Source organism: Gymnogyps californianus, chromosome Z (assembly GCF_018139145.2).
Source record: "Gymnogyps californianus isolate 813 chromosome Z, ASM1813914v2, whole genome shotgun sequence".
In the NCBI taxonomy this organism is placed as follows: domain Eukaryota; kingdom Metazoa; phylum Chordata; class Aves; order Accipitriformes; family Cathartidae; genus Gymnogyps; species Gymnogyps californianus.
This window is the reverse complement of record NC_059500.1, coordinates 26915202-26987290: the sequence shown is the minus strand read 5'-3', so window position 1 is coordinate 26987290 and position 72089 is coordinate 26915202.

The window sequence follows — 72089 nt, the reverse complement described above, 5'->3', positions numbered from 1 at the left end:
ATGTATTTACCTGAAGGGAGGGTGCAAAGAGGATGGAGCCAGGGTCTTTTCAGTGGTGCCCGGCGACAGGACAAGAGGCAATGGGGACAAACTGAAACACAGGAAGTTCCAGCTGAACATCAGGGAACACCTTTTCACTGTGAGGGTGACCGAGCACTGGCACAGGTTGCCCAGGGAGGTTGTGGAGTCTCCTTCTTTACAGATATTCATGACCTTGGGCTACTCATGTCCCTATTCAAGCATGAGGGTTGGACCACATGACCTCCCTTCCAAACTCAACCAGTCTGTGATTCTGTGAGATTCTGTGTGATTCTGTGAATGTTTAACTTTAGATCATTCTTTGTGAAAAGGGTCTTTTAGGCTCTTTTATAGTCCACTCTTCTGAATGCAGGGGAAAAGCTATTAGTGATTGCAATGGTTTATTGTCTTTTATAAAATACATTTTAAATATCATGGAAAATGTAACAGTTTCCTAAAGACTAGAGTAGCTGGTGAGACCTTAGGACTAGAGAAATGTAAGACTGACTTCACTTTAGCAGAAAATAACAGAAGGACCAACCAGAAATATGACTGAAGGGCATTTAGTGAGGCACAGTTCGATTAAAGATAGTCACAGCATGGACTCAGAAAAGCAAAAGGTTTTGTCATAGATCTTACAGAACCTTTTGAAGAGTTAATACAAAGAGTTGGCAGGGTGAAAGCTGAGGACATAATTTACCAACACTTCAAGAAAGCTTTCAATGCAGCGTAACACACGAAAGACTAATCTACAAGGTTAGCAGATCTGAGGTGAAGAAGCAAGCCGTTTTAGTACAAAACTGACTGAGGATTGAAACCAAATGGTCCTGAAGAGTGAAAACATGTGAGAATACATGGGTGAGAGTTACAAGTGGGATGCCACAAAGCTGAAGGATGAATTTTATTTGTTTCTGATCCAGAAAAAAAGAACATTGAGCAAGGCAATAGAAAATGCACATGACAGAAAACCAGAAGGAAAACAGAATGAATTCTAAGGATTAGAACAGAACAGAACCTGTTGCAAAAACAACAGATTACACATAGTGCAATTTTATCTGAGTGGCAATGCAAGTGCACCATGTCAAATATATGTGCACACGTGTGTACACACTTGTGTAGACATACCTAAAATTTTGTGTTGCATGTGTTGCATTCCTTTCTTCATGCTTTTTCTACCATTAGTTTATTAGAAGTGACAGTTTTCAGAACTCACCACTTAGTCTAGCTACCTTCATTCACAGAGATAGCAAAGGATATATTATTTTCCTTCCCTCCATGGCACTGTGCATTCCACAGGTCTTTTATCATTACCTTTAAAGTTCTGTATACGGCAAAGATTCTCCCTGCTCCTGCGTCACCAGGGACCTCAGCACTTTTCTAGATTCTGGGTAATATTTGAAATTTTGCCACCAGGCAAGTGAAGTCATTCCCCTGAATTTACTCAGGCCTTCTGAATGCCTCATATTTCTTTTGGGAACATGTTGCAAATCAATTCTATGGCAGATGTCATAGGAATGCTGTATCAGTTATGGAGTATAACTACTCTGGTACCAGCAAACATTTCCTCCGGTTCAAAATCATGCTACCTGAGCTATTATTATCATAAACAACAAATAACTACCCTTATCTAAAGTATCAGGATACAAATTGGCTCTTTTTTTCTTCACAAATGTAAACCCAGAGTAGGATCATCCTTTATTGGCCGAGGAACAAGCATCACACATCCTCACTAACAAGGAAGCAAGAAATATGCATGAAGTATATAAGTATTCTTGATTAGTTATTATCTTGCCATTACACCTTAAATGGTTAACCTTTACATACTTGAATTTAAGCAATGAATATATCATGGCAAAGTTCCTGTCCTGCCTCTAGTAATTCATCCCCACATATCCTCGCAGAGATGTCAGTATGGACTATTGTGTCGCTTTATGTTCTCCCAAGAAAATCACCAGTCAGGGATTCAGTTGTGTCTCGTATGCATGTGTGTGCATATATATTTTCTCTTTTTGAAACAAATATGAGATTCCCTAGATTTGCTTCCTGCATTACTACATTTTTTCCCCTCAAGCATATACTATAGTTGGTAAACATTTTGGCAAAATTCCCTCTAAACCTCAAAAAGAAAATGTGCTGCACTTTTAGAAATGTCTATGATTTTCTTCCTACACTAAGTACTCTGATTTTCTTTTATGCTTTTGCTGTATTTCAGTAACACAGCCCAGTTCTGTCATGTAGTTATCCAGTCTCTCTTATCTCTTTTAGTGCAAACTGATTGCTTTTTCTTTTCGCTCTCATCTCATAAATAACCTCATATGCTGGCCACAGGAGGTAAAGCCATTAGCCTAAATCAGTCCTTGTTGATTAATCTATTGAAACTTCCTCAGCAAGTTACATGAACAAGCGAAATTTCTAAATCAATAAAATAATGCATTAGATTATTAAACAAGATACTTAGTTACATTCAAATGCTATTTTGAGCATTGCAATTGCTGAACTGCAAGAATGTAGAGAATGTGAAGAGGACCATTCACCTCACTGGACAAAGAGGAAAAAGAATTATGTTAGGAAGCTTATGGATTATGATAACGTTGCAGCATGGTTTCAAAATTCAGATCTGGTTCTTCGGTTTGTTATTAACATGAGTTTGCATTTTAGCATTCAAGAAAACCTTTCCTGTATGCCTGCCTGCCTAACTGATAGATAACCATTGAACTAGTAAGAGGTGAAACTCCTTTTTGCTTTCCTGGATCACTCAGTATGTATCTTTCAGTATAAGGTGTCTCCAGCTACTGAACCATTCACTTTATGCCAACACACGTACATTAACTAAGATACTTTATACAAATATCTGTTCAGAAGAAATGCTTTTAGCTCATTATTAGCTTTTCACTGACAGTAGACTTGGCAATAGCCACCCTAAGAGTGATAATTTTTCTTCTAAAGATACAAGACAATTCAGCACAAAGATAGGATGCAGCTTTTCTCTCCTGGTCTACAAAATTCTGTACCTCAGTCTCTGTTTGTATTTGCATAGTGTAGGAAGGTTGGTACAGGCAGTGCTAAGGTCATTACTGATGCACCAAATCACTCACTGTCAGAAAGTGTATGGCTGCTCAGTGAAGCTAACAAGACAATTCAAAGATGTTCATGGTCCTCACCCTGACTCTCTGGCTTGTACAGGAGATGCCTTATTCACTGGGCTGGAGCTGCCTCAGCTGACCCTCTGGCTTGCCCTGCTCCATGGCTGCCCCATGGGGAGCTCCCACTGGTCCCACTGCCCTTGTCTCAAGGAAGTAGCTGGACCACTTTGCAACCCAACACAAGTGCAATCATCAACACAACAAATATGCTAACTGCTTATCTGCTGATGTTTAATCTATTTATAAACCTTTCTACATGTGCTTTTTGGCACATGACCTACTAAATTCTTCCAAGTATTAATTTATTCATCCTCTTCATAAAGATGTCATATCGTATGATATGACATACTAATATTTACAGATATGGATAGAGAAACAAAATTGGGTAGATTCACAAATATTGTTGAGGGCCTATATTTCAAATCCATGCCCTCAAAACTGAGGTGCTGCTACTCTTGTCTCTTTGAAGGGCAGAACTTTCCCACACATCTGTGTTTTCACCCACTAACATTCACCTAAATGTTTCCATCTGGCCACCATGTCAGCCTACTCTCTGACAGTGCTGGGGAGTCCTGTGCCTAAGTCCTATCAGAAATCAAAATGTGTCATTTTCCCAGACTCCTGCAAAGCCAATCTAATAATCTCAGATCCCCTAAAATATGTCTGGAATATCTGGACATCTCACATCTGCACAGCCCACAGTCAGGCAGGGTGACAGTAATGCCATATCTGTCCTTCATCCAGGACGGAAGGACAACCATGGTATAAATTCCAGCTATCCCTAGAGGAACCTGAATGAAAATGTCCCAACTCCCAAGATAATGTCCTAATTACTCATTTATCATGTATTTTTGAGTAAGTCTTTCTCAAATCTCTCCTCATTTGGCTAATCGCCATGCGTGAATAAAAACTAGTCTTTGGGCTCTGAACAATATTAAAAATTGAGGTTAACAAATTGAACAAATTCCCCTTGTGGAATTCACACAAAGTGATTTGTCTACAGCCACTCAGAAAAAGCTGTAACTTTTTAAAATAAAATAAGATCCTCTGAATAACACAGCAGAAAATTCTTTCTCTGTACCTCATTTCTAGCTGCTGGTAGAAGCAATCCTCTCATATTTATGAAACTATTCATGGGTGCTTTCGTTCACGGTAGCCTTCATCTTTCATTTGCTTAAATGCCTTTTCTCATCTGCTGTGAAGGAAATGAAACGAGTCTCCCTTCTTCCATTTTGCCTCATCTGAAGGCAAGTAATTCCTCAGTCTTCCAGATCACCCTCCGAAAGCAATTCCCATGGTAGCAGATGACACCTGTGATATCAAGGTCGTTTGCTTGTGCATGGTTGATTTGGAGATGTTTCCTGTAAGGCAATTATTTTCTTTAATGAATTTTATAAGTAAATTGGATTTCTTCCTTATTAGGCCCTTAATTCCAGACACTGTATATACTACATGGACAAGAGTTTCCATAAAGAGCTCTTACATGTATTTTACATCACTGAGCCCCTTTCTTCATACTGATGGTTTCTGGTTTTACACATAGTGACAAAAGGACTTCTGAACTGCTGGAGCACTAAGAATTCTTTTTTTTAAAAAAAAAAAAGAATATGAATAATTCCTCCTTCCCCCACCCCATGGAGGCTTTGTTCTGTCTTCAGCTTGTGATTTTATGTTGACCCTACTAAAGTGTTTTAGCTCCTTTGAAACACAAACTGAGAAAAATAAAATCTAGGTGATTGGCTTGATAGAAGTAAATTGTATGCAAATTAAAATACAGAAGCTACTTTCCTACACAGAACATTATGATGTTCTCATTTATTGCTGAAAAAGTAATAAAGACAAGGTATTTTTCGTTAAGATAGAATGCTTGTGTTATTAGCTAGTGCTGCTTTATGCCTAGTATTGAAGAAAAAAATTATATTGTTATAATAAAATTAAAGTAATATTTAGGCTGATATAAAGCTGATGAAAGTGATTTGTACAGCCACTAAAAGATTACTGTGTTAACCTACATAGTTATACCCTGCTCAAAAATGAACATCTAAATTAAGAAAAGGCATACTGACTCTATCCTCAGAGGACAGGCTTCTGTACCCTATTGCACCTCATGTTGTTCCAGTCCATGGTACAGATAAACTGTTCTCATTTTAATAAGAAAAAGTTAATTACACTTCTTGATTTCTGCATACATAAGCTGTTGCTTTACTACATTATTTATAGTACTATTGACTGGAGACTTACCTAGCAAAGTTAATAGGTATTAATTGGTCCCTAGTTAGTCTCCATCTAATCTGATTGTCAACAGACTCAAGATTCCCTGTTTGCAACAGTGACATATGATGCAGTAAAGAGGCTACCTCAGACACAGTCACACTTGCATTTATCGAGGAACTTGGTAGTTTTGGTAATTGGTAGTGAAAAATATTCTAGCTCTTTAAACAGATGTGAGGATCTATAAAGCTTTATATAAATGCTTACTTAGTTATGAAAGAATGAACCAGATTTATTTTATCCGTATTTATTTTAAAAAAAATTATTTTTATATTTATCTGTTTACCTCTAGATAAGCAGTCTGATTAATATGACATGCCAATATAAAAATATTTCAAATTTACTTAACCTGGTCCTGACAGAAAACAGAGCCTACAAAACTGGTCATTCAAGTTATCTGCAACATATTCAAACTTTTTGGTAGACAGATGAAGTGTTCCTGGAACAATGAAACTGAATGTAGGAGTGTAGCAGTAGGTTGTCAAACCAGCTAACAGCTCTATCATTTTCCTGCTCAATATTTATGTGGCCAACAGATTTTGACTCCTTCTCTAATTTAGTGTTTTACATCAGTTTTGATTATGCTTATTTCTATCCTTGGACTATTATTAAAAAAAGGGGGATTTTTGGTAGAAATCTAATCTTGCTCTTACATTAGTCAAAGCAGGTTTTATTTCTTGCACTGCTTCTGCCCTCCAATCATAGATATTTCAGGTTTACCTTGAGAATTGCCCATTAGCATTGCACAATTTACCAAAATTTTTTTACCTTTTTTTGATGTAACAAATGCATATCTACGCATTGTCACTATTATTTCATGTGCAAATATGTATGAAACCTTCATTGATCAAATTTATCTTTCCTCTTCTAATGAACACTTTATAGAGCTTAGCAATGCTTCCTGTTGCTTTTCAGTAATGCCGGGATCAAAATTGTATGATGTGAGATGCCATTTCCTCTACATGACCTCTGTTGTTAAATCAAAATACTGAAGTTGCTAAACAGTCTTCACACAGTACCAAATAACTAAAATCAAGAAATGCAGACATACAAGGTGTTCATAACTACACTTCCTTCTCTGGATGGATTAACTCTAATTATACTGAAAGGAATTTTTGGCCAGCTTATGACTGCATAATGACTTCCAAGTTTATATGGCTTCATATTATTAGAAAATTGCATTATTACAGTGAATTTTGTGCATGCAATAAAGAAATGGCATTAACAAAATAAAGCAGTTCAGTTGTACTTTACACGGAGTATTTTACACTTCTCATGCCAATGTACTGAATTCCCAATATGCTGCCAGTTTGGTCTACTGATCAACTATCTGATTATTTTTTTACATAAATATATAAAGGTTACCTTTGCAGGCTTTTCAGTCCATCTCCCATCACTTATCAACAGAGTTAGCTTGAAAGCATGGAAAAAGCTATAAGGTATGCTCCAGAACATAGCACATTACAACACTGCATCCTGTATGAAAACAATTAATTTTTACTATGGTTTCAGGTAGGGCCACAATATGCTGTCTTTGGAAAGCATACACATTCCTGCTAACTGTGAAAATTTAGCTTATTTCTGGATTTGCCTCGATTGCACAATGAAAAGCATATATCAAAGAAATGCAGAGCCATAACTTAATTCTACGTACTTGATATTTCTTCCCCTCACTTCTTGCTGGCATAGCAATGAAAGAGTCAATATTTAAAGGATTTCACCACAGTAGTCACATCCAGGGAAATGCTATGGTACCAGCCCATATATAAAAGGCAAGTAAGGCATGGTAAATGAAAACTCTCTAAAGACAACCACTTATAAAGGTAAGAGGTATGAAGAGAAATAAGCCAAATATTTATAAAAGGTATACTTTTCTAGCCTAATTAAAAAATACACTTTTCACTAGACCCCAGACTTATTTGGAGGAAAATTGTTAATATTTGATAGTTGACTTATTTATCTAATCTAGCTTCTTGTATGATGATAAATTCAGACTTCAAAGCTTGTGCATGAGACAAACCACATAATAATGTGTTAGAGAAAATAGCTGAAGGTTATAATAATGCAGAATGCCCAAATTGCTGCTTGAAACTTATCAGAAAGACTGAAAATGTTCTTATTTCTACAGTCCCCTCAGTACACCTATAAATCCAAACTTCAAGTTAAAGTTCATCATGGACATTCTTCATATGCTTGAAAAGACAAACCTATGTCCACATACAGCTGCATGCCTTCACCTTTATAATGGTTCTCAGCTCAGTAAAATATAGGGTCTTACAAGATCACAATGTAGACAATACCTGATTACTTAATTTTCCATTTATTCTTTGGAAATACCAGTTGCAAAAGTGCAATACTTCTGGCTGTTCTACAACTCTGAAACTCTCCATAAGCCACTGAAAGACTTCTGCTTTGACCTCAATTCAGCCTCCTATTTTTAGCTTCTCTGACTTCATCTGCAGATAAAAGCAAAATTCCTGTTTCTTGGAGAGCTCCATCTTTAATAATTTCTTCTCTTTTTCTTTAAATCATGAAATTAAACCTCTTCTTCCAAATTACAGCAATAGTTTATTGTCTATGAAATGGAAATCATGAACGCACAAAAGCACTGATCAAGAATGAATGTGTTGTTTTGATTTCAATTTAGATAAACTCTTAATAGCTCAACAAAGCACACATACTGAATTAATTACTTTCAAGATTGGTTGAAATTGAATGGACCCCAGAAAATATTTGGATTTAGATCAAACTATGCATTTCTCTAATAATATTATTCCATCAAAATATTTCAGTCAGCTCTGTATTCTTCCTGTGAAAATAGATGTACTCTATGAATATTATAATCCCATCATTCACATTACAGGTTCTGAAAACTTGCTTCATAATACCTTAATACTATGAGTAACTTAAATTATGGCTTAATATTTGGTACTGTTACTCACTGTTTTCTATATAATTTTACCTCCTATGTCCAGTAACCATGAAGTTTTATTTGAATTATATTCAAATAAGTGAATTGAAAAAAATCACACTTTGGAGATATCAAGTAGTATCTGGTACAATATTTAAAAGAAACTCCTTGTGTTTCAATCTGTCTCCAAGTTCTTGAAACAATCTTCTCAATCCAATTTTTTATGTGGCCCACTTTGGTCAAATTGTAACTTGACTGAAATTCTGGTGATAGAGAATGAGCTGTCCATGATATATCCATTTTGAGCTGTCCTCAAAAAAAGTGGAAGGTGAACAAATTAAAATTGTCCTTTGCTGTTCCATAAATTAGAACAATTACTATTTTCTGACTTAAAGATATAGACAGAAGACTATTCTACTTGTGGACTGAATCTAGGGTTTCAGTGAAAGGCTCTCACAGGAAATTTAGCTGTTAAAATGAAAGCTGAAATTGCATTTGAGACTATTAGTTAAAAAGAGATTAGAAAAACTAAGCTGTCAGAAAACACTCAGAACTCAGTCTTAAGAAATTACCAGTATCCACTCTTAACTTGAGGTCATGCCTGAGCAAAAAGTGAGTTTGATTGTCTGGAGTGACAGACAGACTTCTCATAGCATATGCTTTGAGCAGACTTTAACTCAGAGTCCAGTCCCACCATGTACAAGCCTAGATTTATATAAAGTTTTCTTTTACGCTTTTGCAAACATATCCTGCAGCTCTTTTCTTCATCTCTCATATAACTGAACAAGAAACAGAAACAAAAGCTTTTTTTTTTTTCCTACCCAGCTGCTTTATATTCCTCAAGAGCAACAAAAAATTTGCAGCAGAGAATTGCATCATCTGGTCTTTGCAACAGTAGGACTTACTAGCTTTAACTTTCAAAAGTGACCTCCACTTAACAACTGTTCTCCATGAACAGCGTAAAACCAATGGTCCTGCATCAATATGGAGAAACATAGCAATTCATCATTACCTGCTTTTCACTGTTCTCTGTAGTCAGAAAATGTGCTATACTTGTGTTCCATTCTCACAGTTTTCTCTTTCCAAGGTTCTTATGGGGGGTTTGTTATCATTCATTTAAAAACATAAGCAAGTGATATACAGATTTTTTATTATTATTGGTTTTATTTAACTGTCAATGACTACCTGAGAGGGAGCATTTTTAAAGCATTTTATTTTGTTGGGCACTCATCATATAAACAGCAGATAACACAGCTGTACAGAAAACAATCTTGTCTCCCCTTCAACTGTGAGGCACCATAGGAATGCCAGATGACCTATTTACAAGTTTAATTGATGTATTTTCATTAATAGATGGTAATGGTAATTGTAATATTGCTTGCATAATAAAGACATTTTTAAAAAGATATTTCATGTGAGATCAACAGGGTTTTAATCAGATAATATAAACAAACCATTCAGCATACCACATATTAGTTACAATATTCTGTGAAATGGTGTTTGGTGCTTTAGTAAACATTAAAGAAAGACATTCAGAAAAGAATAAACTTCATTAAAGTATTATTAGATGCAGCATTGAATGCCAAGGCAAGACAACTTTCAGATAAATGTCCACTACATGTAAATGAACTGGGTACTGACTGCAGGAAAAGCCCACACTAATAAAAACTCTTTCACTTCTGCCAAGGAGCTAAGAGGTATTTCTGCTGAATTCCACCTTTTCACACTTTCATAAGAAGGAGGTAGTGACAAATGGGTCTTCTGAGGAATCTCTATATTGCTATATGGTAAACAGACTTTCCTGTATACAGTGTGTACAGGGCAGATTTTCCAAGGAGTACTGTCTATATTTGTTGGTTTCTAAAAGAAAGTCCCACCTGCTCTGTTCCTTGTTACCTGTAAATGTATGCTGCATGGCTCCTAAATCCAATTAATTTCAAAAGACAAATACACAAAACCTTGAAGTGAGGGTTACACCTACAAGAAAATCTGAATGGATGCAGAGGGATGCAACCTACCTACCCATTGAACAGTAATTTTTATTTGTACTTTCTACAGCTATTTTGTTCAGAATTCCACCTGTTCTTTTTCACATCAACATACAGTAACAGTAATCCCCACATGGGTAAAATTGTAATAATGTATGACCAGTGATTTGAAAAAAAAATCTACTGATCAGCTGGTGCTGTGTCTGACAAACTGTGTGGATTAGTTTAAGAAATCTGTGCTCTGTGCATATTGTATGTATCATCTCATGTACCTATTACATTTTGCCTGTAACTGAAAGAAGCAGAAGCAGCCTTATATCACAAATTCTAGAAGAAAGAGGGGGAATTAGGACATTTGCTCACATGTATGTCTCAGCATTAGAAAATCAGATTAGAAAATAATAGTTTCTCTCATTTAACAATACTTTAGCACTGTCATATGAAAATAAATTTTAATTCTGAGATTACAGAAGTGCCAGTTGATACTTATAAGACCTAGTATTATGCCGGGGCAATGAAATGCTGGGAATTTGGATCTGTCTCAGAAACATCAATTCCTTACAGAGCCTGCAAATGCTTATTCATAGTGCATTTCAACCTCAGTTTCATACAGCCAGCTCCCACCGCTCCATAAATGCCGCAGGGAGAGGAACTGTAATTGCGACTGCCTCAAAGGAATTTGTGCAAAGAAAGAAAACTGACCACCTTCCTCTTCACAGGAGGTACAAGTCATAATGCAGTGCCATCACCTGCTAGGAAAATTTGCACTATTCCCCTTGCACAGACGCAGCGTTTTTTAATAAATTTGCACAAATGCAAATTCAAATTATGACACATCTGGTTTCCTACATAACCAAATCTGAGGGTATTTCTTTCTGAGAAGTTTAGGAAATTGTTGCTTTGTAGATAGAAGACTACCATCTTCAGGTGGTGTGATGGATGCCCTCACTCTGACTGAGTGAACAGCGTTTTGGTTCAGGCATCACCAACAAGGAGACCTGGCTGAAATCAGCCCTGCTGTGCAAACAGTGAGAATTGTACTAGGCCATATCTTCTCAGAAACTGAGAAATCTAGGCCATGTCTTATCAGGAGCTAACAGTACCAGCCTGAACTGTGACTAGACAAAACTAAAACTGCACAAAACTACAGCTGCATACTTGTACATACACCAAAGGGGGTTTTGACTACGAGTCAATTGCTTTATGCTATAAAGATTTGCAGTCCCCCCTGAGCCCATTGAGCTCTCCTGTATGGCAGCAGGCTGCATGGCAGTGATCTCCCCCCTGAACAGGGATGCCTCTCAAGGTTACTCCTCGAGGCTGAAAGATCCCTTACCTGGCGTATGATACCTATAACGAGGTAAGCAACATTTTACGTTAGACCTAAAAGTATATTGTATGCTAATGACATTTATATATCCAGCTATATCTTAATTATTAGAAATGTAGTAAGTAGTAAAGTGTTTGACCACCTCCTATTTATCATTTAGTTATTGTTAAATCATTGTTAAATCACTGTTTAATTATCTTTCAGTTATTACTTAATCACTATTCAATTATCATTTAATTAGCATTCAATCATCGAATAATTGTCATATGATCATTGTTTAATCATTAATAAAACCTTTTAGTTAACCCCATAATGATGACTTCTCTTAGTAATTCACCTGTGATAGATGGTATCAATAACTTTCCCAGGTAAGCTGTAAAATGGAAAATAAGGGGCTTAGTACTGCAACTCCTGAGCTGCTCTGGTCACCAGGACACTCTCTTCTGAGTCTGTACAAGGCAAGAGACTACGGTTCTTGCAAAGACAGCTAACTGGCCCCGATGCAACCATAAACTATGAACAAGTTTTATTGAAATGTGTAAAGATAGAATGAAATGAAAGGTCAGTGAGGCGGACAAAGCACTTGCTTCATACCATTATTTGATTAAAAAGTATTTTCAGGTGTACAGTTCACCCTACATTTCCAAAGGGTGGTTCAGAAATATTTTGAATGTTTTGAAATTAACTGTAATAGAAAGAAACAGAGGAATTGTAGGGCAGTAGTAATTATTATTATTATTATTTAAGTAAATTATCGTGCCTGCTACTTAAAGAGAATTTGGTGCAAAGAGACATGGAAGTGGCACCTGGTTTATAACACAACAATGTTCTTCAATACAGCAAAAAGTTCAATGTGTCTTTGCAGAGACATAGCACATATGTCAAAAGCTGTTCTAGCTTATTCTTCAAATGCCAGTTGTGAATTAAAAGTTCAAAATCTGTAGCTTTATTTTTACACTGTATTAATCTTCTACTCCAGTTTCTTTGGAACCAGACTTAAGGGGGCTTGTGAACATCACTGGTAATATCTAAGATTATTGCCCTCCTAAACTGAAAAGTGAGATCCAAAATTTGTGAACAGAATGTAGCAAACAACCGTAAGAAAGTGGACACAAGGGTAGATCAGGTAACAGTCACCAAATTTAAAGTGATGCAGAGCTTTCTCAAAAATACTTCCCAGTTTTTCTGTAGTAATAGAAAAAAGATCTATTCACTAGTTCCCTTGTTTTGAAAACTTTGTATAAAATCAATTCTACAAACAACTTCTGAAAATGGCCCAAGAGATGTTCAGAATATTGGGAATAAATAAATGTTAGATTGTACTAGTATATGAATTCCCTTTTTCTTTCATAGTCATAACTGTTTTCCAGATTCTTATATTATATAGTGTATTTGGCTAGTGATATTCATGAATTATTATACTTTCAAATGCCACCATTTATCTTACAAGAAAAGTTTTGCTTATCATTCTCCTCTTCAGTAAGGGATGACAGAAGCTATTTTCTAATCTTGAGTCAAATGTTAAGGTATAAAGATGTACTTTAGCTACTGTTCTGGCCAACAGACTGGAGACAGAGCTAGAGTTCTGCAGAGCTAAGGGAATAAAGTAGTACAGCTTGAGATTCTGTATGTAGATTCTGTATTCCAGATTCTACACTTGAAAAACGATCACATCCATGGTGAATTGAGCACAGACGACAGACTTGGACATTTACGAATGTGTTACAGCTGCATATGTGCTGTCTTGTGCATGATAGAGAATGAGCTTGGGGAAAAACTAGTAAAAGTTTTCAGGAGGAAATGGGTAATTTTCTGAAAAATTCTGGCATGACCAAGCAATATCGTATTTTGTTGAATTTGCTTCTGTTTGCTAAGTGTTGTGCAGACAAAGCAGTGAGTGAAACCAATTTCAAGAACAATAACATGGAAGTGGTGGTAGATTGCAAAGAAAACTCTTTATTGTGAGGGAAGATACACAGTTGTGAGGATGAAACAAATCTCAGCTCTGTAAGATCCACCATAAAGTTGCAGATGTTTCACAGGCAGCTGATTTTAGCACCAGGGGTGGGGGGAGGATCAGCCCAAAGCAGATATGAAATAGAATATAATAGGAGCTGGACCATTACTATATAAATCGGTTTTTAACCTAATATATTTTTCATTCCAATAATATGCACATGGCTAACAAAAAATTCAGTCCTAAACTATTTACATAGGTTTAATTACATTAGACTTAAAGGCAGTTAGCTGTTTGGGACTTGGCCCCCTGCCATTTGTAATTAGCACGTCGTGGTATCCTACCGAAAAACACCTCTGGTAGCCCGAAAAAGGCAGAGTTGTGTAAGCAATACCCCCACCTAGCGATAAAACCGGAACGTAAGTGGAACTGCACTTAATACCCTGTGTGAGACAAAATCAGGAGCACCTTCTACTCTGTGACAGGAGTAACAACAACTTATCCAACGTCGGCAATCTGCAAATATAAAGTGCATATGCATATGTAATATGAGCAAGACATAAAGGGCTATGTTTGTAAGAGGTCCTGCACTAGAAAGACACCTTTCATGCTGACAGTAATTAACAATACCCTGTTATTCTCTGTCAGCCTCTGCATTTCTCCTGAAGGCTGTCTGAATTCCTGCACACCTGAAAAAGAGGGTGTTGGCTTTGTTCTATGAGGCTATGAGGTATGTTCTTTCACTTGGCTAAAATGTATGGCCATCAAAATTCACATATTACTGTTCTAAGCAGAAACTTGCCAAAATATGCCAAAAAGTTCAGAAGTTATGAATGTTTTAAATACATCCTCTAAGAGACATGAGGTAATCTCAGAATAGGTAAACAATAAGGTTCCAGGATAATACCTTTGTTTTATTGCACTAGCCTACCCTTGAATATAATGCCTTCAAGCAATATTGTGTCATTTTTGTTGCAAAACAATCTTAAAATCACTTCTTCATCTTAACTTTGAACTTTTCACCTTTAGAAAACAAACTAGTCATAAACACATACAACATCAGTGATGATTAAGTAGTGACGCAGCATTTATCAAAATAAGTAAGTCCTAATTTTCATGTTTTTAGCAAGTTTATTTACTTAAGAGATAATGCAGAAATGACCAGTTTCCAAGGACAACTTAAATAATATTTAACTTAATCCATGAAAAGATGATACAATTCCATCAGATTTTTTTAAAAAGTGCTATCCTGAATTTTTATTAACATGTCAGAATTCATCCATTTCAGAATATTATGAATTTGATATTTCCAAGAATTGCAATCCACTGACCTCTTGAGGGTCTCTCCTTTCACTAAGCCTACCCAGAGACTAACCATATGCTTAGCAACAGACAGAGTATGACCTACATGAAACCCCAAATATTATTTCTGTTTAGACTGATCCAGTGCTGTACTATGAAACCACATCTATTACTTCTATGAAATCTGCTTCTAGGTCTTTCTTCCTTGTTCTTGTCCAGAAGAAACCCCATTTTACCAGCTAGGATGGATACAGGAAGTATCATATCCAGCTCATTTTCGGGGTATCTATCATCCTGAGAGAGGGAGTAAATTGCTAGGTAGTCTTTATTTCTGTTTTTCACATAATATTTGAATATATATAACTATATAGTGCCTTAGGCTTACTGAATGCCTTAGGTGTAATGAATGCTTCCATTGTCTGTTGGCATTCTGCTCTCTGGTGATCCACATTCTTTTAAAATTAATTAGACTGTGAAATAAGATGTCTTCTATTTCTGAGGAAAAATGCAATACTTGCTTTGCTCATATAATCTGTATAATATGGAAATATGTCTGACAGCTTCTGTTTCCCTAACACTGCCAGGCAACACTACTCATTTTCTCCTCAGCTTGCATTGCAAGAGTGGATTTTATTATGGATTTGTTTGGGCATGGACAGGGAAACTGTACGTTTTTCCCAACTCTTCAACTGGAATAAAATATATACACTATAAAATCAGATACCAACCACAAATGTGTCCTTAGTGGCTTCAACCAAATCTTCTAGGTAACTGTATTCTTATAGGTGAGGAAATCTAACTTCAGACAGCTGCACTTCTGAGAGCTGTGAACTGCACAGTGGAATAATCATTATTCCGTAATACTGACTAGTACTCACTTTGTAAGTTGTCCTATCTTTATAGACTGGTACATAAGCACATAAGAAAAGATCAAGAACATTGCATGAAAACACTAATACTTTTCAAAAACGTAATTTAGACAAAATTATTCTTTACAGTGAATTATAAAATCTATTTTATTAATGCTTTGTAGACTTGGTACATTGTTTGCTACCATGTTTTGCTAATCATTCTTCTAAGGCAAGGCTAGAAATATGATACTACGCTAGAAGAACAGTGAAGCGTTTGATGATTCTCCAGTTACCAACTAGCAAGGTTCTATTGTTGAGATACAATTATGTTATTTATTGTTACTTGGCAGTCTAAAATAATTAGTCAGACAATGACTACAATTAAGAGCTCAAGTGAATTTCAGCATCTTCCACAAATTTCAGGCAGAAGCCTGCTTCCTCCTGCCTCTGCCTCTACTCCTCTCCAAAAAGTCATATCACACATCTGTTGCAGACTTCCCAGAAATCTGCCAATTTCAGACTGCTTTGAACTGAGGATGAGAGCAAAAGCTTTCATGGGCAATGTCCTGCCAACCACCTTATATACTCTTATATATCAGTTGGTAGCAGCTGTGGCAGAACAGCGTGAGGAGAGATTTAATTCCTGATAGACCATTTAGGACTTTATGGGTCATAACAAACATCTTAAATTCCATCTGGAGACCATGAGGCAGTCACTGTAAATACCACAGAAGTACATCAACTCTCCCAGTAAAATACCCTCTTCTACCCTCTCAATATTAAGTGACTATTATGTACTGCATCTGTGTCAGCTCCTAAGAGATTCTAAGGTGCAACACCATGAAGAGTATACTTTTGCAGTCTAAGAAAATTACTCCCCCTCCCACCCCAAAAAACAACAGAAAATTCTAAAAAACATGACATAAAGTAGCATAAATCTGGCTCAAAAAAGTATTAACATGAGAGAGAAACCTGAGAGACAAGTGGTAAAAATGCTGACTTCCATAATGTGATCTTCAGATAATAATGGAGAATCTATGCTGCCACTGATGAATATTAAGGAGGGTTGACAAGTGCCTCCATCTTTGGTAACTGAATACACACTCACTATTGTCCAATTTTCATCTACGATGCGTTTTCTCCTACCTTATGTGCCTTGTGAATTGTGTCACTTTCAAACAGAGTCAAGGCAGATAGTTCTGCATCACTGGAGCAAGGAAAACATGTTTCTGTTGTCTGTTGTTAAACACCCTGTGGCAGCTGACATGGGTAGATGTTTGTTATCCGAATCTTAAGACTGGATGCTGCTATCTAAAAACTACTGGATGCTCCCTGTGTTGGATCATTTTTGCCTTATTTCTTTATTCAAAAAATTTTCAGTTTCAGTTATTCAGCTATTACTCATGAGAGTTTCAAGACTCTCATGAATGTTCTGAAATATAGTTGTCTGATTTCAGGTCTTTATGATCACTTTATGATCCTATTGTACCAGCATTTGCCTCAGTGATCACTGATCAGTATGTATGAACAAATACAAATGGAGGCAAAATCTTTGGATGAAGAATTTCGGAGTGTTAGTTCTGTTTTGTGACTGAACAATATCAAAATTTTTTTTAGCCAGTTTAGCAAACTTTTAGGTTTTTTTTTTTTATTTTTCAAACAAAAGTTACCCATGATCTTAACTGTTTCAGGAGGCTTTTTTAAAATGTTTAAGGGCAAGTACAAAACAGTGTCTATTTTTCCCCCCTCCCTGCAGCTGTATCCCTTCACTTTTGTCACTATACCACCGCAAGTGCTTTTTCTGCATGTATGGTTCAGAACATCTTCCAACTGCTTTGAGACTCTTGAAATACCTCAGCACCTGCCACTGAAACCTAAATCCTATTCCCTCCTGTGTACACACAAATATTAAGGCACATACGGTACTTCGTCAAAGTCCCGAACACCTAGTCTATGTTATTGTATGCACTACCTTTTGCAGAGCAATAATTTGCTTTCAGAAAGCTCTGCTATTCATCAGATCATAAATTCACATACACGTATCTCCTCTTGAGATGTCCAGAACTACTACTGTGATTCATTAACTGGATCAAAAAAAAAGTTTACATCACATAGAGAAAGAAGAAGCAGCTTTGTGCTATTACTGGAGAAAAGACTGTCAGAGCCTGCTTAGCACGTATGATGTATTCCAGTTCAGATTTTAACAACGTGGTACAGATGCTGCTCTTCTTTTTTCACTCTTCTTTGAAAGCTTGAAATACAGACAGTTCTATTTCGCAATGTCAGTGATTCAGTGGCAAAAGCCACCTTTTTTCAGTTTCAAAATCTCCATAAACTTCAGTATTTCATGGTTCCAAATTCAACATGGTAACAAGCTCAATTCTCAAATATTCTACTAAAAACCAAGTGCAAAATGTGTATCCACATCTTCAATGTTTCCAGAATTAGGGCAGCAATGTTAAAGAATATTGATAATGCAGAAAGTGAAGTATAAATAGTTTTCTACAGAATTAATAGACAATTTCAACAACTTAAAAAAAGAAAGGCAAGAAAAACAATGTGGGAAAAAAAGAATTAAACATTACATATAGCGTTTGAACATGTAAGCAAGTAGAAATGGACTCAAAGTTTTATATACATGTAGCAGGAAAATGTGTGACCTATATTGACTACGCTGGTTGGTTGTTACCTATGACACAGGCACATGCAAGTTATCCTAACTACAGTGAAAGATCTTCAGACAACAGTATCACAGAATATGACATATAGCAACTCAGTATCATTTGTGGGTTTCAAACAGACTTGTCATTTAGTGTGCATTAGTGGTGGGATTTTTTTTTTCCTTTTCTTTTCTTTTTTTATACAGAAATGAGAACAACACAGTAATTCCTAAATTGCATCATACAGGAGTTCATACTTTTTCTCAGTTTGAACTTGATTTTAATATGGAAAATACTAATTACCATTCCATAGTAACATTTGCACAATTCCCTTACCATTTATGATATCCTAACATTTTACCTAGTCAGTTATATGACATCTTTGTAAAAGGAAAATTTTTTTACATTGTATACCTAAATTTTCCTCTGAGCTATATGGGGGAAATTACACCTTGCAGAGATAAAATTTTTTTGAAATTTTCATTTTAAATATTTTCTATCATATAGCTAAAAAATTAAAACAAGAATAATGTGAGGTGAAGCTTCTTAGCACTATCAGGAGTCTTTTTCCCTCCTGAAGTTCTGACAGAACTCAGCATCTTGAAGCAACAGATTTTGATTCTTTGGATTCTAAAAAGGTTCCTCTGGTCAATTCTACTCTTTACAGACATCACATTTTACAAAAAAGAAATATTACTTATGATCTCAATTGAATATTCTGTACAAGTCAGGGACAGGACACAGTTTCAAAACTGAAAGTTTTGAATTCTGGACTTTTCTGAGTGTATGATTAACAACAAAAACTATTTTAATAGCAAATCTTGAAGGAAAATTTTTTTCCCTTCTCTATTAACTCTTTCCCAAAGCCATGACATGTCTAAATGCAAATGTCTGTGTTTCTTAAGCTTGAAATAGGTTTTTATTGAATATCAATGCTTTGGAGATGAACCAGTATTATATGTCTATTTTCTTTACTCATGAATTCTAACTACTGGGCAGAGATAGAAATATTTTTTTTAAATCAAATTTGAGAGCACAGTCTTATTCTTCTGTTATCTAGTATAATAAATAAACTAAAGTTGATTAGGGAAGCAACATGTTGATTGGAAAAGGAAATTGAGAAATTAAACATATGAGCAAGGAATACTTAGGACTATGTATGATTAGGAATAAGGTCACAATACTCTTCAGAGTCAGTTAGCTTGCCTTCTGCATACATAATTAGACCCTGGTGCTGTTTGGCACAACTCCCATGCCTAGGCACAATGTTTTTCTGCTGGTAATAACTTCTTAAAGGAAATATATATCTGTTAGCCCCACACCAGGCCATCACAAAATGGCCAGACTTTTTTAAGGTAAAATATATTGATGACTGGAGCACTGCCATGGAGGGATATAGGTTCCTTAGGAAGACCAGACCAGGAAAATGAGGAGGTTGAGTTGCCCTTTATGTGAGAGAACAGCTGGAATGCATGGAGCTCTGCCTGGAGATAGATGATAAGCCAACTGAGAGATATAGGTAAGGATTAGAGAGCAGACCAATGGGGGTGACATAGTAGTGGATGTCTGCTATAGGCCACCGGACCAGGACAAACAACGGGATCAGGCCTTGCAAAGATGGCTAGAAGCAGCCTCACATTCACAGGCTCCGGTCCTCATGGGGGACTTCAACCACCCTGATATCTGCTGGAGGGACAACAAAGCAAACAGTCCGGGAGGTTCCTGGAGAGCACCAATGACGACTTCCTGAACCATGTGATACAGGAGCCAAGGAGCAGAGGTGCTCTGCTCGACCTCATACTCACCAACAAGGAGGGGCTCACTGGGGTTGTGAATGTCCAAGGCAGCCTTGGCTACAGTGACCATGAGATGGTGGAGTTCAGGATCCTGAGAGGAGGAAGCAGGATGAAAAGCATCACAACACGGGACTTCAGGAGAGCAGACTTTGGCCCCTTCAAAGATCTGCTTGCTAGAGTCCCATGTGATATGACCCTGCAGGGAAGAGGTCCCAAGAAAGCTGGTGAGTATGGAAGGATCACCTCCAAACTCAAGAGTAGTCCATCCTGGTGAGCGGGAGGTCAGGCAAAATGCCAGGAGGCCTGCGTGGATGAACAAGGAACAGCTGGGAAAACTCAAACACAAAAAGGAAGCATACAGAACGTGGACGAGCAACCTCCAAAGAACACAGAGACTCTGTCCAAGCATGCAAAAGTGCAGTTAGGAAAGCCAAACCTCAGGTAGCCCAGAGAGGTTGCAGAGTCCCCATCCTTGGAGACATTCAAAAGACATCTGGACATGGTCCTGGGCAACTGGCTGCAGGTGACCCTGCTTGAGCACAGGGAATGGACCTAATGACCTTCAGAGGTCCCTTCCAAACTCAACCATTCTGTGATGTTGTGATTTGAAAGTACATTATTTGGCTATGCAAGGACAGAAAAAGGTAAATGCTTTTTTAGCAAAAAATAATCAATGAGCTACTGCCAGTGTTAATAGCAATTTTCTTTCCTATTCCAGCTGTAGCTTCATGCAGTACCACATGTAATTAGAACCAAGGCTTTCCCAAAGTCAGTAGCCACATGTATATCGCTAAGGGGATCAGCTCCGGTGCAGGCATTTTCCACAGTGGACCAGGGAATTGTGATGTGCAAGGCAGGTTTCCTGAGCCAGGGAAACACCAGGAGAGTGTGAAGACCTGCCAGGAGCCGGCAGCTCTCACAAGACAGAATGGCTGACAGGGTGTGGGCAGGGCCAGGAGTAATGGCAGCCACTCCTGTAACGGTGTAGGCTGCGTAACATCAGGGAGACTGAGAAGGAGTTAGTTGGTTCAAAGCACAGTCTGAAGTGGACTCACAGCCCATGGCCAAACAGCCAAAAATACCCTCACTGGCACACACGGAGGGGAGGGGGGGCCAATAATGCAGAAGAGTGGAAGCTTGCAACGGCAAGGACCTGCAGGAGGAAAAGACTTCCCCCAAAGCCTGAGGTGCCCTTGCAGAACAGCTTCACCGCTCTGCAGACTGAAGAGGAAAGACCCATCACATCAAGAGAGACGCTGGAGCTAAGTAAGGCAGCCTGATCTGCCCCCCTTATACCAACCAGCGCAACTAAAAAAAGGTGATGGATGATAGTAGTAGGCAACTCTCTTCTGAGAGGTATGGAGGCACCCATCTGCCAACCTGATGCACTCTCTAGACAGGTGTGCTGCTTACTGGGGGCTTGTATCAGGGATGCCACCAAGAGACTACCAAGCCTTGTACAGTCCACTGACTGTTATCCAATGCTGTTGTTTCACGTGGGCACCAGTGATACAGCCAGGAGCAGTCTGAGGAGTAGCAAGAAGGACTACAGAGCCCTGGGAGCGGCAGTAAGGGACTCTGGAGCACAGGTAGTTTTTTCATCGATTCTCCCCATCAAAGGGAAGGGGTTTGAAAGGGCCAGTCGAATCTGGTGAATCAACAAATGCTTAAGAGACTGGTGCCACAGCCAGGGGTTTGGCTACTTAGACCATGGGACTCGCTTTGAGAAACCTGATCTACTGGGGGCTGATGGGGTCCATCTGTCAGAGAAGGGGTAGAGCATCTTCAATCATAGGCTTGCCAAGCTGGTGAAGAGGGCTTTAAACTAAAGTTGCCGGGGGAGGGGAACCTCAATCCATCCCACTCATACCAGTTTTATGCTAGTGCCAGCAATAGATGCCCAGAGCCTGGAGAAGGATGACAGGTCAGCTGGAGAGCATCTGAAGAGCAGCACAAAGGAATTCCAGCCAGTAAGTCAGCTTCATTGTGGGCCCAACTTAAATGCCTCTTTGTAAATGCACATAGCGTGGGGAATAAACAAGAGGAGTTAGAGAGGTGCGCACACCTGAAGGGCCATGATCTTTTTGGCATCACGGAGATGTGGTGAGATGGCTCCTATGACTGGAGTGTTGGAATGGAAGGAAGGATTCAGGCTCTTTAGGAAGGACAGGCAGGGGAGATGAGGATGGGGTGTCGCCCTCTATGTCAATGACCAGCTGGAGTGCATGGAGCTCCGCCTGGGGATGGATGAGGAGCCAACCGAGAGCCTATGGGTCAGGATTAAAGGGAGGACAGGGACAAGTGACATTATAGTGGGGGTCTGCTACAGGCCACCCGACCAGGAAGACTGAGAGGATGAGGCCCTCTATAGACAGATAGGAGCAGCCTCACGTTCACAAGCCCTGGTTGAATGACTTCAACCACCCTGATATCTGTTGGAGGGACAACACGGCAGGGCATAAGCAATCCCGGAAGTTCCTGGAATGTGTTGATGATAACTTCTTTCTCCAAGTGACAGAGGAGCCAACAAGGAGAGGTGCTGTGCTGGATCTTGTTCTCACCGACAAGGAGGGGCTGGTGAGGATTGTGAAGCTCAAGGGCAGCCTTGGCTGCAGTGACCATGAAATGACGGAGTTCAAGATCCTTAGGGCAGCAAGGAGGGTGCACAGCAAGCTCACTACCCTTGACTTCAGGAAAGCAGACTTTGGCCTTTTCAGGGATCTGCTTGGTGGATTACCATGGGATAAAGCCCTGGAGGGAAGAGGGGCCCAAGTAAGCTGGTTAATATTCAAGGATCACCTCCTCCAAGCTCAGGAGCGATGCATCCCAACAAAGAGGAAGTCAGGCAAAAACACCAGGAGGCCTGCATGGGTGAACAAGGAGCCCCTGGACAAACTGAAACACAAAAAGGAAGCCTATAGAGGGTGGAAGCAAGGACAGGTAGCCTGGGAGGAATACAGAGAAATTGTCCAAGCAGCCAGGGATCAGGTTAGGAAAGCCAAAGCCCTGATAGGATTAAATCTGCCCAGGGACGTCAAGGGCAACAAGAAAAGCTTCTATAGGTACGTCAGTGATAAAAGGAAGACTAGGGAAAATGTGGGCCCTCTCCAGAAGGAAACGGGAGACCTGGTTACCTGGGATATGGAGAAGGCTGAGATACTCAACGACTTTGTTGCCTCAGTCTTCACCGGCAAGTGCTCCAGCCACACCGCCCGAGTCACAGAAGGCAAAGGCAGGAACTGGGAGAATGAAGAACTGCCCACAGTAGGAGAAGATCAGGTTCAAGGCCATCTAAGGAACCTGAAGGTGCACAAGTCCATGGGACCTGATGAGATGCATCCAGTCCTAAGGGAACTGGCGGATGAAGTGGCTAAGCCAGTACCCATCATATTCAAGAAGTCGTGGCAGTCCGGGGAAGTTCCCACTGACTGGAAAAGGGGAAACATAACCCCTATTTTTAAAAAGAGAAAAAAGGAAGACCTGGGGGACTAGAGGCCAGTCAGTCTCACCTCTGTGCCCGGCAAGATCATGGGGTGGATCCTCCTGGAATCTGCTAAGGCACATGGAAAATAAGGAGGTGATTGGTGACAGCCAACATGGCTTCACTAAAGACAAATCGTGCCTGACAAATTTGGTGGCCTTCTACGATGGTGTTACAGTGTTGGTGGATAAGGGAAGAGCAATGGACGTCATCTACCTGGACTTGTGCCAATCATTTGACACTGTCCCACACAAAATCCTTGTCTCTAAATTGGAGAGACATGGATTTGATGGATGGACCGCTTGGTGGATAAGGAATTGGCTGGATGGCTGCACTCAAAGAGTTGCAGTCAATGGCTCGATGTCCAAGTGGAGACCAGTGATGAGAGGCGTTCCTCAGGGGTCGGTATTGGAACCAGTGCTGTTTAACATCTTTGTTGGCGACACGGACAGCGGGATTGAGTGCACCCTCAGCAAGTTTGCCGATGACACCAAGCTGTGTGGTGCGGTTGACACGTTGGAGGGAAGGGATGCCATCCAGAGGAACCTAGACAGGCTTGAGAGATGGGCCCGTGCAAACCTCATGAAGTTCAACAAGGCCAAGTGCAAGGTCCTGCGGCTGGGTCGAGGCAATCCCAAGCACAAATACAGGCTGGGTGATGAGTGGATTGAGAGCAGCCCTGTGGAGAAGGACTTTAGGGTATTAGTGGATGAAAAACTGAATATCAGCCAGCAATGTGCGCTCACAGCCCAGAAAGCCAATCACATCCTGGGCTGCATCAAAAGAAGTGTGGCTAGCAGGTCGAGGGAGGTGATTCAGCCCCCTCTAGTCCGCTCTCGTGAGACCCCACCTGGAGTACTGCATTCAGCTCTGGGATCCCCCACATAAGAAAGACATGCACCTATTTATGTGGGTCCAGAAGAGGGCCACAAAGATGACCAGGGGGCTGGAGCACCTCCCCTATGAGGACAGGCTGAGAGAGTTGAAGTTATTTAGCCTAGAGAAGAAAAGACTCCGAGGAGACCTTATAGTGGCCTTCCAGTACTTGAAGGGGGCATCCAGGAAAGATGGGGTGGGACTCTTTATCAGGGCGTGTAGTGATAGGACGAGAGGTAATGGTTTTAAACTGAAAAAAGGTAGATTTAGATTGGATATTAGGAAGAAATTCTTTACTGTGAGGGTGGTGAGACACTGGAACAGGCTGCCCAGGGAAGTTGTGGATGCCCCCTCCCTAGAAGTGTTCAAGGCCAGGTTGGATGGGGCTTTGAGCAACCTGATCTAGTGGAAGGTATCCCTGCCCATGTCAGGGGGGTTAGAACTGGATGATCTTTAAGATTCCTTCCAACCCAAACCATTCTATGATTCTATTCTATGATTCTATAGCTACACTGCCTGAGGTCAAATCAACAGCCAAATTTCAACTCTGTCTATCAGTTCAATTCCCATATACATTCTGAAGTTTCCTTCCTAAAGAACAGCTTAATTTTTTGCTTTATATTTAAATTAAAACTCCACACCTCCTGAGACTTGGCTCTTCCAATTTGTAGAACTCATAACAACGAATAAATTCTCAGACACTGAGGGTATATTACACCATTGTAAGAGACAGTACCCTCTGTATGTGTTTTTTGTTTCTCCTTTGCTAGTGTATGGGAAGAGGAAAAGTTTCAAGCACAATTTCTAGAAGCGATTGTTTCACCTCTTGCTCTCCTACACAAAGGAAATATCTCTGGGGTTTTTTTCCTTTTAATATATTTTCATTGACTTCACAGTGAGTTGTATACGGCTAAATCCACCTCACCTGATTTTAGAAATATTACGAGAGATGTTTAAGACAGAGGTGTTGTACAAAGATTCTGTACAACAGAACTAGTTACATTAATCTTTAACTAAATTTGGATGACTGGAATCATGGTCTAAGTCATGAGATAAAACTTTACAGGTCTCTAAACCCCCAAGGCTCAAAAGCCTACTGTTTGGTATATTGTATATAGACTTGTTAAAAAGAACCTCAAGAAAGCATCAAAAGCAGTGTTTCTTAATAAAAAAAAATAATATTATTAAGCTGGCCTGCCACTTCCCACTACTGAGCAAACAACAAAAATAGATAAAACGTAAAAGCCAGCAGTGTTCATTAAACTTGGAGTGAAGACTGCAGGTCGCAAGAGAGAGGAGTACATAATTCATTCCAAGGCATGGCTGCTGTACGAAATGCTCCCAGTGATCAGCTTGGCTTCACATAGTGGAGTCTCCTTTTTAAATAATGTTCTTTAGCCTCACAACAGGCCTCTGGCAGAAAGTGGGGTCCAGGAGGGGTTAAGTGTTGCACAGTATTTACAAGCAATCAGAAGATTCTCTTGTGGATCATTTTTATTCTCTCAGTGATTTTTGCTTTTGTAAGAAAAATGTTTACAAAACCTTTACTGTTGGGCTCCACACAGGAGTTAGCTGTTCCATATTTAGATACCTCCCTTGTAATCAGCAATTGCAGGACATAGCTTACCTATAAAGGGCCACATTGCACAGGCAGAGCTAAAAGTCTCTAATTTGACAAACATTGCAGCCTCCAAAATGCTCTAACGTGGTTCTGCCAAGCTACTGTATGTACCAGGATTGTTTCACCACACTGTAGTAGCTACAGTACAAAACAAAACTTCTAAAGCGAGACCTGTTTTTCAAAGGAGAACAGGAAGTTAGGATGTACATGCAAAACTCTGTTTCACTGACTTAATTTCCTTCACTTCCTTCACTATGAGAGGATTTTGTTCCAAATCTGCACTTCCGAATTCCTGACACTGATGCAGGAAACCTTTGCTCCTATCTACTTACAGACTGAGCCGCTTTGTCTCAGTGCATGAGGGGGTAAAGGAGGAAGAACCCTAGGAGAGATGAGGGAAGAGCGTGGCACACCTGTGCCTACAGTGAATCTCACTGTTACTGGACAACTTAACTACTTCAGTGTCCTGTGGCTGTGACCTTGTTAGAAAATTGTCTTTAACAAGAGAACATAGTGTCAAGATCGAAACTCTACTTTCCAGTCTGCTCCTTCCTGTAATAGCACTTTAGCACAAAGGTTTACCACAAAAGTTTTCAAAGTAAAAAAAGGCAGCTAATTACTCAGCCCTATCGATGAGTGATTTTAAGTCTTCCCTCTGTAGCTTTGAGAGTGTTTTGCTAAGAATAGCCAGATTTTTCTTCTATTTTGCTGCTTAGGACAGTATCTTATGTTTTTAAAAAGGAAACATAACACGATTTTCCAATCTAGCCATCTGTGAATGGTCTTGTGGAGCAGTTCCTCTCACTTTCATAATAAATTATTTATTTTCACCTTAACTAGCTAACCATGCATGAGTTATGGTATTATATAAACACAGTCAATTAATTCGGCTCCTAGTAAATGCATTTGGTTTGGTTCTTTTCAACAAGGATTGATGAGTACATTTGTGTATGTTGTGGGATTTTGTCAATGATTTAAATGGTATTCACTGTGCTGCTAGTTGCGTAGGATCGGACGAATCAGAAATAAAAAAGTCAGATCAATGATATCGATTGCATCATAAGATCAGAATAGTCCTCTGAACAAGGAAGACGTGAGCCATCAAGCTGAAACAATAACTAAGCTTTGCCAAAAGGTCAGAATAATCATACAAAATAATTTCTGTAATGATAACAACACTTGTTTTTATTTAAACTCAAAATTGTTTTGCTCTGGCATAGAAAAGAAGTTTCTGGAACTGCACTGTTATGGAAGAGGGTTGTCTTACTGATTTTCTTTCTTACTTTTTTTATTTGGATTACAATGGATATGCTGTCTTACCAGATGGGCAGAATATTGTATAGCATGCAGAAGTGCGAGGAGGTTATAAAATTCTGTTCTAATGGGATCACCAACAGTCAGAGGTGATGGTGGAAGTAGATTTAACTCAAAGTTTGCAACAGTGGGTAGAAAGAGTTTTCACCTCTTCCACACTACCAGCTGTTAATATCCACATTTGACTGACGAATAGCTATCTGTCTTGATTCCCTCTGTGGAATTTTCACACAAATTCTGCTGAAACGATCTCCCCCATTTTTGGACAGCTGCATATTTATTGCATGTCCTCTTTCAAACCCTGCTTAGACTGCTGATGAGCTAAAATCAAAATCCATCCTGCTGACCTATGCTAAGCTATCATTGCTTTCTCAAGGTGCACACTGTTCCACATATCTTTTGGTCTCTCTTTCAGTTTAGAACAAGATCTATCTTTCTCTGTGGTTGTTCAGTAACTTACACAACATGATCCTGCCCCCTCAGTGGCAGTGTACATAGATATTCAATGATAATAAATGATTTTGACACAATATAGGAAGTACAAGAATAAATTTAAATGACACTTTATTTCTGGACTGTTTCTCAGGCCACAAAATACTGATTTGTTTTTTTTTTAAATAAAAACTGTTTCTTCGAATGAAAACATACATTTTTTCTTATTTGACTATAAAAGCTGATCTTTAGCCAAGAGGTCATAACATCTCAATTCTTTTTTTTCCTAATGTACTACTGTGGTTCCGAGTAAAAGGGGATAAAGTCCCAGAAATCACTGTAATTCAACAGGCAAATGCAAACAGTTTCAACTTTGGGGTCTAGATTCATAAGATCTGCATACGCACTTCACAGAACAAAGAACACTTGTGCTCTTGCAGCCTAGTGTATTCACCAATGAAGGATGAAAACTAAGCGCAGAAGCCCTTCCTGACTGAAAGCAGGTGTTTTACCCCACAATAGCGTGCACTAGCACAGTATTTGGGGTATTATAAAGCTGGTATGTATCAGTCTTTTCTGTAAATACCATTTGATTTTTCAAAATACTGAATGTTCATTGGTACAGCTGTAATCTGTCTTAGTGCCTTCACAGGAGACTGTCTAAAACAGACACACTTGTGACATTGGCCCCAATGTCTCTGCTTGTGATCGTTTATTTATATACATGGTGAGTTTCAGGGGTGTCTTCTGTGACCCAAACCTCTGTCTTTTGCTGAGAACTGCTAGAACCTGGAAATTTCTTTTTTCATGCACAAATTATTCACATTTGTTAGTGATGTTTTAGCCACATATTTAGCAGTACCAGATTGCCACACTGGCTCAGCAGTCCATAAGTATTCAAATAGTTCTGTTTCTAGGAATACCATCAAATCATCTGATATTCTAACTTGGTAATAGTGGCATATAGGGGCAATTACTGTGTCAACAAAGGAATTCAACTTTAAATGAGAGATCTCATTGACTTCACTGGACTATTTATATGTCTGTCCACAGACTCTGCTTTTCCAGTCAAGCATCCAAACGCACCTTGGGTTGCCAGATGTTTTGTCAATCTATGATATTGCTTTACAGAATTGGTAACCAGACACTGAACTACACATGTGGTGTTGACAACTGATTTTAAATATGAAATGTGAAAAGCATGTGGTTATAAGAATGTGGAGATCCACAGTTCCCAAAAAAATCTTACACAAAATTACTTTTTTATTATTATTATTTTTAACATAATGATTTGGTTTACCTTATCTAAATATATTCTTCCAGAGATCTCTTAATAAAGCTCAAAAGTTTTGCTTGGTTTTTACATAGGTCATCAATAAGAAGGTCATTATGTTGCCAAAAAGATGGTCATTATGTCATTCCTCAGCATTGTCCTTTATTTAACTGCATTAGCATGCAGCTAGCAGTCTATAAAAGGAATTACTGGACAACCATAGATCCTGATTGGAAACCATCACTTCTGATAACATAAAAAAATGTCTTTTTTTATAACTTCCTTGGAAAATGAAAGAACACATTTTTTCAAGGACACTCAGTGGCCTAGAAGATTCACATTATTTTTCTCTTCAGAAGAAAGAATATCCACTTGCTTAAATATATGTAAATAAAATAAAACTATAAACTTTTAAAGGCAAATTTTATTTTAAAATATTTTAAGTATTATAATAATGTATGAACAGCTGTAGTCCAAAAAAGCTCCAAGAAATGAATGGCATTTAAGGAAAAGTTCTGTGAGGCACTCTGCATTGACGTAGGTGGTAGTGATGTGGGTTGACAGCAGTGTAATAGAACTTCCCTGGGGTTATTTAATACAAGACTAGGCCTACTTTCAAACAGTATCTTACAAAAATGTCTAGTGTTTGAAATACAGTAGTACAGCATCCTTTCAAGCTTCACTTGTACATTCCAGAGTCACTTATCCACTGCTCAAAATTTAGCTTTCAGCTTTTTCAATGATATGTAAATTACCACATTAGTAAAAGCTGTGCATTTCTGGCCGTTGCAGCTTCTAATCAAAACTGGATATTAAGGGCCAGATTCTCCTTCTCAACAGGACAGGTTAACTACAGCACATTCAGATTCTTTACTATACCTGCATGGAATGGAATTTTTTTTCAAGAAGAATTAATTTTGGTTTAGTCCGATGTTATATTCAGCAAATAGACACATGGGGATTACATTTTGCTCTTTGTTAACAAAGTCAGAATTTCTAGTCATTCTTTTTTTTTTTATTTGATCTTTTTAGTAAGACAACAGACAAAGGGCACTGTTCAAATCTCTAAAAGCAGGAAAAAAATTCAGTGACTGCTTCATAAAGAGAGAAGGGAAGGGAAGGGAAGGGAAGGGAAGGGAAGGAAGGGAAGGAAGGGAAGGGAAGGGAAGGAAGGGAAGGGAAGGGAAGGGAAGGGAAGGGAAGGGAAGGGAAGGGAAGGGAAGGAAGGACTTCTTTTGTTCATGAAACCCACTGTCATTTCAATGTTTTCAAACTTGCAGTGATCTGCAAACAGTGCATCAGGACAGCTGAGGGGGTAATAAACAACAGCTGGAGGTTTTGGCAGAGACAAGACAATCCTGCAGCTCTGCTATCAAATAAAAGGTAACATAGAACTCCAATTTTAACAAGATCGTAAATATTTTCCTCTTCCCACACCTTGCACACATTGGTTAAGGCTGAATAGTCTTTTATTTTTTCATTTCTCTAAATATGTTTGTACACAAAATATTTCCTTTCTCCATACTAATGTTTCCATAGCAAACAGGTAAATGCCAGCATCTCTTCTCACTGTAAACTTAGGCAATATATTCCTTTCAGTGTAAGTTTTGCCCAAGAAAGGATTCATTTAAACAATGTACTGAGCCTCTCAACAGCTCTGACTTCTAGCTTAAGCTAGAAGTCTACCTTAATGAAAATGAACAAAAGCAGCAGCCAAAATTATTCCACTAAGTAAAATAAATCACATACTTTTGGCACAGAAATCACAACAGTGACAAATCTACTACTTGACTTGGAAATTAAAGACATATACCACATGCAAGCTGACAGACAGTGTTTCTTCACAGCATGTTATTCCTAAAGTTTTTCGTACTGTTGAACACCTGGAAATACTGATCACAGAACACAGAATCATTTAGGTAGGAAGGGACTTATTAAGATTTAGTCCATCCCCTCTGCTCAAACACGGTCAGCTAGAGCACGTTGCCCAGGACTCTGTCCAGCTGGGTTTTGAATATCTCCACAGATGGATATCTACCATGACCTACCATGTAGGTTGGTCAGCAGGTCCGTTTGACAGGTCTTCATTGTCCCACAACAGTAGCACTGACCATAATAGGCTTCCAGTGTATTTTCCATTTCACGAGATGAAACTGCCATTTCAGTAGAGAGGTTTGTCTCATGAGAAGAACATTCCAACATTTGTAGACTTTCAAACAGTTTTCAGATATTGACACCAATATACATGTGAAATACAGAATAGTACTGTACTGTATGTCAATATTCTGTGATATTCAATATTTTTGTAATAGAGTAACTGGAATGTTTACCCATATCAAATAAGAATGAAATTGTATTGCTTGGAAATACTGAGAAATATATTTATTTACTATTCTTACGGCCACTAAAACTTCAAGAGGTAATGGAAGGTTCTAAAAGGACAGTGTACTGGTTTAACTGTAGAACATTTACAGAAAGGGAAGCAAGAAAAATCCCTCATGAACCTCAGCTATGACCTAAATAAACCGTCTTAAGTGATGATGTATGATTCTGTTTATGCTCATTTTGCTCTTGGTGATGACAATTAATGAAGCTGCCAATAGTGTTTGTACTTTCGTAATGAGGATATCTGTCTGCTAAGAACCAGACTGAGGTCTCCATTTCCTTCTCTGAGAAGAGTAGTGTTTGGATATCGACTCAGTTAGAACGAATAATTTCTCAGTCATAAAATACATTTTGCCTTTACAACCTAAGAAACACAAGCACGTATTTTATACACTTTCAGCAGTAAAGAAAAGTAAATAAAACAAACAGACTACCTCTGAGCATAGCTCTGAATCATTTGAAATGGTTGGTTTGACTCAATCTTAGTGCATTCTTGTGGAGCTAAGAAAGTTGACCTAATCACACCTAATCTCCATTATGAGATCATCCTGTTTAGCCCTGCTTCTTTGGTCCTCTTCTACAAACACTTATTACCTACAATGTGACTATACGAAACCATCTGCCTGGTTTCCAGGGTTATATTTATAACAAGGGTGAGTTTGCACTGCCATGGTTTTAATGAATGCTTTTTCCATTGAAATTATTTATTCTTTCATTTTCCCAGATAAAATATTTCCACATTATTCAATGAAGTATTTAAGTAATTTAGTCATTAAATCAAAGCCACACACTGAAAATTTTCACTCACTTGAAAAATGCAAGTGAGTACAATAAAAGGAGAATATGAAACTCAAGGTAAAACCCCAACAAAGAGCCAGTGTAGCTGCAGCAGCACTTTACACTCACTAACTGCCATCCTGGAGCCTGTCTGAGAAAGCAGGACCTGACCTGCAAAATAGTAAAATACAAGTACAACAACAGTACAGAAACAACTGGTGAAAGGAGACACTAACCCTTCTTCATTTCATATATAAGTTAGTTAAAATAATATAATGATATAAATGGAGAGGATGGCAGGGAATAAAAAAGGAGGCATCTGAGTAAGACATTTAATATAGGTTTTAACAAATTTGTGCCATGCCCTCACCTACCCCTAAGCCCTATGGCTTATTTGAACAGTCAAACACCTGCCTACACATACACCAGGTAAAATGATACAATTTTAAACACTTCTCTTTTTCATACATGCTCTTCAACTTTATAGCATACAAGTATATTTTTAGAATTATCATGGCATTAGTTGTGCTCACACCACAAGGTTTTGATACAGAACATCAACTAGGAAATGCATTTCAATATCAAACTATGTGCATTTTGCATTTGACTGCTCTCTATTAAGTGTGTCTGAAAACACATTTTAATGGTCCTTCTTGGAACATAGTGTCGTGGCTCCTCTGAATTCCTTAACAAAAGTTCTGTTGATTTTCATGGAGCTAGTCTTTCACTCCCAGTATTTCATTATTCCCAGAAACAACTAGGTGGTATCATCAGACTTTATTTCACCACAGAAAGCGAAAATTTTCCAGAAGAAAGATTTATCAATGGAAGAAATAGATGGCCCTGTCCATGGAAAAGAATTATGATAGGATGCCAAGTCAGCACTCGTGAAGAGAGGTCTTTGACATTCACTGGAGCACAACAATACTTCAGCACACAAATAAAGAGAACTTTTTTTTTTCCCATGTTAGGATGCTCCAATGGTGGAACACTAAAGAAATTGCAGTCCTGGTCCCAGTAGAGAAACTGATCCTGGAAAACAAAGGCATATGTTCTTCTGCACTACTGCACAGCAGAACTGAAAAGACTCCCCAAGCTCTTTGAAAACAAGCTAGGTATTTGAGGCTTGACAATAATAAGTAAAGTGTGTCCACCTCTCTGAGAACTGCTGCCACAGAAAGCTTGATGAACAATTTGTGCAAGGTTCCAAATTTCAGAAGGAGGGGACCCGAGTAGTCACAGACTGCACTCCTCGTGCTTCCCTGTGCTAGGCCCTTCCCTCACAGGGCTCTGTCAGACTTCCGTCTGTCTAAACTGTTGTTAAGAGAGTGCTGCAGAAGGAGCAACACTTAAAACAAAAATGTACTTTGAGTAAAACAAAAGATTAACAAGAGTAACCAGCTCTTCCTTCTTTCTTTCCAGAGGAATGATGAGAATAACAGCAGATGAGTGAATAATTAAATAAATAAAAGCACTGTCAGGAAAACCTAGCCAGATCTAAGCAATCCCATGAGTTTCACAAGTAGATAATACAGTAACAGGTGAATAAAAATACATCAACACTACTGTAATTGTTACCACTTAAATCTCAGATCTGACTTCCCACAGCACCTACAAAAACTCACAGGAAATGAGCCAGATGAAACAAGATCAGTGAGACTGAACACTCAGGGCATATAGTAAGGGGTAAGGTGCAATCCAAGTACTTCCCCATCTGTAATGCCAGCTGCATATAACTAAGGTTCCCACCATCAACAATGACAGCACTTCTCGTAGGCTTGACTTTCTCAACAAGGTATATAGTATATACATTTGGTCCTGGTTCAATTATATACTTCCCATGAAACCTTGAGAAATTTCATGTCTCCCCGTTACTTCATTTCTTTTCTGAAAAAAATGGGAATAGTGATTCTCAAATCTCTGAACAGTGCTATGAGCATATATTTGTGTTTTCAGCAAGATACTGTGGGGATGAGTAAGCAAACAACAAAAAAAAAATCCTGGACAATTTTCCAGGGTTAGGTGTTTAGTATACTTTGAAATTTATATTTTTTTCAAATCGTATAAAATTTTACTTCTGCAAGACTTCTAGAAACATTAAAAATGCCAAATAAAAATGAGAAAGCATGTAAGCATTAGGAGTACTAAGCATTGTAATTCCTCTGTTTCATATCTCCTAAACACTGAGAGACGGTTTGAACTTTAATTGCTAACTTTAGGAAACAAGTAAAATGTAAATCTCTTTTCCTTCACATAGCAGAAATTAAATGTGCTTCATTGATAGTAAAGCTCCCGAAGTGCAACTGCATGTCCTAGATTATTTTAAAAGTATCTACTTATGTGCAATGGATTGTTGAACTTCCAGAAGATAAAAGAAATTCATTCAAATGTATTTTTATGTATATTCATTTTTAAATTCTAGATGGGTACTTCTAAACAGTGGCCAGACTATCATATGCTCTGCGTACATTGAACTCCACAGAACGTTAATGTTGGGTTCTGACCAATTTTAAAAAACACAAGCCTTTCATTTTTTACACAGCTGCTTCTAAGTTCATGATACACTGATACACACAGGTAATCACAGCCACAGCTACTTAACAAACTAACATTATTTTTCATATAACATATATATATATTTGTTCCAATAGATCAAAGCAATAAAAACATTGCAACTTTCCCTAAAATTTCAGTACAATTATTCGAAGTGCTGTGGTCTAGAAGGAGAAAATGTTATCTCCTAAGCACCACATGTACTTTACATAGTATTAAACTAAACAATTAGGTTTGGTCACTCAAGTTTTCTATATTTAAGCTGTTTCATTCATTCTTTAATGGGATAAAGTAACCATATTTACTTAAAACCTTTAATCTCATCCCTGAGTTAGTTAAAACTAATTAAAAATTGGACATAAATTTTATTCTACAGAATTATTAAGGATTTCTTTCTCAAAATCCATTCCTCTATTTATCCCTGACACAGAGTGGTTCTAATCACTAAGTGCAGATGTTTTTGATGACTGCAAACTGCTGTGAATTTCAATAGAATAAATAATTGTTACTGTCAACAGAAAATATTTTATTATATTCAGTAGGACAAACTATGTTTCCAGTCACAATTTGGTGAATCTGGAGTCACACACTGACTTAGAGAGTTGCACCACATTTATATTTGTAACGTAAAAATAGTTCTTAGATCATATTTTTTCTTAAACTTTTAATTGCTTTTCAGGAAGCTTATTAAAGTGATGACTCTTTGAGTCTAACTACCTATATTTTTAGCATTCAATACACAACTGTAGTGTTTCCCTTCATTTATGGTTATGGTTTACCACACCACTTTCAGTCTGTAATTGCATATAATTATTATTGCCTGTTTCATTTCACTGTACCTAGACAGTCCATTAAGCTGGGATTATTAATGGCTTTGCTGATGCTACGTAGCACAGTGATTTGCACGTTATCCTTCATAAAAGAGAAGCAATAGCCTGGCACTCAGTTCAAGTGATAGCTTTTCTTAGAGTTCATGAAAACCATATGGAATCCTACTCAGAAAAGGAGACAAACATCATTTGTAAAAATCTGCTTGGGTGGCTGAACAGTTCTTTCAACTTTGTGCCAATAAGAGGAAAAAAAGCTTAAAAATAGGTCAGACACTTATCCCTGTTACTACTTTCAGATCTCATACAATAATTATAATCCATGCTATTACAAAAAAGGCATTTGAGGTGAAATTAACACTTATTATCTAAGAACATCGTCTTAGTAGCCTAGCTCAAGTTTTTCTTAATCTCAGTAATCAGAGATCTAGTATCACACTGGAACAAATTCACTGTGTTACGTTTAATGCAACTTATTTTTTACTGATATAGCTGTAAAGCTTCTCAAAGATTTCTCAGGAAAAAAACCCAACATATTAACTTAACACTGTCATTAACATAATGCTAATGGGATACCATTTGCCTGCTATATTCAAGTGTGGTAAATTATTAATAGATACACACATCCTGTATTAATGTTGTCAGCAACCAATCACTAATGAAACTATTGCTTTTGTCAACAGAGGATTCCTGCAATAGAAGGAGCTATGCTGAGATGCTGAGGCAGTATTAGTGTAGATATCAGGTTATTTGCTCACCTTATACCGTACAGAGCTGCCATGTTCTCCATAATTTTACACCTGTCTTACTTCCTCAATCACAGGCTGAGCAGGACCAACTTTATAAAAACTTTACTTCCATAACTAGCATAAATCTGTATTTAATTTAACCAAGATGAATTGTTGTAAGTATTCCGATATATATTTTTGGCAGTAAATGCCAGGATGAAGAAAAATAGACTGTGTCTGTCCCAAGCACCAAATCCCGTACAAACACACTGAGCCACTTGTACATTCAGTACACACTCACTCATGGTCACATACCATATTAACGAAGGCAGACATCTCCCAGCACAGAAAAGAACCACAGAAATCCTTCCTGAGGAACCCCTAAGCTATAGTTCCCATCACCTTATAACCCACCCCTAGCAGTATCCATTTTCCACCTTCTCGCTACTTGTACCTACTGAGGATGAAGAGGAATTTTTAGCAGGGCCCATTGAACTAATCTAGTCTTCGCCATATCTGATCAAATTTGCCCAGTCTACCCCTTTACACAGATATCCAAGAGGAATAATCTTAGTTCCCTAAACAACCAGATACACTTGGAGTACAGACTTCTGTGCCAAGCACTACACATACACAGCCAAACTACAAACAGGTTGAAGCAGACCAAGAACTGGGTGACTTAGGAGTATCTGTTGCAGATGATCAGTTACTAAATGTAATAGGTCAAGCAGCAGCAATGAGGGAAACAGCTACTTCCTTATGGGAGCAGCAATCTTACAAGGAGCAGAGAAAAGATAGGAGAAGTAGTTAGCAAATCAGGCATGGCTACCCATTAGGCAAATGAGGAAAATTAATGTTAAATTACAACACGTTGGGCCCCAGTGTCATGGAGCAGTGAGGGCCAACTGCTCTGCAAGGGATGGAAAGCCAGGAGCCAGCCATAACAACACAGGCAGGGACAGGGCCTTAGCCCTGGCTGCAGCTTCCCTACAGTGGTGCCTGGGAGTCACTCTCCAAGGCCACCAGTGGGAAGGGGCAGCCCTCAGCTGCACTATCGCTGCCATATAGCCCTGAGCCCCAACAGTTAAACCTTCAGGAGGGGGAATGCTCTCAGGGCCCTGACAATTTCTGTGAAACTCACTGGGTGATAGCTCCAACACTAGTTTGATGTCAACTGCACTATTAGGGCACCTGGAACAAAGAAGGAATCAGAAGTGCTGCAGGCTCAGAATTTGTTCCTACATGTTATAATTATCAGCTGATGTTTTTGTTAATGATCACAGAGCTACCTTCTGCCTCTTACAAATGAGTTGGTGGATACACAGCTGTAACACGTCTTTAGAAGAGGATAAAAAAGTCTTCAAAAAGCATGAAAATCTTGTTCACAAAAGTGCAGAAGAGGGACTGTTTAGGCCTTGTCCTAGTACGGACTGAGAAGGAAAACCTTGCCTAGGTTTCTCTGAATCACTTAAATCATGATTTCCAGATATAACAGTAAATAGTCCTTGAGTTTTTGAATGCAGGTTTCCTCCTGTACATTTCCAGATGTCATCATCCTTTGTGACGTTACAGTAAGGTTGTTGAGACTAATATTTATTCAACATATATATTTTTATATGCAAAACACGCACACAGAAGCAGACCTTTCAATATTTTTATGTATATACACAGATAAAAGAGGTTCACACTTTGCCTAGTGATTCCTTTCCTTTTTCCATAGTTCCATGCTTTATAAATAGTATCTCAACTTGATTCACTTCCTGTTATTACTGAATAGGTATCCTGAGTGATTAAAATGTGCAAGCATTTGCAAAATGTATGGCATTTTTACCTTGTATATTGTCATTGCAACCCTTGAACTTTTAGAAGCAGTTGTACTTCAGTTGCCTCTGTATTGGTACATTGTCCTATAAATTTTGCTTGCAGTGTGGCCTTTGAGTAGTATCTCTCCTGAAATGGACTGAAATGTGTCTTTATTCAAGTCCAAATACCATAGTTTATGAATGAGGGTTGGAAGTCTAAATGAAGAGTAGCTGAAGCACTGAAACCTGTCTGAATTTCTATATCTAAGTTAATCTCAGATGCCCTGTGAAACAGTGGTAAATGCCACTATTTCCAATTGCTTTAGTGCTTAATACATGTAGGAAAGCACAACGTAACTAAGATTTATGACCATCTCTCAATATACTTCAGGAAGCACAGCTTCTCCTTCCCTAGTCATGCAAGACTGAAGTCTGGTGAATCAGACTGAGATTAAAAAGGCTTTGAAGGGCATGTCTGCTTTGAGTCATGAGCTGTATTGATCCTAGCTGGGAGGCTGTTGTACATTGAGAAGTTACTGACCACAGAGGAGTTAACCTAAGTAGGCACAGGCAGGTGCTGCACTGTGCTATACTGTGCTATGTTGCATGTATGGCTTCTCCTTCATGCCTGCGTTGTGCTGTGGATATCCTTTGGCCATAGGATGAAATTAGCTAGCTAATGATAGTGGAGGAATTTGTAGGCAGTCCCTGCTTGGCACCATCTGCATGTCCTTGTCTTTATCTTGGAGTGAAGCAGCATGATGTCACGTGAACATCTTTTTTCCTAAAAATAGAAAAGATGAATTGGATTGTTTTCTTCTAATAAAATCCTGCAAGAGCTCTAAAGACCATAATGCCTAAGAATGCCTCCATGGAAAGGATCTGTACAGTCTGCTATGCCCTCACTGAAAGTCTGTCTGATGCTGCAAAACTCACGGTTTCCAGCATCTGAAAGAATATAAGATAATCCTCTTTTTCCTTCTAGTGTTAGCTTTAATATGTGGTATTTTAAAACAATGCCTTATGGAGTCAGAGTACTTTTCTTACTACAATCATAACAGACACTTGCCAGAGTACATTATAGGAGTGTGGTACTGAGATCCATAGTGCTAGCCCAATCCATTATCAATGGGGCTCAGGCCCATAGAAGTATTTCAACTTGAACTTAAAAGCTGGATGGCTTTTCCTGAGATGTAATCTGTTAGGTTTGATATAATGGGTACAAATCTGCATGACCTTGGTTATATATTATTCCAAAAACAATCTGAATGTTACTGCACTCCACTCAATACTTGTCCTTCCAAGAAGGATTCTCATGGAGCAACTTCAGGTGTCTTTGCACAAGCTCTGCAGATTTGCTCTACTATGTCTAATGCACCAAGTGTGGTACAAAGCCCAAGCAAAGTCAAGTACTGAAAATCTATTAAAAGAAACAAAAAGCAATCAGCACCACAGCAGCTAGAAAGTTATATTCAACATCTTGTAGTGTTTTGTGTCTCCTGCCAGCTGATATCGTCTGATATCTGATTATCTTGGACCAATTCTTACCTTCTCATCTTGAACTCTGAAATCAAATTATTAAGTCACTTTGAGTTATAATCAAAAAAAGTCAAGAAGACAACACACCGATTCTTGGTGCAATGATTTTTACTGTGAAGTTGTTGTTCCCTAAAGTGCTATTATTTACTTGTGCTCTTATGGCAGTTACTTCCTAATATAGTTCCATGCTGCCACACGTAATGTAAAATGCATACCTTCAGATTTCAACATTCAGTTCACTAGCAATTCACCACTCAGAATCAAAAAAATGATAAAAAGAATATTTATGTTTTACACATAAGTCACTAATGTCAAGTACCTCCACATTATTCCTGAACTGCAGCATCTGAATTGAAGTGCTAACACAATGGGGAGCTGTTTGGTTTGTGAATTAGAAAGTAGCATGATGTAGTTCAACGTCTTAGTAAAAGGAGTACACACAAAGCAAAAGCAACTTGTTCACCTGTTTTATTTTCTGTGTAATTGATTCTCATAAAAGACATATGTATCACAATAACATAATAACTTAGGGTCTGGTCCAATGCTACATCAAGAATGACTGTTATTGTGAACGATGTACTGAAGATAATGATTACGTGTAGAAATAGTAGCTGCTGCTGTCAAATGCTTCTTGTTCTGGCCTGAGAAAGAATTAGAAAGGCTGGAAGAGTATGTTATAGAGGGTGAGTGAAGTCCAAAGTATTTGAAAAACTCAGCTGAAGCTAATGTCTACCTAAGTTTCTCCTTCACAGTCCTCAGTAAAGGAAGGTCAGATTTAAATAACGTAAAGATGCCAGCAATTAGGAACCAATCATCAGACTGAGCTAAAAAACTATTGTACTCTTTTATTTCTCATGGATAAGTAGTCTGAAGTAATAGCGCAAAGCTGAAAATCGGGAAAGACAAAATTAACATGCTGCTTTGGCTGGCTGGATCCCCCCAAGCAGAATAGCTTGCAGGATGTCTGTCTTACTGTCCACCACTTCACTGCATGGCCAACCTGTTAGACAGACAAGATGCTGTACTGTTCACATTCAGTTTTTTCTCTTAATGATATGTCATTTACACAAAAACACATGGATAGTTTAGTTAACTGCCCAGTTAGTTTAGCTAATGTTAGTACCACATGTTACTAACTGCTGTTCCACAAATCATTCTAAATAAAAGTAGGTTTCAGACTCAGCTACAGTTGCTTTTTTTCCTAAAAGAAAACATCACAGAAAAATTACCAATTTCAACTGCTTTGACAGGAACACTTCTGGTAGGCCCTTGAATTTTCTCCCTTTTAAGAATGATCCATGTGAGAATTTTTTTTTTTTTCCTTAATGTGAAAAAAGTATTTTGACAAAATTCCAATTCTTGAAAATATTTGAAGACCACCTTCAGTCTGAATGGAGAGCAAACAATGCCACATTTTATCACATATGATATTGTGATTATTTTTACAAAATGGGATGGGGATTTTCTTTCAAAATCTTTCAAAATGTATGTATGTCTCTAAATGGGGGATGATTTCAAAGATGAAAGTTGTTCTTTGGGGTTCAAGATTAATTCACCATAAAGGATGAAAGTTTATTCCCCAGTATAAGCCAACTACGCTTATCAGTATAAGTCTTTCTGACCACATGTTTAATTTGGATAGAATATACAGAAACAAATGGTATGGAATCTAAATCTGATTTGGTCAGGTACATTTGTTTTAATTGCATCTCCTCTTCTCTAAAGGTTATGACAGCTATTCTTCTTGGTGCAGAGATCTCTAGAAGTGCTGCACTTTTTCCTACACTCTCTGCAGACAGAAAATCTCTCATCTGAAATAAGAATTCATCAGATTGCTCAGAAAACTCCATTGATTCCTCTGGAGAGTTCATACAAAGCCAGTAGGCTTCCACATAAATGCAGCTGCCTGCTCGACCGTAGCATAATTCTTTAAGCAATAGGTTGGACAGACGCAGCTGCAGCCAAGTTTATTTGTACACAGTGCCTTTTAACAGGCTTTGTCAGCACTAGGTGTATTGTAATTGTAAAAAGGCAGGAGCATGTCTGTATATCCATGAGTTTCCAACTTAAGTGCAGCACCTCCTAATCACGCTCTTCAACACCGAGGAAATGAGAACCTTTCCGTGTCTTTCTAGGGATTTGAATCATACTTCATGTACACAATCTCCTGCAGCAAATATATTCCTTAGAACCCACTTACTGGGCAAAAATAATACTGAATGTTGTTTTCCTATGCTCAAGTTAATCACCAGTTATATTTTCTACTGAAGAAAATCTGTTATATTTATACTAAAGAAATTACAGCATTTTGAATGTAAGGTCATTGCTTTCACTGTTTTTTGCCATATAGAATGGAAATGCCACTTCAGAATGGAAAGTATCTGCTCCATAAAAACAGCTTAAAAAATCACAGAATGGAAAAGCAAGTTCCAAATGTCATCTTAAAGGTTATGATCCGATTCCATCCCAGTAATTAGGCTTCTAAGATCGCCATCTTATGTACCTTATTCTTATATTGCTGATTTACCTTCAAATGATAATTTAATGGACTGAATAACTTTGATACAGATTTCATACCAGAGATTAAGACTAATTCCAACTTTAGGTGCTCATTCTGCATGCATATTCCTCCTGTTTTATTATTACATGTCTGAAAGTACTGAATAACTGTAGTAGGCATTGACCAAATCAATGCATCAAAATTGTATTTTTACTTCCACAGATATTTATCTTATTGTTATGAAGCCAATAGTTTCAGGTATGAGAAAGAGGAATAACAGAAGGTGTCTTAAAGCGATGCAAAACCACTGTGTAGTAAATAGAACTTTTTTCTGATGGTGAAACTATTCTGTCGTGTTAGACCAGATTTCTGCCACATAGATTGTACACACCTTATCAACGTCCAACCATGAAAAGATTTTCCTCACAGTCTTTCCTTGAGTGATGCCATTTCAGTGAAGCAGCCACTTAAGGTGTTTACCTGCTGTTCATCCATGAATGGGAAGAAGCAGACACGGCCTCAAAGATACCTAATGCAACATTAGCATCGACTGAAGTAAGATCATCTTCCTCACTGAGAATTGCACTCAAGCAGACTAGACTTACATAAAAAAATATTTTAGGAAAAAGAAGATATGCAGCAACTTGAACCTTGTTTTTTAGTCTGTACCTGGTTTTAATCGTATTATGCATTACCACCCAAAATGACATTTGCTTCTTCACATTCAAATACTTAAAAATATGCAGAGTGTAATGGTTCACCGTGAATGATTCCATACGGAAAATAAAATGTCAGCTACTTTTGCAAATTAAATGTTATCTAAAAAGCAAATTTTACCAAAACTAAAATTTACCAAGGTAAACAGTCTATCATGGCAATTCCATACCTTGGCTCCAATTTCATGCCTTCTCCAGCCATTTCACATTTAGAATGGAGGAAGTTTTGTCCACATATAGTCCTATCCCAACCACAGCTTAAAACCTCCAGTCTTTTCAAGAGTGTGAAGGATTCTGTGCAGAATCTCTTTACGTAGAAAAATCTGACATAAGAGATATCGTTGAGTTCTTCCCTCTGTCTATAGAGAAATGGAATTCACCTTATTGATCAAAATAGCTTTGAATGCCTTGAGAAACTGGGGTTTCCCCTGTATCCAGATCCAATGACTCACTAGCTATCCCTGGGATGTTACCTAGGTCTTCCAAAAACCTTATCAAAGAAATACCCAAAGAAAAGAAATAATAGGATTTTTCCCAAGCAAATATAGTTGCACTCAAACTTGCTTGTACCTAACAATTAGAAGAAACAAAAGGGCTAGGGAAGTTGGTTTACAGATCAGCTGGACTACTTGTCTCAGCTTCTTTTTTTTTTTTAATGCGTAATTTTGTGTATGCATACAGTTTTTCATAGTAACTTTAAAATGTTTATCTATTATAAACAAAAAAAAGCAGTGAAATATAAACAAAAATCATCAAAAATATCACAAAAAAGTGAGGATAACAGCAGATGGAAAAATATTTCTTTCGGAATTGTAGATCATGCTTCAAAATGACAGCTATTGGAGCCCTCTGATATTTGCTATTGTAGATTTTTTCATAGTAATTTTCCTTTGGAATTTAAGATCAAAACAGTTAACTTAGTCTCTTTCTGGAAGAGGAAAAAAAAAAAAAGGAGACTTCTTGTGAGTACAACTAAGTGTTCAGAATGCTTTTGTTAGCAACTTCAAAAAAAAAAAATATTTCTACCAATGTGATGAACTTGAGTTATTCCAGATATAGATAAACTTGACTTGGGGTAGAATAAATTACTGTATGATTTACTAAACTCCTCACGTCCAACCCTGTTTCCTATTTTTCTGTCTTTTTACTGGTTGCTAATCCAAAATAGAAAAAAAATGGAGAGAAAAAACACAGTTCTTGCTACAGTCTTTCTTTTGAGCTAAATACACAGGGTTAAATAAATTCATACAGAGATTGGATGATTCAGTGGTGAATGTGTCAGTCTAGGTAACAGGAAACTCAGATAAGCCAGTACTCAAAAAATTAATTTTGTGTTCAAATTAATTATTGCATTAAGACTCCTATGCTAATCACACAGCAGAGGCAAATTAGTTAAAATGGAATCCTTCCCCATAACCTCATTCTGATTTAAACAAAATAAACCTATATCTTATCTCATTTAGTTTTAATTTTTTCCCTCTGAAGCCAAGTATTTTGTATTTATCATTATTGAATTCCTTTTCAGAGATTTCAGAGTTCTCCAGTGCATCAAAATCAATTTGAATTCTAATCTTGTTTCTCAAACCACTTGCCAACCTTGTTATCTGGCTGTTATCCACCAAGAAATTACAAGCGTATTCCCTATCCAGTCATTCAAATCATTACTGAATATATTAGTATGGAACAGCACTCTGAAACCTCCTTTGGCATGTCCTTCCAAATAGGCATGACCACCCAGCTAGACAGAAAGCCACCAGTGACAACACGCTGAGTATAGTTTTTGAACTAGCTGTGCACTCACACAACACTAATTTCAGCTCTATATTTGTTTTTTAACTTGCATGGGAGAATGTGAAGAGCAGATAAAGCTTACTGAAGCTTATGATTGCTTCTCCATTGCTCATGAATTCCCACATCCTGTCAAAGAAAAAGCTGGATTCAACTTACATATTAAAAGAACCAGCATGCACTTCTCATCTTCTCATTTACATACATACAGTTTAATAGCTTGCGTCTTTCTGCAACTAACATTAGGCTCACTTTTCTATTATTGCACACATCTCCATTCCCACTTTTAAAGATGTATTCTGTGCTTTCTCTTCTCTGGTTTCTGGGCATCGCTCACCCTCCATGAATTTTCAGAAACACCAGCTCATGGCTCCATAAAAGTCTTTAAGTACTTAAGGTTAATTTCCATCCATCCTATTCAAGTTAACATGTTTAGCTAATTTAAAGTTTGTTTAGTGTGTTCCCCTACTCAGACCAACATCTTCAATTCCTTTGTGATTTAAATTAACTGTGTTAAGAGTCCAGTCAAGATGAAACTTCTCTTTCCTACCTCCATCCCCAAAAGCTTCCTATTTTATTATTTGGCATTTATTTATAAGCTTTGTTAAGTTTTCAGCCATTCTTTCTTTTTTATATTTATTTCTACTATTCATAAAAGATTATGTTTTTTCTATGATCTTTTGCTGGTTACATTTTTCATTTTTCTGATTCTCTCTGCCAACGCTTGTGCTATTCTTTTGTATTCGTTCCTGGCACAAAATACTGATTTCTTGTCATCCTTGTTTCCCTCCTTTTCTCCAAGTTACACACCTGTTTACACAGGCCTTTGCTATATATACTTAATGATTTATTGCTGAATTATGGTGCTTTTCTGTTGAGCCTTTATCATCCACTCTTATACGGGTCTGACAGATACATTGCAGCAGGTTTAGCTGTGCAAGCTTAAGATTTTACCAGCTCTAAAATGTCCTGTCACCTGTGCGAGGATGAAATAAAATGGTGTGCACTTCAACAGTCACCATTTACCATCTCCTTGCAAACTGCTAGTAAAGCTGGTTGAAGCTGACACCTAAACATGTCCCACTTCTGTCATCTGTGGTTTGTGGGCTTTAGAGAAAAATCAGAGTTGACAACTGAGAATGCCAAACTTTTGCTGCTTGCCTCTCAGAGCCTTTAAAATCTGTTAGCTTCTCTATAGGCTTCTCTTCCCATTGGAATTTCTTCCCAGCATCTCAATGCCTACTTTAGCTGATGTTTTCTTTGGAGGTTTTATTTAGTTCCTCACTTCTGCATCTGTCACAATCTCCATTTTATGAAGATCCATCTGAAGTATCTCCACCTTCTGATGCCTGTGCCATTCCACCCAAAAGCCTAAGTAAACTGCATTCCTCTATGGACTTCCTTCACATTCTGATGCAAGTTTGCTCCTATCATACTCCAGAAAGTTACTAGGTAGCATGCCTTTTCTCCTGTCCTTTCTAAAATACCTATTTTAGCTTAAATTCCACATTATCCGGTCATGTCTTCTAAATGCTCCTGTTAATTCTTAAAAAAACCAAACCAAAACAAAACAAAACTTACTCATCTCCTCCCAAGTAGATTAAATTCTCAGTTTTATCTTCTTTGTTTCTATGTTTTTTTCTTTACCCAGACACATTTAAAAGCCCTGATTTCCATCTCTGATGGGTGCTCAGGCAGATCTGTGTTTTGTTGATGTGTAACGTAGTATTTCCTCACCTATTTCTCACTCTTCACATCCTTTCTGAAAATAATGTGCATTGCGATTTCCTCGGAAACGCTCACAGTGATTAACGTTATAGAAGAACCTGAACAGACTAAAATGAAATGCACTCTGTCCTAATCTTTATCTGTCAGAGTGATTACTTATCTATGCAGCCCAAAGGTGGTTTGCCCATCTGAAGCAATATATTTTCACTGCATTGCAGCATACACATAGAGGTTACTCACTCTAAGCATGGAGTTAGACCCATCAAAGCAACTTGTGTGATTTCTCACAGAACAGAGTCCTACATCCCTGTTTATCTCAGGCTCCAGTTAAATCAAAATTGAATATCATAATTATGGATCCTACAGCAAATCCATGAACATATCATCCATCCATACCTTACTGATGCTTGGGAAAACTGAAGGCTTACTATGTTATAAGCAACCTCGCCTTTTGAATTTTCTTCACATTACATTAATTTAGGATCCATTTCTTTCATCCTTATTCATGCCGAGTAATACTTCACCATGAAAATGATCCCACTGCTACACTACTCAGTGTCAGGGAAGAAAATTAGATTCATATAGACTGGCATGAACCTACAAAACACTTCTTCAAGTGGAATTGCTGATTTTCAATCTCATGAATGTTCTGCCTTATCAAGAAATGTCTGCTGTTTGTGAACATCAGCAAATAAAGGCATTTTAACAAAAATATGATGATAGGTTGTACAAGTATCAATTCTCTCTCAGAATGGAATTAATTCTCAGCTTTGCTTTGTTCAGCTTCATGTTTACCAAGAAGCAGTTAAGCATTCACTGTGGAAATGTCTTCAGTATTATTACAAATCCAAAGAAATTTTTTTCCACTGCCAGAGACAGACATCAGGAAGAGAGTAAATAAAATGTATGTATGCATAAGATGGATAAGGAGGACAGAAACATCTCTTCCAGTTCAGTTGTTATTGCTGTTTATAGTTTAAACTCTGCCATTCATTATGTGGAATTTGATTAAGATTATAATGGCAATTTAATTTTATTTCTTTAGTTCTAACAATGTTTAAAGCTGAAGACTTCCCTTATTTTCACCATTATTGAAAAAGCAACAGGAGTTGTTTTAGATGCAAGGTGAATAACACCAATTACAATACCATTTTGCTGATTCTGAGTTACATATTTACATACAATATTTTAACTACCAAAGAGTTTTTCATTTTTTAATTTTAAAAAATGCATCCAGAACACTTCTCTTCCTACATTACAATAGCTTTGCATATCAGGACTTTGGAGTTACTCTCAATTTGCATTAAAAGGCAATGCAGACCCACAGAAAACTTCATCCCATTCTTTTGACATTTGCTCTGAATTTCAGTGAGAATTTCAGAACCCCAACAGAGGACAAAAAAGCTCTACACCATGTCTTTGTTACATGAAGTGTTTATTTTTATACAGGACTTCCAGCAAAATGAAGAATCCTAAATGCCATGTTGTCAGCCACAAGTTTATTACTAATTCAAATGTGAAAGAAAACAGGAAACTATTCACCACATGGGAGACATGCCTTTCAGTGAGTTAAGATTGTGTTTTAAGTGTTTTCTCTTTTTGCTTTATTTTTAATTTGATTTATTTCATGCAAATAACTCTCATTCCTCTTGGGAACTTAGAACAGTCTCTTCTGCGTTCTCTCTCTCAATATCTCATTTATTTATCCTCATTGACAGAGACAGAGGTTAGAAAAAGTACTTAAAGCCTAAGACCAAGATAGAGTAATACAATTAAAAAATACTTGAGTGTTATCCCCACCTTAGTAGATAATTTCTTCAGAACAGTTTCACCTAGAAAAGAGCAGAAAGTAGTGCCAGCAAAATCAATGAAAGGCATCAGTAGCTACACAACTTACATTTAATTACTGCCCTTCTAGAAGGTGATACTGCATGTGGCAGTCTCCAATACAAGCTCTGTTAATTCCATGAAAATTAGCCATCAATCTCATTAGAAGTTCATCACTAGTTTTTACAGTTATCATTTACCTAATATAATTAAGCCAATTAAAACTATCTGTAGGGCTGGGGGGAGCAAAACAATTTAGAAAGACAAAACTAAACTGAATGAAGATTACAAATAATTGAAGCACTTTTTAGTCATAAAAGAACAATTTAAAGTATTACCTTTTCATAGAGAGAGTACAAACAAATAATATGTTACTATTCAATTTTCACACAGAATTAAAATGATGGAACTGGCATTCTTGAAAGCATAAATTCCCAATCAACTCCAAAGATGAAGTGAAAATTCTGCAATAATGAAGCTCATTATGTTCAGTTATTCTTTTCAACGGCATAGCCATATAACACCATGGAAGCATACCATTTGTTTTTCCCAGTATAGTGGTGGCAATTACACTATTACAAGCAAGTAAGAAAACTGCTTTTTTTCACTACCATGATATTGACAAATAGCTAACTGTTGACCTAGCTCTCACTGATAATCCTAAAGTAATAAAACACAGTTGGCAGCTGAAGGTGTGCAACTCTGTGTTTTTATGTCCACACCAGCATGAAGAAACAAGGGAACTTAACAAGGAAACTACAAACATTTAAGATATTTAAGATTATCAAGCCTGATCCTGCATTTTTTGTGTTTTGTTTTTAACAGCGATGGGAAAGCTGACAAGTTCCTGAAGTGCAATCAGTCAGATTGTGGGGAGGTGGGAGAGATTGCTTTGCTTTAAAATTGTTCCAGTGTAGGAATGTTGCGCACAAAAAAATGTCAACTGAATACAGTACAGTCTTTTTTCACCTAGTTGTGCTGGCTGAAATTCAGCCCACCCTAGTGCAACTCTTCTGACCATGGCAGCAGTAAAGGTTGATTTTCTCTCTGAAAGCAACACTCCCTATCCATTCCTCATAAATCTGGGGCACACTCTGGAGTACCCCTGCACCCTTTCTCAACCTGCAATCACACACACACACACATCACAGATTCCAAACAAAACAGCTGGTGAAAATGCATCAGCATATACTTGGACAGTAGTATTGCTCCACATAGAGTCCCATCCTTCCATGCCAAACCTGGAGTTCACAAATCTAGTTTCTGAATATTCCCTTCTCATTATCTATTGTCATGGACCACATAGAATGATTTTTAATCCAGTCCCATCCTGCAATGAGCAGGTTAAAAATAAAGAATTCAATATTGTATTTCACATTGTTTAGCACATTTGCTAGTTTACTTACTAAATGGACTAAGCATAAATGAACACCACGTCAGATGTAAAGGAAAAAATAATGTCTCAGCATCAGATAGGAAAGGCCATTTCACAAGAGGTTTCCTTTTCTCTATCACATAAAGAAGAACTTTTTGGCTTTGGCATTCCCTTTTTTTGGATAAAAAGGCCTGGGCCAAAGATAAGCAAATATAGAACAAAATAGGATGGATTTGGAGACATAAGAAGATGGCTGAGCCTCTGTACACAATAGCTTACCAAAAAAAAAAAAAAAGCACCATCAGAGATATTACAAGTTATGTTCAGGTATATGTCATTGGTAATTGCTTTTCAAATGAAAAGAGGTGACTTCCTAGAAAGGCTATACTGATTCATGGAAGGTGGAGCAAGATGCCAGCAGAATGTGCCAAAGGTAATGATTGCATTCTGTGTACTTGTTGTTCAGTGGCATCACAGAGTGGATGAAGGCATCTATTTTCCCTGGTAGATATAAAAATAATAATGAAAAAGTTAACAGAATCACCCCAGCAATTAGAACAAGACACTAATGGTACATTTGTGCCAGGTTTAACACAGTTTTTACGTTACCACTGAGTTAGTACAGCTATTATAGATAGCATAAGTTCCAAAAGTGACTTTTTGAAGATACCTTCTGAAAGGTTAAAACGCTAGTGCAGTTGCAGCTAGTTAGGTGAAGCCACTGCTTACAAGGCATAGAATTATTTGGGGGTTTTAGTACTAATTCTCCTTCTCAGAAATTGCATTTTCAGTAGACAACAATAATCTACTTATTTTACCTTTTTTGTAGTCTGGGGATATAGCATAAAATGGAGAATTTTCCTTTGTTTTATTTCACTACTCCTATATCTACAGAAAGTGTCTAAGTTGTTCTGTGATTCCCAGAGGTGAACTCAGAGGCACAGGGAGCAAAATGGCTAAGGAAGTAATGGAACAGAATATTCCCAATCTCCTCACACAAGCAGATCAGCAGTAGGAAAACATATTTTATTCGGTTTCCAGTAACTTTATTATCACCTGATGTTCTCCCCAGCACAGTGAATAATTGTGTAATGTCTTGATTAATGACGACAATACATCCAAGGAGCTAAGAGTGTTTTTAAGGTTAATGTTATGTAGCTACCCATACAAAAAAAAAAAAAAAAAAAAAAAAAAAAGAAAACATGATATAAGACACTTCATTGGTTAAAAAAAAGAAACATTCAGAAAAACCCTTCATCACCACCACTAATTGCACGACATAAATAACATCAGAAAAAGGCACATGGAAAAGACTTATAAATTAATAACTAAAATTTATCCCTTCCTCTGTAGTTCTACAAAACAGCTGAACATGAAGTTCAGTGGAGCAGAGAAACCATTACCTTTTGTAATGCAGTCTTAGGGGATTGAGGTAATATAATAGAGAAAGGCAGGCTATATTTAAAGGCAGCTGCATAAAAGCAGTCTCATTCAACTGTAGACATCTTTTAAAGGCCATGATTACTAGAAATTCAGCTGTTTATTTTGCTTCATCAATACAGTCAAATTTCAATTGGACTCAGTGGTACATTTACATGCATAAAACAGGTAATTACACATTAAAATGTTTGCTTCTTACATGCAATTACACCTCCATGTGCAAAAGGGTCATTTTTACAGATTTATTGAAATGCTCATCAGCATTAGGCAAACATTGTTGTTCTGGTAATCAGACTGAAGAAAAATAAAAGGAAGAGCCCTAGTTTTAATCACTCTTCCTATTTACTTAAAGTCAGCATTAGATGTTTCCTCCCAGACTAGCACATTCTGTATTCTTTGTTTGTAACTTCTCTTTCAGGGGAGCTGCCCCATCTCCCCACCCCACTCCACACACACCCTATTTTGATTATACATTTAATTGAAAAGCCAGTAAGTGCAATGCACAGATGCTTGTGACAGATGGTACACCAGATATTGAGAAACCATCATTTCTGTAAATTATCACTATTGAAAATTACTCAGTATTCTTCACGACAATACTTTGTGCAGATATTCCAAAGCGATGGTGGAGAGCTGGTGGTCTACTATCTAGAAAATGAAACTGAGTACGCATAGACATCTTTGGGTTTGGGGAGCGGGGCAGCTGGGGGCACTGGGGGCAGCCCCAGCCCCGGGAATTGGGCACCTCCCTGAGGATGGTCCAGGACATGGGTCCCACAGGTGGGCCCAAGGCCGGGCAGGGCAGAGCTGGAGAATGGCACTAATTCTGTGCACAAGAATCTATGAATTTCTGTAATGTTTTGAAGTAGCATGTCATGCTAGGGACTCTTAACTAACACTGTCAATACTAAGGGTATGGGAAGAAGCTTGTTTTCTTTGCAGTATTTTACTCCAGTCAGCTGTTCTACCCTACAAAAATCACCCCATTGTTTTTATTGAGAAGTGGTGCCAAGATAAATTTATTTGCTGTGGGGCATTTGGGTATAAAAACTACCCCACAGACATAAAACGTAGTCATCAAAGTGCACAATGGAAGTCTGAGGTTCATCAGATGTCACCAGATTAAAACAGCTGCAATGTCAAATGCTCAGTGGTGTCATTCCAGAAAAAGCAGTTACTTGGGACAGTATGGAAAAGTCGCCCCAAGTACAAGGGCTTACTTTGATTCTTTTCCTGTTGCAGCAGGAAGGAAATTATTACATAGACTGGCAACTTGCAAAAAGTTTATGTCTGATCCAGGACATCCATAGCTCCATTTCTTTCCAGGTCTTCCCATGCCTGCCTAAAACCCATTCCTGACTGGTATACCAAAGTGCACACATATCCATACTTAGCTTCAGCTTAGCCCAGCCTGGCAGGGTGCTCCAGCAGCTCTTGTTTGCAATCATTTCATTCATTTTCTACTTATCCAGCCATCCGTCTATCCAGACCACAACTTGCTACAAGGATATTGCAGAAGAGCCTTGCTAAAGTTGAGGTAAATTGCAACCACTGCCTTTTCCTCTTCCACAAATCCAGTCTAGTTAGTTAGTCTAGAAGGCAATCATGTTGATCCAGCATGATTTACGCTTGGTGAATCCATGCTGGGTCTTCCCAGTCACCTTCTCTTTCAAGTGCTTAGAAATGTGCTCCAAGAGGACTTGCTCTATGATTTTCCCAGGGACCAAGGAGAGGCAGACCGGCCTGTATTTTTCTGGACTGCCTTTTTGGTGTTTTTTGAAGGTTGGTGAAAATTTGCCTTTCTCCAGCTGCTGAGGATATCTGATCTTTCAAAGATGATAGGAAGTGGCCTCACTATGATATCAGCCATCTACTCTCAGCACTCTGTGACTGACCAATAAACCCCTACCATGGAAGAAGGCTCAGAGGAGATGGGCAGGTGTGATGTGTCCATGAAGCTCAGGGAATAATGCACAGTGTGATTGACCACAGCTGTTGCAAAGAAGCTGATTTTATCTCAACACAAAAGGGACCGGAGGGTGGCCTTTGTTTTAGGTAAACAGCTGTCAACGGTTGAGTGGATCAAGTGGTGGTGTAAATTTTTCTCCCTGAGTTCATTAAGAGAGTGTGAAAGTTTCCCTGAGTTAGCCAGACCAGCATGGGGGGAATGAATATGTGGCTCAGTCCAACATAGAGTATAAACCCCAGAAAACTAGCAAAAGTATTTTGAAGAGAGCAACAGGCTCAAGCTGGCTTCAACCCATGTATGCCTTCCTGGCGATTAGGGAGACCCAGCGTCATGACAGTGAGCGTGTTATAGAGATCAGTAATGGGAATCACATTGGTACTGTGACTGAACTGTGTGTTGCAATCACTATACTTTTGCTAAGTGTAACTTACATTTGTATTGTGTTTTCAGTATATTTTTTTATCCCTTTGCTGAATCAGAAATCCCATGTAACATCAACTGTCTTCAAATAAATAAATTTTATTTTAAACATTTACAACCTCAACACCTGAAATACCCAAAAGAACCTAATCAGAGAGTATGGGACTCTGACACACGCTCAGATGCAGCTTATCCAGTCCCAAGGACTTGTATGTGTCAAGTTCTCACAAGCAATCACTGATTAGATCCCCTTCTTCTGCTCATAATTATTCTGCCTCTAAAAACAGATGCCTAGAAGATGTTGCTGGTGAAGATCAAGGCAAGGAAGGTATCTGGTACCTTACACTTACTTGCAACTGCGTTCACCAAATCACCTTCACTATTCAGCAACAAGCCTGTTTTCTCCTTATTTCACCTTGCTCGAAATGCATCATATTAGAAAAACTCTTATTGCTGCCCTTGCAAGTGTCAGCTTAAGTTGAGCTTTAGCTTTCCTAACACCATTCCTACATGTCCAGACAACATGTCTGTGAGAATCCTACCTTTATGAGACCAAAGACCTGAGAACAACTCAAATTTATGATAATCCACATTCATGTAGGTAGTTAATCTTCTTCAACACCATAAGCTCTGCCAACATCAAAAGTGATCTGTATACCAAGATGGACTGAGAGGTTTTACTCAAATTTGCTGTTCCAGATGGGAACTCCCATGGCCCCAGGAAAATGTTGAGAGAAAGGGATAGCTGGAGAGCATATCAACTCACTGCAGTGAAGTACATACAAATGCCTCTGTCATTCATCTCAATGCCTTTGACAAATGAATGACAAACAGTACAGACATACCAATAAAGATGCAGTCTAACTGATACTCTATAGAAAGCATTATATACTGAGTTTTATGAGAATTACAATGGACAACAGCATCACATTCCTACCCAATATGGCAAGGTCGGAAGTGTTTTTTCTCAACAGAAATGAAACCGCAAATGTAGATTTTTACTTAGACAAATTAACCTGTTACAAAAAATGTAATATTTATACATATGTACTTGCCTGTTTAAAATCAACTATTCCATGCAAACTTTTGCTGTTTGGTATTTTTAGATCTTTTTAGAGAAATTATAAGTGTTGCTCATTATATACAAATTTAAGCATCAAAGCTATTTGGGAAAAATCACAAATAAGGTAATTAACTGAAAATGGGAGAGTCTTCCAATCCTCATTAAAAAAGTTAGTAAGCACTGAGTTTAAACAGGGTCTTAAGGAGAACACTCATCACGCTCATAGTAAAAATCTTTTTCTGTTGATATCTATTAGATTATGTATGACACACAAAAAAAGAAATTTTTGACTATTATTAATTGTATATTACCATAATCAAAGAGTCTATGAATGAAGTTGATCTCTGTTGTGTTATAAGCTAAAAAGAAGGTAGAAAGACCACTACCTCACAAACCGTAAGAATTCATTTCTTATTTCTGTCACATAAAATACAGGGAGAAACCAGACACAGATTAATTCTATAAACTCCTTACATAAAATGAATCCATAAATTAGAAGTCTGCCACTGCAAAACAAGAGAAGAATGTCTGAAATAAAAGCTAAACACACACAAAAAACTATCTTATTGCCCAAATTGAGAACTCACAAATTAATCTGAATATTGAATATTTTTTATTCAGGATTATATGTAGGTTAACTTAAGCCAGAACAGTAAAATATATGCTGTAGAGAGGTATCTCTTTGTTAGTATGAGGTGGATTCACCTGTTAGGAATCTGTACTAATGGCAGAGAGAGGCTTTGCTTAATGATTTCTAGGTAAGTCTTATTTAGAAGAAGGATGATTACTTACTATTAACAATAACTGAAGCTGACTTTAGTAACTGTCAACATCACTATTCTATGATGTTTTTTTCCATTGAGTAGGATCTGTAATTTGACCAGGCTGAGCTGAAAATAAGGTCATTGTAGCAGAGGCCTTTGATACATATATATATTCCATATTCCATCAATATCCATTCAACTGTAAAATCACAGTTTGTTTTAGAAAAACTATTTAATATTTAAACCCAGCTTTCATCATGCATGATCAATGACATTCATTTTGCGGGTAAAGGACACTGAATTTCAATTGACAGATATACTGGAAATTATTTCATGTCAATTTTTAGCAAAGTAACAAATTTCAGCTCAATAAGAGGCAGGACACTCTTTCCTTGCTTTGAGCTAAAGAAACTTGCCATACTAATTTTGTGGAGCATACATTTAAAAACTCACAATAACAAAAAAAAATCAGGGGGAAAAGGTGACTGTGGCATCTATAAATTGTTAGGATACACCACTAAATCAACACAAATGTGAACAGTTCTATGGACAATATCCCTAGGTGAGAAAGATTTTTCTTATGATTCACAGGGCAAGTGCTGTCCTCACTTTCCTTCAGCAAAGTTGCATCAAAATGGCTTTTAGGGAAGAACAGAGGCTTTTACAAATGAGCGGAAAACACAAAGCCACTTTACTGTTTTTACAGAAATATCTGAGGGTCGTGCACTCACAAAAGTTAAAGCTAGTGGATTTGCACAGCCACCAGTCCTCTTGAATTGTTCCAACCTCTCCTCCAATGCCTTACAACCTGTCACAGAAAGCTAATAAAAGAATAGAGAGCACAGGACCTCAATTCTACCAAGGGCTTCAGGCAGTAAATAATGGTAATTATTTACTACCATTAACATCAGACTTAGGTGAAAACAGGTAACAGGAAGAAAGTTGGAACAATTTACGGGTATGAGTACTACACACTCTCATTTTGAGATTGTTTTCAGACTAAGCATCCATCCCAGTGCAGGAAAACCCATAATCAAATCTACTCTTGGACCCACAAAGTCAGGGAAGAGTAACATCTTTGTATTTTATTTCCATCTATATTAGAAAATGAGAGCAATTAGAAGAGAGTAGAGGCAAAAGAAAATTGGTACATTGCTTTATATTCTGCATATTCTGAACATTAAGATATTTAAAGAAGATTTTTTAAAAAGAAAGAAGTTTTGTTCTTGAGTGAGAGTGAAGGGACTGTAGCCTTGTGAAATGGAATATATTATAAAAAATTACAGACTGTAATAGGTTAGTAGCTCAGTAGCAGAGAGAGAGAGAGAGAGAGAAGAACTAGACTTACTGGGCCATTTTCTGTTAGCACATCCTTTGGACTTAAAATTCCAGAATCAGGATATAGATGGCTTCCTGACAACAATTTTTATCCCTAGTACAGAAGCCTTGTTATCTTGAAAGAGATTTCCTTATTTCTCCAAAGCAACTCATCAAATAACTACTGATATCTAGCACCTTTCCCGTTGCCTAATCAATTTTCAGTTAAACTCAGATGAAATAAGTGTTAGGTAGTCATTAGTTTATGTTCATCAGACTTCTGATTTACTTAGTAGAGAGCTAGAATAATCATTCCAGTTATTTCATTTAGCCAAGCAACTAAAAAGCCCTCATCAAATTAATATAGTGCTCTCTCTTAATGCCTGTTATTATACAAAGCCATTGTTATTCCATTTTGTGGTCAAATTTCAGATGTTTTGACAGGTAAATATTTTGATAGATTTGGGGGTTTTGCCTGAGTAAGGTTTGCAGATCTTGGTGCTTTGAAATACCATTTGAGCTACAAGCTCAAATTATATAAACTGCCAGATATAACACCATTTTAACCAGAAAATATTTAGAACAATTGCCTATAGCAGCAGGGATGGTGTCCAGTTTTGATCAACAACTTCCTTGCTCAGACTCTTTGCTGGAGTGAGAATGTTGTGCAGCTCCATCTTGCCCTCTTACACTGATGTTTATTGCATTAGATGATTCTCCTTTTCCCAAGCAGTCACTGTGTTATTGCTCCTTTCATCTTAAATTAATTTTCCATTGCTGCTGTGTTAACCTTCTTGCTCAGTGTTTCAGACATAAGTGCAGTTTCCTTTTTTTAGGTCCTTTCTTTTTTTGAAAATGGAAACTCTTTCTAGGGCAAATCCTAATCCTTTTTCCCGGTGCTATAGCTGGAGAATCACCTGGATGCCACAGAAGCAGTCTGAGGGGATCAGAACACAGTTAACGGACAGAGCATGCTCTCTCTGCATGCCATGGAACAGTCTTCCAAAGTACTGACGGAAGTGTCTTAGAGAGAAGAGCCTGAATTTATAAAAGGTGCAAGCTAACAGACTCACAGACATGAACATTAATAAGTATATTGCATTGCTTTTGGGGGAGGACTGTGAAGGCACTCTGTTGCAGTTTTCTAGACTAAGGATCCATAGTATGTTTTTCCTTACTTGGGATTTGGAGAATGGAAGTGGTTTTGGTTCTTGTGTTCTTCCTTACATTCCAGTTTCAGTAAAACTACTAATGGCCTAAGCAGCCTGAAAATATATTTTTAGCATTCTACTTCCTTTGTTTATAACTGATATTTTTTAATACTTCAATAGGGCAGCTGGACATTCTGCTGCTATTAAAAGGCATAATTATGACTATAAATGTCAAAAAGAAAGGCATGGAAATCAATTACAATCTAATAAATTGGATAGACACACCAAAGCATAAAGCTCCCCAAACCATCAGCACTTCCCCCTCCAATCCATAATCCTCCTCAGTCAGCTACTGCCCGACAGACATCTTATCCCTTTCAGAATAAAACGTAAGAGGACAGCATACAAAAGCCCTATTTTAGAGAACTATAGCTCTGTATTTTACATTTGCATTGGGCTGAAATTTTATATAGCAGATGTGGATTTGTTTTTTGCTTTTATGCACAATATTATATGTAAAAGGACTAGGACTCTAGGACTCTGATTATTAGTGCAATCATAATCCTTTTAGCCATGAGGGAAGACGGATTGTTACACTGAAGTTGAAGGGGTAATTTCTTCTGCAGTGCTTTTTATTTCATTTCACTTCATAAAGAGCAATCAGGTTTCATAATGGGAAAAAGTTTGGTAAGAAGGTGGGCCAGGGGCAAGGGCTAACCTTTCAACAGAGAAAGGGATACTGGTGGATGAACAGCTGGCAATGTGAGCTTGCAGCTCAGAAAGCTAACCGTATCCTGGGCTGCATAAAAAGAAGCATAGCCAGCAGGTCGCAGGAGGTGATTCTGCCCCTCTACTCCGCTCTCGTGAGACCCCACCTGGAGTACTGTGTCCAGCTCTGGAGTCTTCAGTACAAGAAAGACATGGACCTGTTGGAGCAGGTCCAGAGGAGGGCTACAAAAATGATCAGAGGGCTGGAACACCTCTGCTATGAAGAAAGGCTGAGAGAGTTGGGGTTGTTCAGCTTGGAGAAGAGAAGGCTCCAGGGAGACCTTATTGCAGACTTTCAGTGCTTAAAGGGGGCTTATAAGAAAGATGGGGACAAACTTTTTATCAGGGCCTGTTGCGATAGGACAAGGGGTAATGGTTTTAAACTAAAAGAGGGTAGACTCAGACTAGATATAAGGAAGAAATTTTTTACGATGAGTGTGGTGAAACACTGGAACAGGTTGCCCAGAGAGGTGGTAGATGTCCCATCTCTGGAAACATTCAAGGTCAGGCTGGACGGGGCTCTGAGCAACCTGATGTAGTTGAAGATGTCCTTGCTCATTGTAGAGAGGATTGGACTAGATGACCTTTAAATGTCCCTTCCAACTCAAACTATTCTATGATTCTATGATTCTATAATTCTATGATTCTATGATTCAGTCTACTTCTAGCACTGGCAGCCATACAGCTACTTTAGTGCTATGTTTCACCAAGGCTGTTTTTCTATGCAACTATTTAGGCTAAATAGAGCATAACACTAGGGTATCGATACTGGTTCAGAGGTAGTTTACATATTTCACTGTGGCACTAAGTTATGCTATACAGATGTAGGCTGGTGTGCAAGATAAAAGTCATCTCTTTACACAGGGTGTTCTTTAGAAAGAAGTAAACTATTATTCCTATAAAATAAATTCTCTGAGAATAAGGGAAACATTTCACATAAATACTAGGGCTTATTGTCCAACCAAAATAGCTAGGTTGTGCTACAAAAGCATATATGTTTAGATATACTCCTTAGGTTATCCAAGCCTTTTTCATCAATGTTTATAAAACATCCATCTGTATGATAATTCAAACATAAACTGCACAGGGGCAACTGACTCCCAACATACCTTTCAGTATGATTGTGGCAGAGGAAAATAGAACGAGACTCACAAGTAAAGTAGACATGAAGTGGGAAGCTGGGTGTGTCACTGTTTCTAGTGGAATTTTGTAGGGCTTAGACAGAAAGAATCCTGCAGCACTTTGTAAGCTTGCTACTTACACAAACCATTATATCTGACCAAAATTTCAGGTTTAATTTAGACAAAGGATTGAAATTGAGGCTACCACTTGTATGAACATGCTGTGACTAAAGTATCACACTACTACTGGCTTTCTCACAAAAGCCAATGTCCACACAGCACCACAAATAAATATGTCTGGTATCAGTCACTATTAGTATCTTGCAATAAAAACAATAAATAAATAATATTAACATAATTTATAATAAATTTAAATAATTAATAAGCAAAAGGCTATGTGTGAACAGGACATAGAAGATGTGATATGTTAGTAAACTAGGAAAGAGAAAAGTCATATACACCTGGAGGGCAGGGTCAGAAATACTTCACCTGAAAGAGATGAAAATCAGATTTCTTTAATAATTGCAGTGACACAACGGATCTGAAAGGAAAATGATAATAAAACAGAGGGATCAAAACATGCTTAAAACACAGGAGAGTTCTGAGGCATATGTTAGCTCAATAGCTTCATTATCAGACAGGAAAGGATAAGTGTAATGGAAATGACTGATAGATACCACTACTCATCTAGATTTACTGGGGAATTTAAAGAACTCTGAAAGCCTACTGAGCAACCATTAAGATCAAAGCACAATTGTCATAACAGAAAGAAGGAGATGACAATTTACAGGCAAGAAGCTGAAATTTCTAGTCCCCTCATTTTAAAGCCGTGATGAGGAAATGTAACAGCAATACCACTTGTCTTCTCAGTTTAGCTATAATGTCACCTTCACAAAGAAAGTGTGATTCAGTGACCTCTATTTTCTTGTGTTAGTGACACAGTCAGTGTCTAAAAGGAGTTCAGGTAGCTTGGAAAAAATGGCAAAGTTTTAAGAAATTCTCATTGTTGCTTTTTACTGTGAAATTAGTTACCCTAAAGTTTTGTGAATATGTTGTATTTACTTTCATTGGACACTTCAGATTTTGAAATGTCCTTGGCCAAATTTATGAAGAAACCAAATTTTACATTTTCCACCGCTGAGTACTTGCACTGTACCACATTTTAGATGAGATACTGCATTGCTTATGAGAACAGAGCAACAACGTTCTCAAAAGTACTACAGGTAGGGTTTTTACCAAACTTTATAAATGGAATGATACACAACATTTTGGTCTTTGTACTGAACTGAAATTTTCTTGATGCAAAAGTTGGAATAGGATCCTTTTTGCCGTAAGGTTAATCAATCAGGATGATGCCCAACACATTAAGTGGAAATAGGTTCCTTAAGAAAATGTTTTTGCCTAGGCATTTTTCAGGGTAAAATAGCAATTACAACAAACAATCAAACAGGATTGGAAAGATCCATTTAACAGTGGTATCTGAAAGGACACAGGAAAACAAGACATAGGTTGCAATAATGGGTAAAGAGCACATGGAATACAAACTGCTCTGAAGAGCTCTCATTCCTCCTTCCAGTACTTACTTATTGAGCAGCTTAGTAACAAAGGTCGGACAAAGGATTTCAGATTCCAAGGCAGTTAACTTATTTATAGGACAGGTCAGGAATAGGCTTAAGTCTGGACATTTCTAAACTCCAAAGCAGTCATTGCATTTTTCCCATTGATTCAATTCTTGACTTCTTACTAGACCCTCTTCTATAATGGGAAGAGAGGGTAAAGAGCAAAAAGTGATTCAGTAATTTTTGTAGAATCTGCACTAAGGTATTAGGAATGAACCAAGTGTCAACCAAGAAGTATGTTAGGTACTTCACTACTCAGCAGCTGCAATATACTGTATTTAGGTTAGGAGTGGGACTACTGCATACAACAAAGCTTGAAAGAAAAGAATTGAAATACAAACAATATGCCCAAACCTGATATACACTGTTGTGGTTTCTGCTTTGATTTTAACACGTAAATGTCTCAAATTCGATGAGTAAACATCTGTTGTACAGAAGGTATTTTACTTGTGTATTTGTAAATACATTTTATGGAAAACTTTCTTAGCTTACTGAATGAGGATAAATAGCACTGAATTTTCATTTTAAAGAATCACTGGGAAAATGCAGCTACAAGGGACAAACATTTCACACCATCTTTTGTCCAGTGTTTACTAGGTAATCTTAATTTCTCTTTCCTTCAGTGTCACTTTCATAAGATTAATCAATACACGATTGGGACAGATTATTTTTCTACAACTATGTCATAATAACAGTGCCTATAACTGTTCCCTTTTAGATTCACTTAGTAACAACTGGTGGCAAATATCTGATTTTAGAAGACTCCCCTATATGCCATTAATGATTATTTTTCACTCTTTAGTAAACCTGTTTCTCAAGAGACAGCCAATTAATTCATCTTCATCCTCCCAAATGCTTAAGGCAAAGAAAGTTGCACTGCTGGCATCAAGTCACTAAGTGAGTTCCAGGTAGCGTGTGTGCTACTTGTTCCAAAGTGCCTAATATCATGGTGGAAGAGAATTTATTGGCATGTAAGAAAATGCTGCAATTCACCTCAGGCCATGGTAGACTTCCAGAACTTTTCTGTATAAAAGTCCACAGTTACTTTTTATTTCATCTCAGGCCTCTGGTAGTGCTACTCTTGGAAAAGAACCACCCACATGCACACAAAAATTTCTACAAGGGCTCTTCTGAGATTACAGCCTCCTTGAGGTACAGCCTCAAAAAAGTGGTTAGTCTCTCAAGATCACACTCAAACCACAGCTAAAAGCAGAACACGGGCCATCTCCAGTGCTGAACCCAAAGACAATTGAAAGGTTGGGATTCTGTTCTGAACTCCCCTGAATTCCTTCATGATAAGCTTAAGTAGTGGCAGTTAGAAACCCAATATATTTCTACTGTTACTGGGTAAAAGATCTATGGATTCATTAAACCCTGAACATCAGGAAGACTTGAGGCCAGAGTATAAGCCAACTTCATGGTTACCAAGACTAACAAAGGCTAGACTGTGCGGCTAGCAACAGTGTTAGGAAATTGCAGTGTCAGATCTGAGACATCACCTGAAGTGTTCAGCTGCTCATGATGGGAATGATGACTTCACCTGTCCCAAAATAATGGCAATACTTGCTTCTGTAGGTTATATAGAGGGCAAAAAATATTATGTATACATAGGAAGTAAAACTATGATTTGATTTGGAAATACACATTGCTGTACTCACCAAGGTTAAACTCCTCCACAAAACAATCTCAGTAAATACCAGCTTTCCAACATTTGCACATAATGGAGAAATCCATTACTTACATAAATATTACAGCATACAGATGACACAATGTCAAATTCCCTTTATGTACATCACAGCATGGTTTCTATCTCTCCCTCTCTCTTCCCATGGCTGGCACTTAGTAAGAAATGCCTGCAACAGAGAGTGTAGGAGAAAGAGGAAGAGAAAAAACTATTAAAAGAATAATGAAAAAAGAAGTGTTTTTCTTTTATGAATGGGTAGCGTGAGTACTCTTAATTGGGAGAGAGATCAAGTGAACTAATTTATTTCTTCTCCCCCCTTTCTCTCTAAGCTTAATGCTTTATACTTGCAAGCCAACATGTTGTATAGAACATCAGCTACTGTATCCTTTTGGTTTTCTATTTTTCTGATTTTCTATTTCAGTAAACTATTTGCTAATTCACAGCAGTGGAAATTTAAACCACAGGTCTGTGTCCCACGCCATCCTCACTATGTTCTCAAATATGCACAGATACAGACCAAAATTGTAGTCCTCGCTAGTCAGGCAAAATTCTCATTCACTGGCCCTTCTTTCTTGTAAATGCTTTAGCATTTGGTATGTCATGTAAATCACACTAGACAGGTGCACACTGACCAGTACCCGGACTTATTATTTACTCTTTCAAAAGCGGTTTAATTCAGCATTCACTGTTCATATCATCAGTGTCACATCAGTGTTTCCAGTAGGTACAAGTGAAGCATTTGACTCAAGAATTTTGCGAGGCAGACAAAGAGCAAAGTATTCACTCAGCTCAGTAAGGTTACGAGTTGTTCTCAGGAATAATGAAACAGTATATTACTCAAGCAAGAGATTGCATTTTCCCATAGCATGTCACACTCCTATATTAGTATTTCAGACATTTATTCTTTTCTGTTTGATTGAGGCTTTTCTTAAGCTGTACACAGAACTCAGAAGGAACATTGAAATGTGAACTCACAAAAAGCATGATGGAACAGAGGAAAGCGCCACCTTTCTCATATTTCTTTGGTTTAGGAGGAGTGTATTCTTTATTCCCCTTCGTGTTCCCCTTCATACAACACAACTGTACCCAGACAACATAGTTTCTCTCCAAAATTATCTGATTCGCTCTCCTAGCCAAGCTATTGCTGTGGCCTTATGTAAAATGTCATCTGGTTCTCTCCAGCTAATATCCAGAATGCTATTAGATAAAGCAGCTTGGTGCTGCATCTGTTTGGGAAGGAAAACAAACAGACGATGCAAGTGTTTAATTGAAATTGCACCCCATTACAGTGAAATGGGAAAGAAATGTTATGCATAAGAAACATTACATGAAAGAACATAGAGCTTGAAGAAGTAGAGTCATGGGAGACGAAGGCAGATTTCTGACCATATTTTTCTGTTTTCCCTATTGCTTTAATTTACCTTCAAACAACATGCTCCAGTCTTTGCTCACAGGAAACATATTAATGCTTAAAATGGTTCACTTATCTGTACAATGATTCAAGTACTATATTAATAAGGTATAGGTATTAGGCTTTAGATTAGATCATTTTCCTTTCCAAACCATGCCCTTTTGTAGATGTCAACACCAAAATTTTCCCACAGTTCTGACACAAAATTTTTCTGTTTCAATTCTCAGTTTTCATGCGGGACTGAAGGTAAACAAAAAAGAAGCAACAAACACACCTTTGGCTACTCCCAAGTTTGACAGATACGATGGTAAAGCTCAGGTTATGACTCAAGTCTTGTGCAACAAGAGTAAACGTATTTTCAGTTCCATCCTAAAAATACATATACATACATCAATTTATACTGTGAAGTTAAAGCACTCTTCAGACCAAAAGGTAACTAAATTCTTAATACTTGATGGAGAAAGGAAATGTTAATTTCTTTGGCTTTTTTTTGTTTGTTTTAATAAGGTTAAGACCTTAATGTCATTTATTGCAATTTTTTACAGCTAAGATTTCCATTATTCTTGTTCATTTGCTTCTGTGCATGTTTGTACAGGTAATGCAACTATACAGTAAAGATTCCTTGTCCTAGAAGCTGAGGGGAAAAAAGAACAAAACAAAAAAAATCCAAACCCTGCAATTTTTTTCCCTACCATGATCGTACAGAAACAAATGAGTTACTAACAAGAATCTAAGCCAAAAGAAAATTTTCAAAGAGTAACAGAAATATTGGTCACATGAATAGTCAGGAAATGAAAAGATTCAACAATCTGTGTCTCCTTTGGTCCAGAGCCACAAAGACATACCATGTCAAAATTCCAGTAGAATTTGCATAAATTCTAAAAAATGAGCTTGCTTAGAGAAATGATCCCATGAGCATCTCCCAGAATCACAGAATGGTTGAGGTGGGAAAGGACCTCTGGAGGTCATCTGGTCTAAATCCCCCTGCTCAAGCAGGGCCACCTAGAGCAGGTTGCCCAGGACCATGTCCAGACAGCTTTTGGATATCTCCTAGGAGTGAGACTCCACAACGTCTCTGGGCAACTTGTCCACTGCTTAGTCACCCTCACGGTGATTCCTCATGTTCAGTGTTTCCTCACAGTGTTTCCTGATGTTCAGATGGAAGCTCCTGTGTTTGTGCCCATTGCCTCTAGTCCTGTCAGTGGGCACCACTGAAAAGAGCCTGACTTCCTCTTCTTTGCATCCTCCCTTCAGGTCTTTATATACATTAATAAGATCCCCCTGAGCCTTCTCTTTTCCAGGCTGAACAGTCCCAGCTCTCCGCCTTTCCTCATATCTAAGGTGCTCCAGTCCCTTAATCATCCTTGTGGCCTTTCATTGGACTGTCTCCAGTATGTCCATGTCTCTCTTGTGCTGGGGAGCCCAGAACTGACCCAGCACTCCAGGTGTGGCCTCACCAGTGCTGAGTAGAGAGGAAGGATTCTCTCCTTTGACCTGCTGGCAACACTCCTGCTAATACAGGGTAGGATACTATTAACCCTCTTTGCCACATGGGCACCTTGCTGGCTCATGTTCAACCTGGTGTCCACCAGGACCCCTAGGGACTTTTCTGCAAAGCTGCTTTGCAGTCAATGGTTCCACAGCATGTACTGGTGCCTGGGGTTGTTCTTCCCCAGGCGTAGGACTTTGCACTTCCCCTTGTTGAACCACTCCCAGCTGGGGAAATGAACCCCAGTCTCCTGCATGACAGGTGGGGATACTCACCGCTGTAAAAACAAGCAATGTCTGACACACTATACAGTCTTGAAAGAACTGTAATTTAACCACCTCATTCCTACCATCATGTTGTTTGGTAACAAAAAATCTGTTTTCTTCAGATAAGCCTAAGCAGAGAAAATAATCTCTCTAATGTTGTTTTATTATTCTGTAATATTAACAGATAGCATGTAGGACAAACCAAAATTAATAAAGTCTTACCTAATGCTGTAGTAATGAAGCAAACCAAAAAGAAATATTCATTTTTCCTTCTGCCAGATATTAAAAGGTTTGGTATCCCAACATGTACAGTTCAGCAACAAACATGAAATTCTGGGATGACATTCATAAAACTATTAGCTTTTGAAAAACCCCCAAATGTTTCTATAACCCTCACTTAAAAGACATGGCTCATGTTTTTATTCTGCTTGTGTTCAATTAACTTTGTCAGTTTGCAATAGAGGCTCTTTATGAAAATGGTAACTTATATATATAGTAACTTCATTTCACTTCACAGTCAAAAGATATTTGATAGAGAAATTTCATTGCAATTTCGGAACCCAATATTTAAAAGAATAAACCTACTGCCTGGAATACCTGACTTAATAAAAGAACAAGCTGTGATCTAGTTATTATACAGAGAAAGAAGCTGAATTTTGTCCAAGCACATTTGAAAAGATACTATGAGTGGTGGTGGGGTTTTTTACTGTTCTAATTTTCAAAGAACTATTTATGCATATTATTCAAAAAATACAGAAAATTCTCTTCATATTGCTTTTTTACTTCATTGCCATTAGTATTTGGAACACTACTGGGAGAACACAAGTTTTTAAATTTATCACTGATAAAGTCTAGTAATTTTTATCTAAGAAATTGTATATCATTTATTATGAAGCCAGTCACTGAATAGCTCTTACTGAATAGCAGTTAGCTGTGCTGGAAAGCCTGTATTTTCCAGTGCACAAAGCAAAATATTTTTTCACCTTAATATTAAAATTCAAATTGACTCCAGATTCAGATGAACCAATTCTTACAAAACGTGATTCAGAAAAGATACAGATTTTGTATTGTAGTGATATGAAAATTAGATTAGAAACAGAAATATAATTTCTAAGATTTAAGAGCAGTATTGATTATAGCTGAGCAAATAACAGGAAAGTTGTCTTATACAGAATGCATTAATAAATGTAGAAATACTTAGAAATATTGATTGCTGAATTCACAGGACTTCATTCAAATACTTCTGCCATTAATAAGTCTGGTCTACAGACTATAAGTACAACAGCATTGATGTGTTCAATAGATCAATAAATAGCTATAAAGTGCATGGTGGCTTGTATAGAAGAGCTCCAAATCAAAAGACAAACCCCAAACACCTTATTAGAGGAAGTAAAACATGGGACAAGAACAGTGCACAAAGACAGGGCTGTTTTGAAAAAGTTAAAACCAAATCTGCATTCAACAGAGAAAAAAGATCCTTCAGTCATAAGTATATCTAAGAATTATTTTTTGCAGATGGCTGCAGTAAAGATGAAATATGAAACTATTACATTGAACATGAAGCATAAATGTTAGATTTTTAATGCTTTTTCAGCTTCCAAATTACAAAGGATGTAGGAATGTAGTCACAGAAATAACTTTGAGACTATCTGAGATTACTTTTGCTCCCTCTGTAAATTTTGTCAAATACCAGAGGGCTCACCGAAGTGCCCTTCCTATGAATATGTTGTGTTGCAAAGCTAAAGCAATGAAAGGGTTAATTACATCTCAGTTCATTGCCTGCCAGGGAGGAGATAAAAATGGAAATTTTCTAAATGCAATCCTTCTGCTCTCTCTACTGAAACTATGCACTGTATGTTGAGGACATCCAAGGACAGATATGATTGCTTCATTGAAGCAGAGTTTTCTAGCTATAACCCTCAACCAAAAAATATTTCATTAAAGAATTTCCCACTTACCATGCATCATTATTTCTGTCAATGCACTCCCAGGGAGGAAAGATGACAGTCATTCTAGGTGATATTGAGGCCAATGATTTCCTAAATTGGTGATGAGACACTCTGAAGCTATGGCAGGGAATACAACAGAATTTTGTCATACTGTTCCTGCCGCACAGAAATGTCAGACCAGGCATCACAGTGCAAGAAAACCCTGTCTATCAGGCTAGTTTTATGGCCAATATCTTTCTTCCTTTTAACACTTTGCTGCCAGAATGCAGTAAAAAATAGATACAGCCACCTTGAGTCTGCTCACATAAACTCTAAGAAGGTCAATAACATTTTCATAAGCATGTCAAGAGAGGAATGGAGATTATAACACTACTCAGGAAAAAATCAGTCTTTACGTACAGATAGCATACAGCAGAATGTGAGAGATTATCATTAAAGCCTAATGGTAATCTGGTTTATGACTACCCGTATGGTGTAACTTCTCTGGGGGGAATGCATTTGTATTGACTCCTCCAGAGCTGAGGATACTATGGCACTTTGATAGCAAATGAGGATAACCACAAAATTCTTCCTGGACCCCAGTCATTTTATCTTAGTATTGATTTACCTGAGCCCAGTATAATTCCCTTCTTATACAAACAGGGACAAGCATCTTCATTTTTTAGCAAGAAGAAAAATACTGTAAAAGCTTTTGTAACACACCGCACTAACTGTGGGAAAACATTAACTGTTGATTTTCACAAATCCCCAGATGTAGTGTTTGGGTGCTAGGAGTTTATTAATGAGTTTAATTACTGTGCTACACATCTGGCATTCACTGTGGTAACACTGCACTCTTTATTCAACAACCTTCAACAAAATATTTAGATGTCATTTTCCCGTGCAGCAAAAATAGAAAATAGTAAGATCATTTGCAGGATATGTAGGAAACAAAAGATGATATACCAAGAAGGCAAATACAAAAAGAAGACTGCTGTACGATTTCTCGAGGTGTTTTTTATGATAAGGCATTTTCAGGGACTTGCCTGCAAATAAAGACTTTATGAGCATAGCCAAGAAACACTTATGTAGATGTAGGAAAACAAAAGTAAACATAATGTGCATAATAACCTGTCTTTCAAGTTTTCAGATTTTTTTTTTTTTTTTTAGAAATTTTGGTAGTTTAATGTAAAATCTTGTTTCACATCCCAGACATAAGAGATGCAAAGTAGAAAATATAATACAGTAAGCTTTTTTATTTCAATGGCATTACAATGTCACTTGAGTACCTGGAACAGTATAAGAGGTATCAGGCTATAAGGTCATGATATTTAGCTTGCAAGCTAACAAAAGGGAATGATTTCTTCTCACAGAGAAGCACAGTAGCTGTTCCGTCTTAAAGAGCACAAATGGACTTTTCTTCTCCATTAAGACCATCCAAGCAGAGCTCCATTTATGGAAGTTATTTTCCTAATAAGAAGCTGTTGTCCATCTCATTTCATAAGAGTATTAAACATCTGTCTCATAACAGTCATTAATAGCTACTTCCACCAATGAAGGCTTACTTTGAGTAATAATAGCAAAGAAGTTAATACTTACTGTGAAAAACTGACATGTCAACTAGCCGCTTAAGTCTGCCTTGATTGTGTGTTTACCAGAGAAGAGATTTTTTTTATTTAAAGCAAAAATAGCAATTCCAAGCAATATATTATATTGGTGAACTGGCCTTATGCTTTTAACTGCCTGCTGTCTCTGTGGAATCACTCATTATTTCTCAGGGAGAATTACTCCTTTTTGACATCACTATTGTTCTTTGCTCTATTCCCAGTTCTAATTTATGGCTACCCTTTCAGACTGACCTAACTTTGTTATCTTTGAGATTATCATTTTTTCGTTGACTCAACTGAATATGAAAATGCAGTGGAAATTTACTGCAAATTACTTCAGCAGGCACACATGCAGAAACAATCCATTCCAAGATTCACCCTACTATTTAGAATTTATTGGGGTTTTTAAAATCTCAGAATTTCTTTTAATGCTTCCCTTTCGTGCTTAACATCATCAGTAAAAGGTTTAGTCTCTGAGAGAAAGAAAAGCTAGGTCACCGTAAAGACAAGGCTATCATCCCTGACATTTTAAAGTGAATTCATCTTTAATATAAGCAAGAGAGCAAAAGAAACTAAGGACTGCATTACAGGTTTTTCATTTCACACAGCAACTGATGTGGATGCCTTTAGCAGGAGAAAAGAAATGTCTTTGTACAGCGGTTTCAATCCTATTCAGCTGGTTGTCAACCATCTGCATTTTCAGTTGTAGATTGCAGTGTGTTTTGCACTAAAATCCTGAATAGTTCAAAACTTGTTGAATATATTTATACTGTTAGCTCCTTCAACTTGCAGCCTTTATGAAGGATATGAGCTGGAAGTGCTCACAGGAGCTCCTATTAAAAGTCTACTTCCAAAGAAAGAGCTGGGATTGTTCTTTTTCCAGTGGACTAACATTTGTTCTCTCTCTTGTGTACTCTGGGAATCATCTTTTCCAGACATGACTTATCCTGAGGCTCTCAAAAAACCCATATATTTCATAGCAGTTAGTCTTCTGCTGCTTGTCAAAAGACAAGATTGAACCAAACATGAACTTCAATTTCTCATCCAAAAATATATTTGGATATTCCACAGGGTTTAATATCATTGAATGAGTTGAAGGAAAGCCTACACACCTGCCAGACTGTAATACCTCCAGTTTACTTGAGTTTTCAGTAATAGGTAATTTCCTTTTGTCACATAGCAAGCATAATGGCAATCTAGGATTTAAAGTTCACTCATTTACCAAGTGACGAAAAACACTGTTCCCTGCTGTGACTCCTACTAGCCTCTAAAAGTTCATCTTCAGAAAATGTCTGAAGTCTAAGTGTGATCCACGCACAGATAAAATCAGCAGAATTCAATGCATGCTATTGGACTTATGTCTAACTAAATCAGAGATAAATATAGAGCACCTGAGCAAAAGACTGAAGATGCTAAGGTGGGAGGATATCAACTTCTGCATTATGTAAAATCTCAGAAAAAATGCAACATTTCATCTGGGCAAATATTTACAATTTTGCTAGGCAAGGATTTTTTGTTTCTCCCTTGTGAATCTTCATATAGGTACTGAGGAGAAGGTTTCCATCAACTGTCTAGAAAGAAATTATGCTTTTCCAGATACTAAGGCATAAAATCAATTTGTTCACAGTTGTTTATCTCATCATCATCTGCGAACATAACATTTAACAGTCAGCTTTTTTTGCTCATAATCTCCTGTTAGCTTATCTGGTCTGGAAATTGAGTGATATCTTCATAGTTTCATGCAGAATAAGAAATTAATTTATAAACTGAATGTATGGAACTGAATATCCACCCTCGTTCTTGGGGATGCCTCATTTCAACTTCATGTATTCATTAAGAAATAGAACTACACTGCGTGAAATGCAAATAATAGAATCAAATATATAATCTGTAAGCAAGATGAACTGAGGCATGCCAGAGCTTTGGTGTTCTTTAGAAGGTATTTTAAAAGATCATGAGAGATCACACAATTCTGTTCCATCAGACATAGGTGTTTTACTCCAATGCATGGTACTATTGACCTATCATAAAATAAACACTGCCACTACAACAAAAGACTGACATTTTACTTATTCCAGCTGTCATAGAAGTTGCTCCTTCTATTCTGAACACTTTTGAAAAGTACTGAATTGCTTTACTAATACTTCTGTTCTCAAACACAAGGGGGTTGGGTTTGATTATTTTAATAAGCCATTAATATTTTCTGACTTGTAGGAGTCAGACAGCTAAAGCTAAATAATCAGTGGAATAAAGTAAGACAATCAGGATGCAACTGAAGAAATGAAACTGAAAATCACTGAACA